The following is a 72,089-nucleotide window of genomic DNA, read 5'->3' on the forward strand; positions in this document are numbered from 1 at the left end:
CAGTTTCCAGTTATGCCCGCTGGATGCTGCAAGCTTATATGGGTTTGTCAATTTAACAAAGAAATTGATATGTACCAGGCTTGCTATCCCAATGGGAGTCTCTGACATGCTTCAAACCAAACACACTACTTCAGGTAGAATAAGCAAACACATTTATTAACTACAAAAGATAGATTTTTAAGTGATTATAGGTCAAAGCACATGAAGTCAGATTTGGTCAAATGAAATAAAAGCAAGATGCATTCTAAGCTGATCTTAACAGTTTCAGTGCCCTTACAAACTTAGATGCTTCTCACCACAGGCTGGCTGGTTGCTCTTCAGCCAGGCTCTCCCCTTTGATCAGCGCTTCAGTCGCTTGGTGGTGTTGTCTGTAGATGGTGGTGAAAGAGAGAGGGAGCATGGCAAATGTCTTTCCCTTTTATCATGTCCTTTCTTCCCTCTTGGCTTTGCCCCCCCTCCCTTCAGAGTCAGGTGAGCATTACCTCATCGTAGTCCCAAACTAACCCAACGTGACAAACTTTGCATTGGATACCACACAATCATATTATAAGGATGAAAATGGGGGTGTAGGGTGTTCCCCTGAGGTACAGAGCATCACACTTACTCAGTGTTGTAAGTTATGCATGGAACAATAAATGGGTCAGAATACCAAACTCCCTTTGATTTCACTGAGATTTGTGCACATGTAAGGATTGCAGAATCAGGTTCACTGTTATAAATGAGAGGTCTCCAAAAACAAAGGCTGCAAGGATACAGGCTAATTTGTCTGCTGGTGGCATTCCATTAACTTCAATGGATTTACATTAGAACCAAAGTTTATTACTACTGAAACTAGAATGTATTAAGCGTGGTGATGGCTATATAACCAATAAAGTTAAGCTGTGCAAGTTCCTCAGAGCACATTATGATGTTACAAAGGCACTGTATGTTAACAAGAAGACTGATGGGCAAAAGTAATTTCTTTCTTGAACACCTCCTGCTTCAAAAAATTGGTCCCCTTATGTAATTCTGCCTTGGTGTCCCCTTTCTCAGATTATGTATAACTTTGGAGGCTCCTAAAGTTCTGGTACTTCATTAGGGTCTCACAGGTTACCTGAGCTGTACACCCCTGCTCTTTGAACCATTTAAAATAAACATCCGACTGAGAGCTCTTGGCTACCTGCCAAGAATGTACCACGAAAAGTAATGAAACTAAAATGGCACACTTCAAAGATAAAGAAATATTTTGTAACAGTTCCATGATATGAAAATGGACATTAGTGTTAGATGAGACAGCAGGTCTTTTCAGCAAATTTATCCAGAAAGCATGTCCTTGGGGGAGGGGTGTTGCATTTACTGACCAATTTATTGATATTTCTTTTTGTTTTCAATGGGAAAAGAATTCTGCCTTTCTATGCATGTATTACAGAGTTTAATAGGATTATTCAGGTGCAGGTTTGTGGGACTGAGGAAAATTCTACTCAGTGCTCGTCAGAAATCTTACGCACTTTCATTCTCAACATGTTTTTTTTTTTAAATTTTAGATGATGTGTATATGAGCCAAAAATATCAAACTGGATGATCAAAACTGATTTGTCAAAAGTAAGCTGGAGTGTCTGTATTTGTTATAATTAAATGCTAAAACCTACTTTAACATATCTTAATTATCACCGAAAATCTGAGCAGCAAAAGAGGATGAAAACCCTTCATGTTTTCCTGCAGGGCCTTTTCCTTTACTCCCTTATCCCTACTTATATACACTTTCTGTACAGGCCTGCTCTGCTGATGCTCCTCTACTTCATGAAAGGGAGAAACTAACCAATGCTTCTCACCTGGCCCTTCCATTGTATTAGCTCAAGACTTGTAAGATCTCTTTTTCCTCATACAACCTGCAGAAAAGATACTGCTACTGCATCTCTGGGGTTTGCAGGCCCTTTTGCAGATCCAAGGTGTTGCCGGCACCCAGTGCCGAGAGGCTAAACAACAGCTGGAGTTGGTTTGCTACCTGGTGTGCTACACCCAATAATTACAATGGGGTGGAGAAGCAGAAAAGTTTATTTGCAGCTGCAAAAAGGTACATGGAAAATAAAATTTTAAATTTTGCACACAGAGCAGGAAGTTACACAGGCTTTTATTTATATATATATATATATATATATATAATATTTATTTAATAGCAAGCTGCTTTAAATATTTATATAGCCAGCCAATTTAGTTCCCAGCTAGTGCCCTTATGCTCTGTATTATTTTTTAAACCATACATAAAAGCTGCTTTATTCAGCATTGTTTTTTTATATTTGCCCTGTTTGGCCTTTCTTAGTTTCAGGCAGTCTGACTCTGCAGCATATTGCTGCAGATCCTCAGCATAACTGCTGTGAGCGCCTCCAGGCGGGAGGGCCAAGGACACTTGGGCCTAGTACACAGAGCTGCTGCGAGCGCCTCCAGGCGGGAGGGGGGGCCAAGGACACTTGGGCCTAGTGCGAGGGGGCTTCATCAACACTCGTGGTCTTCCATCCCCTCAAGTTACCTAGTGGCCGTGCCCCAGTTTCCCCAACAACTCCCTCCTTTGAGAACACTCAACAACCTTGGCTTTGAGTTTTCTCACTTGGGCTTCTTATTTTTTTATAATAGGACTTTGCATAAGCACTTTGTGATAGCCCTGAAGAGAATGACTTATTAACTTTTGCAAAAGGGCCCTAACACATGATAATACCAGTAATACAAGCAATACAGGAAAGAAAAGTTTCAAAAGCACGCTAAATAAACCACTAAGCCAAAACGACAAACCCCAGCCTGAAAACGAGGTTTGCAACCAATCGCTCTCTGGGGCAGTATAGGCAACCTGTGCTCCGGCTCGGGCCTGGGCCTTAGCCTGTACCACCTTTTTATAGGTTTTATAACTGCTATTATTTATATATATATAACATTGGGGCCCGACGAGGGCACAAACCCTTTCTTGGGATGCCAAGAGATAGTCCAAAGCCAGCCTGTTTTGGAGGGAAAACGTCCTGAGCTGCTGTACCTTTTTATTTAATGTTTTTATTGCTGATTTTAAATTACTAACCGAGTTTTTTAATTTTAAGGCAATTTTTTAAAGTACCATTTGCAGCCTTACAGTATAGTGGCCTATGCATGCCATGGCTGGCCCGGTAAACAGTGGCACTATTTCCAGTACAGAGCATCCTACAAGCTTTTTGGCTGTGAGGGAATTTTTTATATTGCTTTTTAATGCTGTAGTTAGTTGCCGCAGGGTCTTTTTTTGTGACTTAACAGAGGTGTTTTGGGCATTTCTAATTTTTTTTTTGGGCAGTGTGGTAGTTATTGACAGATAAGGAACTCCATGAGCTATATAACAGCTACCTGTCCAGTTGGCTGGCAGCACCTTGTAAGCCTTTTGGCTACATATAAAATAGTGACCCTGTAGGGCCCAGTAAGGACTTTTTTTAAGGGGATTCCTGGGATATTTAAGGCTGCTTTGGCTGCTTTTCCAAACAGTTCATATGCCCCTAAGGGGGCATCCTATCCTCCTGATTGGATACAAGTGGGGGCGTTTCTAATTTTGCCGTTTAAATTACACTTGCCATAGGGACCATTACAAACCCACCATTGGATTGCTACATTGGAGATATTAACTGGATGGCAAGTTATATTTCCAAACCCTTCTTTTGTGGTAAGAGTATTTGTAAGAGTTTTTTTAAAAGGGGAAGAACCATTACACCCACATTGTTGGCCTTTCCTGTTGGTCTTTATTTAATACCCATTAGCCCACTGTGTAATAACACAGGAGCTTTTTTTTACAGGACGTGCATAGTGATCAGATTGGTTTCGGGTAAAACATAACACTTTCTTAGCGAGTATTGCAACTGAATACTCCTGGTTTTGGTAGGTGGCTTGCTGTAAAGAGGTCTTATTTTAGAACGGCGAGTCCGTTCTTTTTTGCTTTTTGGTGGCGGCTAATTCTGCTAGGATCAAGGGCAGCATGTCTAGGGGCATTCCCGTTTTGGGGGACAGTGGAGTTGGAGCACATACCCAGCAGTCAGTCTGGTTTGTTAAATTAGCAACATGGTGCGCAAGCGAAACAAAGGAGTTATGCTCCCGATATGCACAGTTTGGAAATACCAATACAGAGAATAACAATGTTACTTAATTAATTATTATTAGAGTTTTTTTAACTCAGGGTCTCCAGTACCTGGGTGGGCCCATTTTAGTGTTAAGGTGCCCATTATTTGTGTTGTTTAAACAGTAGCTTTAGCCCGAGATTGTCACTAGATGAGGAGTCAGCAGGTTGGACAGTCCACTGTTCTGCTGACGAGGGGGCGGGTACTGCCTTCAAACGAGAGTGATGGATCCAGTTCTTGTGTCCCTCGATTTTTGCCGATGTATGGGAGATCAGCAGGACGGTATAGGGTCCTTTCCACTTTTTTTGGAGAGGCTTGTCTTTCCAGGTATGAACAAGCACGGAGTCACCGGGCTGTAAGGAGTGGATGGGAGAGTCCAAGGGGAGAGGCTGGGAATCCTTGGTATACCTGTGAAGAGACAAAAGAACAGCAGATAGGGAACACATATACTGTGACAAAAAAACATTACCTAGCTTCTATTCCCCTGACAGAACCGGGGTGCCATTCATAGGCCATGCCCTTCCAAACATGATTTCAAAGGGACTAAGCCCTGATCTACCCTTAGGGAGAAAGCAGATACGGAGCAGGACGAGGGGCAAAGCATCAGGCCATCACAGTGAGGCTTCTTGGCACACTTTTGAGAGATGCCGTTTAAGAGTTTGATTGGTACGCTTCACTACCTCACTGGCTTGCGTTCTTCAGGGCGTATGGAGTTTCCAGGGGATTTGTAAGGCATGTGAAATGCTTTGAATGATTTTTGACGTTTGTCAGATTCCATTCACGGGGGAGTCCAAAGCGAGGAATGATCTCCTTAACAAACTTGAGGGCCACTGTTCTGGCAGTGCAATTACGGCATGGGAAGGCTTCTGGCCATCCGCTGAACCGATCCACTATGACAAGGAGATATTTGAACCTTTGGGTCTGGGGAAACTCATTAAAGTTTATTTGCCACATTTGTCCGGGGCCCGGAGTGGGTTCTAGGGCAGCTGGTGGCACAGGATGTCCCGGTCGGGGGTTATTCTTTTGGCAGACTAAGCAGTCCGCTTGTACCTGGGCAGCCAGGGGTCGGAGTCCGGAAGTGATAAAGTATTTTTCCCTTAGCTGGATAAGTGCTTCCCTGCCAGCATGAGTGGTTTGATGTAGTTTCTGCAGCACTGGCCAGATTAGGCCCTTTGGTAGGAGGACCTTCCCTTCTGGGGAATGGAGCTATCCCTCCTTTTCCCGGAGACCGAGTTTGTCAGTTAGCTGTCTCTTCTTCCCAGAGTACTGAGGGGTTGGAAGCTCCCCTACTGATGGGATAAGGGCATGCATATGGGCGTTCTCAGTCTGAGGGGATGGCAGGGTGGCAGCATGCTTAGCCTCTCTATTTGCCCGGGCGTTACCTTTGGCCACATTTTGATTCTCCCTCTGATGGGCTTTACAGTGTACCACCGCCACTTCCGAGGGAAGTTGTACGGCTTCGAGGCCCGTACTTGACTGGGGAGCCTTGGGCTGTCAGCATTCCCCTTTGCTTTTATAGGCCAGCATGAGCATGTAGCACACCAAAAGCATACTTTGAATTAGTAAAAATGTTGACCCGCTTTTCTTTTTACAGTTCAAGTGCACGGGTCAGGGCTATTAGTTCGGCAAGCTGGGCAGAGGTCCCAGCAGGCAAACCTTCAGCTTCCACAGTGTCATGGAGGGTCACAACAGCATAACCCGCCCTCCTTTGCCCACTTATTACAGTACTGCTACCATTAGCGTACCACTTATAACTTGCATTTGGGAGGGATACACTCTTTAAATCCGGACAGCTGGAGTACTGGGCATCTATGATTTTTAAACAGTCATGTTTTTGTTTTTTTGTTTTTGGCAAAAGAGTGGCTGGGTTAAGGGAGGGGCAAGGCTGTAAGGTGACGTCAGAGTTCTTTAACAGCTTAGCCTGGTACTGAGCAATCCGAGCCTGGGTGAGCCAAAGCCCTTCCTTTGCATTCAAAAAGGCTTGGACCATATGGGGAGTATAGATTTGCATAACCCCTCCCAATGTTAGCTTCTCGGCTTTTTTAAGCACTAGGGCAGTAGCTGCGACCACCCGTAAACATACCGGCCAAACCTTTGCAACCTGATTTAATTGCTTAGAAAAATAAGCCACGGGACGTCTCCACGCTCCTAACAGCTGTGTAAGCACTCCTAGGGCCACCCCCCTTCGTTCATGTACATACAATGAAACGGTTTAGAGAGATCTGGCAGGCCCAGAGCCGGGGCTTCCATTAATTTTTTTTTTAGGATTTTAAATGCCCTGTCAGCCTTTGGGGTCCAATAGAAGGGGTCATGATCTGCTTTTTTTACACAGTTGTACAGGGGTTCAGCCCACAGTCCAAACTTTGGGATCCATATTCTGCAAAAGCCTGCCATACCCAGAAATGCCCTGAGCCGCTTACGATTACTTGGGGTAGGAACTTGGCAGATAGCTTCCTTTCTTTTGCTTGAAAGCTGACGCTCCCCTTGCCGTGTGTGAAACCCGAGGTACCATACCTCTGGGAGGGCGATTTGAGCCTTACTCCGTGCTACCCGATATTCCCGGAGTCCAATAAAATTCAGGAGCCCCACGGTGGCTTTAAGGCAGGGAGTTTGGCCCACAGTGGCAATTAACAAATCATTTACATACTGCAGAAGGAGGGCCTTCTCATTATTCCACTCCTCTAGGTCCCTGGCCAGAGCCTGGCCAAAGAGGGTGGGGGAGTTTTTAAATCCCTGGGCCAACACTGTCCAGCAAAGTTGCTTTTTAACCCTCTTTTGGTCCTCCCACTTGAAGGAGAAGATCTTCTGTGACGGGGTGGCAACTGGGATGGTAAAGAAAGCATTTTTTAGATCGAGGACTGAAAAATGGGTATACTGTCCCCCAATAGAAGCCAATAAGGTATACGGGTTAAGGACAAGAGGGTGCAGAGTCTTAACCCGTTCATTGACTGCCCTTAGGTCCTGTACCAGCCAATACGTGCCATCAGGCTTCTGTACGGGTAGAATGAGAGTATTCCAGGCTGACTGACATTCCCAGAGAATACCATATATTAGCAATCGATTTATAGTTTTTTGTAAACCTTTTTTGGCTTTTTTTTTGATTGGATACTGTTTTACTTGCACTGGGTCTTTCCCTGGTATGAGCTGAATAGTAATGGAGGTCTGGAGGGTGGCCTTTCCTGGAATTCCTGATGCCCACACGAGGGGGTACACCTGGTCTTCCCACGGGCTTCATTCTGGGGCTTGCATGGCTGAGGGCTCAACTGCAAGGGTCATGATTCATGCATTCTTAGGGGGTAAGGTAAGGGTTATTTTATTTTCAGTAAAATGCAGGGTGGCACCGAGGCGACAAAGCAGATCCCGTCCCAGCAGAGGTGTTGGACACTCAGGGAGGTATACTAGCTTGTGGGATATAGTCCTGTTTTTTAAAGCGCATTCCGCTGGGGCATACACTGGGCACTTGGTGTTCCTGCCTGTGGCTCCCACCATAGTAAGGGAATCTGCTACTGGCAATTAAAGGGGTTGATTTACAGCAGTTCGTGCTGCTCCAGAGTCCACTAAAAAATTTATTTCTGAGTTTCCCACCCGCATCTTTACTCGGGGTTCCGGGGGTAGGGTGGTCCGTCTTTCCTGACACCCCTATTCCTGCTCCGCCATCACCATCACAGAGGCACCCCCCTTTTCTTTCCTCTTTGGGCACTTATTTTTCCAGTGTCCCTTTTGTTGACATAAGGCACACTGGTTGCGACCCAGTCGTCTCTCCTGCAGGCCCGGACGTTCGTGTCCACGGCCCCTTTTTCCCTGGCCACTTCTCTTAGTGCTGGCCTGTACCGCTGTTACCATCAGTCTTACTTGCTTTTTTTGTTTGTTTGTTTTTTTTAGACTATAAGCTTGGTTTGCAGTCTTTAAGATTTGTGCCATGGTCATGCCCATTAAATTTTTTTTTGTAACTTTTTTTTAATATTAGGGGCTGCTCTGCTCGTAAAAATTCTCTTAATAATTGACTCAGTTGCCTGATCATTGGGGTCTGCATTAGTGTTCTGTCGAATTGTGTTCTGAATACGCTGTAGAAAGGCCCCTGGGCTTTCTTTTAAATCCTGCATTACTTCATATGGCTTTGCCCAATTATTATGTCGGACAGCCGAGTGATGGAGTCCATGCAAAAGCAACTCCTTATAGGAGGTAAGGCGGGTCATATCCCCATGATTATTTGGATCCCACCTGGGGTCTGCTCGGGGGCCTTGTGCATTCGGGTCAGGGACATTAATACGATCCCGGTCGTACTGTCTCTGCGCCTCCTCCCTTGCCTTGGACACAACCTGTTGTCTTTTAACCTCAGACAATAGGGTTCGCAGGAGGATGTTACAATTATCCCAGTCCGACTTGTGACTGCTGAGGCACCCCTCAAAGACTGAAATAAACCGGCTTGGGTTCATGGAGAATTCCCCAGCCTGTGTTTTAAAAGCTGCTAAGTCTATTGGATTGAATGGCACATGGGTGTAAACTTGCATAGTGGTAGCCTGACGTCCGTCTGCCCCTGGGCAAGCCACAACAGTCTCGGTAAGCAAAGGATAGAGTTCCACCGAGGGGGCAAACTTTGTGACCCGAGGCCTTCTACCCTTATAAGGTGGGGGTGTGGGGGCCGAAGGGAATACCGGCTCTGCCATTACAGTGGGGGTGGGGGTCTGGGGACTAACATTAGCTGCTACCGAACCAGTCGGAGTCAAATTACAACTCTGCAGAACTACAGCTTTATTCTAGGTTTCAGAGTAACAGCCGTGTTAGTCTGTATTCGCACATTGTAGGGAGAGTGGTCGCTTTGGATGAGCTATTACCAGCAGGAGAGTGAGTTTGTGTGTGTGGTTTTTGGAGGGGGGTGGGGGGGTGAGAAAACCTGGATTTGTGCTGGAAATGGCCCACCTTGATTATCATACACATTTTAAAGAGAGTGGTCACTTTGGATGGGCTATTACCAGCAGGAGAGTGAGTTTGTGTGTGGGGGCGGAGGGTGAGAAATCTTGGATTTGTGCTGGAAATGGCCCAACTTGATGATCACTTTAGATAAGCTATTACCAGCAGGAGAGTGGGGGGGGAGGAGGTATTGTTTCATGGTCTCTGTGTATATAATGTCTTCTGTAGTTTCCACAGTATGCATCCGATGAAGTGAGCTGTAGCTCACGAAAGCTCATGCTCAAATAAATTGGTTAGTCTCTAAGCTTTATTCTATTTTTTAAAGCCATAAACGCTTGTGCATACAAATAGTTATTTCATTTACTTATTTACTGACAAAACAAAACTAATTGGAGGATTGTGTTGTAATTAATTGACCCTTTTGGTGGCCACCACTCCTGGTCCTCTAGTTGATATTGAGGCCAGTCAACTGTACAGAATTGTTTTAATTGGCTCTTAGTCATTGGATTCGCACCAAATACCTTCCAGTTTGCTAGAATGCATTTTAGGGGCGTACACTGTGCCCTAACCCCCGAGCTTTGTCCCTGGCCCATACCTACAGGGTAACTCTGGGCGTTCCCAGGTTCCAACAGAGCATACAATCCGGATTTCAAAAGGTTCCTACCTTATCCAAGGGACCAGTTCTTCACCGTCATCCACAACTGCTCCTCCCATATGTCCAAGGACCAGTTCTTCACCGTTGTCCACAACAACTTCTCCACTATATGAGTGCGTTGCACCGTTGTGCCCTCCGGGGTCGATCAAATCGTGTCTCCTCCAAGGCCCCGGTGAACTCACCGGTGTGCACTGGGCATCGGTTCTCGCCGCAATCCTCGACCTCCAGGAGGGGTCCGGGCAAGGCTAAATTGCAGCCTCGTCGACCACCCAGGGACCCCAAAAGCTGTTGCCGGCACCCAGGGCCGAGAGGCTAAACAACAACTGGAGTTGGTTCGCTACCCGGTTTGCTACACCCAATAATTACAATGGGGTGGAGAAGCAGAAAAGTTTATTTGCAGCTGCAAAAAGGTACAGGGAGAATAAAATCTCAAATCCTGCACACAGAGCTGGAAGTTACACAAGCTTTTATACAGCTTTTTTTCAGCATACTTATTTAATAGGAAGCTGCCCTAAGTATCCATATAGCCAGCCAATTCAGTTCCCAGCTAGTGCCCTTGTGCTCTGTATTATTTCTTAAACCATACATAAAGCTGCTTTATTCAGCATTATTTTTTTATATTTGCCCTGTTTGGCCTTGCTTAGTTTCAGGCAGTCTGACTCTGCAGCATATTGTTGCAGATCCTCAGCATAACTGCTGCGAGTGCCTCCAGGCGGGGCGGGGGGCCAAGGACACTTGGGCCTAGTGTGAAGGGGCTTCATCGACACTCATGGTCTTCCATCCCCTCGAGTTACCTAGTGGCCATGCCCCAGTGTCCCCAACAAAGGGGTTGTGAAGAAGTCTGGGTTACTTGACAGCTCCACTTCTACAATAAGTAGTGAACCACAGCCTTCTTGAACTACTGGACTCTAATTTCAAGGCTGTTTTGTTCAGCTGGACCAATAGGGTAAGTTTTTAACAAAAGGGCCGATTGGGGTTACTTTAACTCCCGTCTGGCACCCTAGCTTCAGTGCCATAGCATAAGGCCGCAGTTTCTCATGAAGTCTGATGTCGCTTCAAGTAGTAATAAACGTGTCCCTCCAGCGACCACCCTTCATACCAAACTGCTGGGCAGCTAACCCCCCTCACCAGAGGCAGCCACCTCTGGGGGAGAAGGTGGCAGTGCTCAGGGGGTACAGAGGGATGTGATTGGGTGGTTTTTTAGGACAGGAAGTGAAGAAGAATCCTGTAGGCAGGGGCCACTGTGGGGAATCGTGTGGCAGAGCATAGGGATGCAGGTTGGCATTGGGCTAGGCCTTGCTAGTACAGAGCATGGTGCGGTCCTTAGGGATGGGGCATGACTGTGCCCTGGGTTTGCCTTGCCCCAGGGGGTAAGTGCCAGTGATGGGGGTGCCCTATGGGCTGGCTCATGAAGAGTCCTGGGCCTCAGGCTGCCATGGCTGTCTGAGGGCGACCTCCCCACGAGCCTCTGCGGGTTAATGAGCGATGGGGGGCGGGGCAATGGGCCAGCTCCCCCCTCCGGTCCCGCCCCCTCCGCTTGCGGTGTGCTTCCCGGCACAGCCCACTCCACGCAGGACCAACGGCCAGCACGGCCCCGCCCCCGGCGCTGCTGATAGGGTGGAAACCGTCGCTGCGCCCTGCCTCTCACAGGAACCTGTAGGAGCCCCAGCACCGCCCCTCTCGCCAGGTCCCGCCCCTTCCGCTCGGGCCGGGGGCGGGGCTGCCTGGTCTTCGCTGGCGGCCCTTCCGCCCGTGTGATGGGGCAACCAGCCGCCCGGGAGCGGACTCCCCTCCAAGGCCGGGTAGCGCGCTCGGTCCCGCGGGGAGGTAAGGCCCGGGGCCGCAGGGGGCGCTCCGCTGGGGGCGGGGGGGAGGAACGGGCTGGGGAGGGGGCTTTGCTCTGGGGCGGGGAGTATCAGACCCCTTTCCAGACTCGGTTACCCCATCCCTGGGGGGCTGGTCTCTCGCCTCCATCTCCTGCCCGCTGCATGGTAGATGCCCGCTGCTCAGAAGCGCTCTGTGCTGGGGGCGGGGGAGGCGTCTCTGTGTTTACTAATGTCATGTACAAGCCACGTTCCCCCCCAGCCGCTCAGCGCTTGGCCCCTTAGTCTCCGTGTGAGCCCCGCCTCTGGGAGCGATGTGGTCACTGTTCGCTGGCTGGGTGCTGCTCTGGCTGAGATTGTCGCGTATCAGTTTAACATCTGGTACTTCCCCGCTCTGCAGCGGAGCGGTGATATAGACTTGGTGATGTAATATTATAGTTCTCATTGCTCAATACGATGACCCTGGGAACAAGACGCTTGGAAAATAATTACAAAATTAAAAAAAAAACCAAAAAGTTATTTCTCTGTTTACCATGTATGGCTATATATTGTATATTTATTAAAAATGGCACAATACTTTTATATAAAACCTGTGTTTTGGAATGTGCCAATTTTAGGATACGCTCTAAAATTGTGTTGAGGTTTGTCAGTCTGTTGCACTTTTTGTTGCTGCCTTTGCATGCAGATCAGCCTGGATAATTGCTCTATTGTGAATAAGGTCCAGGAGATGCTATAGACACACAAGATTTGGTTTCAAGGTCAGAACTTCATTGCATACTAATTGCAGCCAGTTTGTTCATTGGTGTAACATTGAAGTCTTGACACAAACTTGTTAAAGTTTTTTGTTTTTTTTTTTTAATTTTCTCTCTAGGAAATTGCACATTAGTTGTACAAGTTATTTGCAACTTATGTTGCTTTGTGTACAAGGGGAAGGTTGCCATGGCAGTCTTAGCTTTACATGTTGCTAGGTTTTGGTGACTTGTCACGTTCATTTTATTTTAAATTATTTTGTGCAAGTTTTTTTATATTAACCAAGGTAAGGAGGAAAAATCTTTCCTGTGGTACGTATCAAAATTTTCCAGCAGTGGCAAAATCTTTAATAAACTGGTCTACGTTCTACATACATGCAGTCAAACGTATGCTAATGTTTGACAGTTAAGATGCTCTGATTAGTAGGACTCTTATAGTCTACAAGGAGAACTGACCTAACTTGATTTTATTCTGTCACCAGTCTTCTTTATATCAAATTATTTCTAAAGAAAATAAAGTATAAGTTTGGTAACATAAGGATGTCACTGTTTGCATGAGCATGAATAATTATTGTGACAATGTGGTGTTCCAGTTTTTGCTCAAAACTCTATGGTAGTTGATAGCAATTTGGGTTCCATTTCACATACTTAGGAGAAAGTTCAAAAATTGTAACAAGTTGGTACTTCCACGTGAAGGTCATGTTTGAATAGCAAGGCACTGTGGAGAAGCTTGCACTAATGCTGCCTGTGCTGTTGTGGTTTGGTAATTAAATGGAGGATTTGGATTTCCTCTGAAGTAATGTACAAGCATCTTAATCTACTGACTCTTGAAATCATATTTTAAATGTGGCTTTTTCTCCCCCCTCCCCAGCTTTGTAAACAAATGGAAGAAAAGGCAATGGGGAGAGGGAGCATTAATGTGTTTCATTTCCCTGTTTTATGGTTTTACAAATAGTTATGTTAAGTCACTTTCTTAGGGTTTTCTGCATGACACTTGCCGATAAACTTCAGAAAAATAGCACTTCACTCAGACTCAGATTTATTTAAAGCTGTCAGCTAAATTCTTGGACGATTCCATCTGCACTGAGTGTACTCCATCCCCACAGAGCTCCTTCGTGCTGCTGGATGGCACATGCGCTACCCAACAGTGTGTCAGCCATGCTCCACCCCAGGGTGGCAAGGGCAGAGCTTTTCCTAACCTTGCTCTTCACAGTAGCCAGGGCCTGCTGTACTGCCAAGCACAAGAACTGAGAATAAGGAGCCTCCTGTGCTCTCATTAATACAACTCTCTCCATCCCCCTCACCCCTCAGTTCCCAGAAATGTAGAGGAGGAAGCAGACGGACTCAAGGAGAAGAACATGGAAAGGAGGTAGGAAGGGGAGTACTGGGGGCAGGAGCAAAGCAGGGAGAAGCGCATACAGAGCTGGAGAGGGGAACAAAAGATGAGAGGGGACAGAGGCAGGACCCAGGAGGAAGAAGGGAGGAATAGGAGCAGAGGAGAAATGGAGGCAGGAAGTGGAGGGAAGGGGACAGGAACTGGGGATATGATCTGGAGGTAGGTGCCAGGGTGAAAAGAGAGAATAGAAACAGAAGGTGGGGTCGGGGAAGGAGGATTCATGGTTATGTAACTAGAGCACACTCCCTTCCAGAACCTGGAATTCAACCCAAGATTCCAGAGTCTCAAAATTTCTTCTGCGGTTTAGCAAATAGCTGTGAAGCACCCTGGCAAAGTCTCATTACCCTATAGAGGCTGGTCCACATGGAGGATAACGGCCTGTTCCTGGTACCCATTACTCCATGAGCTCAAGTACTAGAGTCTGTGCTCTGAATCTAAAGGTCCCAACCCTTTTGATAATCCCCACGTGGCTCACTGTGCCAACCCTGGTGCCAGCTGTGCCCGTATATCTATTCAAGGGGCACCATGATAGGACCTAACCACATGAGCCACACCATCAGGGGCTCATTCACCTGCACCTCTACCAATGTGATATAAGCCATCATGTGGCAGCAATGCCTCTCTGCCCTATACATTGGCCAAACCAGCCAGTCTCTACGCAAAAGAATAAATGGACACACATCTGACATCAGGAATTATAACATTCCAAAACCAGTCGGAGAACACTTCAAAACAAAACATTACAAAAACTAATTTTTGCTGCTCATATTCACACCTTCTTGTCAACTGTTTGAAATGGGCCACCTTGTTTACATTGGCCTCATCAGCACTACAAAAGTGATTTCCACCCCTTCTTGTCAACTGTTGAGAATAGCCCACTTCCACCTTAATTGAATTGGCTCCTTAGGAGTTGCCTTACTAAGTGGGGGGTCAGTGTTATCTTTTCATATGCTGTGTATTTATCCCTCCCTACTGTATGTTCCACTCCATGCATCTGATGAAGTGGGTTTTAGCCCACGAAAGCTTATGCCCAAATACATTTGTTAGTCTCTAAGGTGCCACAAGGACTCCTTGTTGTTATGGCTCACTGTAGTTCTACATGATGGAATTCTGTGTGTGTTATCTTTTAAAAAGCATAGGATATTAAACTGAAAAACGTAAACTTCTATTTTCTTATGTAGAGCCTGAATATATAGTGAATGGTCTTCTGATTTTCAGATAACTTCTTAAAACCTGTTCAAAAACCAGATGTAAACACTGCTGATCCTGTTTGTCCATAAGTTACAGGTAGATCTTTTATTTGTCCTCATAAGCATATATAATCCCTTAGACCTGTCCATTTAGGTTATGGCAGAATGAATGGATGAATATTACATTTGCCTGGGCTTCTAACCAAGTTCTTTCCTTTATATGCACTCTGTTCAATTTACCTTTTTTCCAGCCTTTTAAAGGATCCTTTGCATTTGGGTGTGACAAACTTTCTTATTTGATACAGGCCGGTGTCTTTTTGTTTACATGCCGACATTCATATCAGAGTTCCTTCATGTGCAGTTCTTTCTCAATTCATAATTATTATTGACAGTACTATGTGAAATTCATAAATCTTAATCTGATCCTGAAATTCTTTTACGTATGTAGGCCATGACCCTGCACTAAGGACTGCACGATTGAACCCCATGCACTTGCATGGAGCCCCACTGAAGTCAAGGGATGCTGTAAGCCAGTTCTTTGATTAGCTAGTGGAGCATCAGGGTCCTTGGACTTTCATCTACTATGCTAATGCTACACAATCTGGGGTAGCACACATTTTCCATGACACAACATTTTGGGGGTAGGAAGTGAAGAATACTTGAACTTCAGAGGAGAATTAAATAGACTAAAATGTGAATACTATAGCTAGAATTTTTTCCACATGTTGAGTCTAATCACATCTGTTCTTGCAAAAAGTGTCATGTGATCTTTGGCCATAAGTAAGGCTACAGTTTTGTCACGGAGGTCATGGAAGTCACGGCATCCACGATTTTCAAAGACCTCCGTGACTTCAGCCTGCAGCAGCTGGGAGTTGCAGGGTCCTGCTGCCTTCTGTGGTGGCTGGGAGCTGCGGGGATGGGGATACCCAACAGCTCCGTGCAGCCACCAGTGGTGGCAGGGGGACCCCAGCAACTCCCAGCCTGGGTGGAGAGGACCGGGGGTCCAAGTACCCATGGGTGGTGAGGGCCCTGTAGTTCCCAACTGGCCACGCAGGGCTTCCATGAATTTTTCTTTATTGCCTGTGACCTGTCCATGACTTTTACCAAAAATATCCATGACACCATCTTAGCCATAGCCATAAGTTGTTAGGATCTCTGTTCTACTTCTCTGAAAGATGGCACCTTCTGCACCAGATAACCATGATAATAACAAAATAATTAGCCCCAGCAAAGCACCAAAGTTACATTTACAGGAATAAGTACAGTTATAACTGAGTCCTAAAAATCTGCACTTTGGTTACTCAAGTAGTTATGGTAGTCAATATATATCTTCCTACTAACAGGGAACAACTCCAAAGGAATTGCTTCATTTTGCTCAGTATAGAATAGGCAGTTTTAAAAAATAAATAAACTGTTCTCCATGTTTAATTAGCTTGGAGTCTTCGTTTTCTCTCTGGGAACTAAATATAGTTATCAGTATCCATAAACGGTAACGTCAATCGTTTTTATTTTTCTGGGGATTTGACACAAACCAGTGGAAGTGAGGAGTCGATTAATGCTGATGATCCTTAATATAAATTGTTGGGTCATTTTGTGGGGTTTGACTTAAGAGCAGCAAGTCCTTCTGTGTCACAATCATGACACTTATTTAAATACAGCTTTTCCATATTTAATTGGAGCTCCTAATTTAGGTCCCAGTCCAACAAGGTGTGTGCATAGGCAGACCCTATTCCTATACAGTCCCCCTGGATCACTTTGCAAGATCAAGTTCTTAGGTTTTTTGTTTGTTTGTTTTAACAAGGAATGAAGCTTCCTATGACGTTCTCATATTGAGGGTTACTCTGCCTTTTCCCATTTTGTTTCATTGCAGTATGAGCAAAATTGTGAAATAAGTGATAAATTTATCAGGTGGTTGGGCCACCATGTTCTTTAGTTTAAAAATGTGACCTGTGAACGTTTTTATTAGAGGGCTTACTGTTGGTGGTGGTTAGTGCTGATGTTTTTGTTGATGGTAGACCTGCTCATCTCATGAGGGTATTAAGATTGATCATTAGGCCCCAGTACTGCAAAGATTTACACACATACTTGACTTTATGCTCTTGAGTAGTTCCATGGATGTCGGTGGGACTCGGATATGTAAACCTTTTCAAGATTGGGACCACAACTGATAAAGGGCTTTGAAGACCAGGCATATTATAAACGCAAATAGTCTTACTCTTGAGTACTGATTTAGGTTTTTTTTACATTAGTACCAAACAGTTGACATGATGATGATGCTCTGCTAGAAATGATTTTTTTAGTTTAGAAAAGCTGAAAACCTTCAAATTGATCTGTTTAGGTGGGCCCTTGCATCCCTTAGAGCCCAACTGATGTTAACATAGCTCTGCAAGCATACAGAAGTCTGTCCATACAGGTCAGCTGGCAAGATTGGGGCCAAAGTTATTTTATCTAGAATGGAAAGACACTCATGGGAAACCTGATAAACTAGTAGGATATGGAACTTAAAGGATACTTTATTTTGTACCTACATGTGGGGAAGATTCCGTAAACCTGTTGTTCTTGATAGCCTTTCAGTGTTTAATATAATAAAACAAATATGGAAGCCTAATTCTTCTAATCCTTCTAGTATAATTTTAAAGCGTCAGGTGTGTAGGTGTGTGTGCGTGCGCGTGTGTGTTTGTGGTGTACAGCACCCAGTGAAAGATTCCCAAGTCTCTGGGCACTTACGCAATGTAAGTGTTTAGTAATACTGTGGACATGGGATACACTTCTTGTAAGTCTGTCTTCTCCTTTTTATTTTAATAAGTATAATAAGCAGGATGGATTTGATTTAAATCACTAGTCAGGAAAACTCAATTTAATCATGATTTCTACATAAAAGTGCCTTCTTATTGGTTGTTACGACCTTAATACATATTCTTCACAACTCAGACACAGATGTAGGTTTCATTTTTAGAAGGTACACACCATACATTTTTAAAGTGATTTATTTTGAAAACTTTTCAGATTAGTTTTACAGCTATATCAGAAAATGAATGATTGTTTGATTATTTCATTTACCAAAGGTAACTGAAGCAGATATTTATGAAGTCATTGGGAGGTGAACTATCTCTAGTTCAACAGGTTAATCATTAATATTGGGAGGATTTTCTTGCCATGTTGTATTAAGAGGAGAACATCACCAGACAGACATCTTAAATTGTTTGTTTTATTTAACTAAAACAACAATGTTATGTATTCTGGATTTTTTCTCCAACAGCTAACAGATAATATTATAACAAAACAAGCATATTAACTTTTGAATGTAGTGAAACATTCAAGTTTTTTAAAATCAGGTTTGTTTTTGTTTGTTTTTTTAACTAAAATAGTTAAATGAAATTTAAAAAAACAAACAAAAAAATTAAATCGACTGTCAGCCAGGTCAACATGAGAAACTTAAAATATTGGGTTCTGCAACTAACTCAGTCGTCTTCACCTTCTTTTTCCTGTTTGTTCATAATCTGGAAAAGAAAAACAAGCTTTCCTGCTTTTTTCAGGTCCCAAAGGATTTATCAATTTGGAATTAATTCTTTCTATACCGACAGAAGAAGCTACTGCTGTTAAAAGTGAGATTATCACTGCAACAGTCTCTGAATCCAAGTGCTTAAGTGACTTCCACCAGTTCACTGGTGTGACTTTCTTTAAAACATCATCAGCAAACCTATTTCTTGAATGGCTCACCCTTAAGTTCTGAAGTTTATTATGGTTGGCATTAGGGAGGGATGATTGCTGGATGTCCATGTCATAGCCAACTCCTCTTCTTCAGCAGTTAAGGTTTGACTCTGGTACCAAGTATTGAGAATATGTGCAAGAAAATGAGCTGGAGATAGTTTGACCTGTTTGGTTTTTTTTAATGCTTGTAATTTAACTCTGTCATTGCATATTTCTCTTTTTAAGATCTCACTCAGTTCCTTCCAAATTTTAACGGCGTCAGCAATAAAACCGCTATTTCCCTGCCTTTTGTTCAAGGCTACATGTGTTCAACATTTCTCTTAAGCCCAATGTTGAGAACTTTGGCTGTGACAGTGCCATCTATTTTTTTTTCATGATTTTGTTCACAAACTGCCATTAAATTAGGCCAGTTCTTGATAAAGTGCTCAAAACAGTCCACTACTGAGGTTCCATCGCACGTCTTGTGGGAGAGTTAGCTTGATTCCTCCAACTTTTTTCAGAGCAGCTGCTGCAAAGTGGTTGGTGCAGAAGTCTCTTGTAATTTCAACATTAGCCTTTATTTCTGGAGCACTGAGGTCTTTGGCTGGGAGGAGCATCAAATGAGCACTGCAACCGTATGTTAGCTTGGGACTCTCTTCTAAATCATTTCTTCTCATCCTGAATACATTTGTAGCATTGTCTGACCAAGCTGCGACTAGACATTTGAATTTTTTTCACAGTTTGTTATAGCTTTTACTGCTGCTACTTGTAAGTATTCTGCTGTGTGTGCATTTCCTGATGTATCAATTGTTCCTGTAAGGAAGACATTCCCTTCTTCTGCTGTCACACAAGCACATACAACAGGATCCTCGACATTGCTCCACCCATCAAGACTCAGATTAACAGTTAGCACTTTTAGAGAGAGGTAAGGGATTGACTCTATGTACACAAATTTGCAGAGGGACAATAGGGTTGAGGTCTGTTGTTTCTCACCTCTAAATATTTTATTTATTTGCAAAAACATTTTTGCTGTTAACAATCATGTTATCTCTGGAGAGAGAAATCCATGGTTTGAGAACTGCAAAACTAAGCATCTCTGATGGTATCTTCTACTCTGAGCACTGGGTCCCATTGGTTAGATAGAAAGATTAACTTAAATAATCTATACAGAAGCCCCTGGAACCCCATAAGATTGGGTTCCTAATCCATTAACTATTGGAACTCTTTTACAAAACTTTTCTTTAACGTTACATGAATATATTGTCTCATACTATAGAATTAGAATTTATAATCCTATACCCTGATGTGATATCTTTGAGCTATAATGTATCTTAATTAAAACTATCTTTAGATGGGTGTTTTCCTCAAAGAGCTTTTTATCAAAAAAATCCAATTTAAATTTAATTTTTTTTAAATCATTTATTTTTATCCACCCTGATAATAAGTAAATACTTAAATTGCAGAAAGCTCGCAGCTGCTTACTGAACTGGAGAAATCAGATTTTAAATGACAAAAATTGGAAAAATAACCTCGGAAGCAACCTTTCATTTTTGGTACTCTCTTCTACAGGTAACAGATTTAACAGGGGAAGCTGATTCCTTCTTCCTGTTTCTCTTATTTTGATCACAGTAGAAGAGGGAAGATGTAAACAGAAACTGCCACTTTGATATAAGTGTATTTTGTTGAATATTGTAAAAATTGGCACATTTTTCAAAATTAAAGCAGCAAATCAGTTCTTCAAGTGATTGCACGTGTCCAGTCCTTTAAAAATTGGAAGTTAAATCCTGCTGAGGAAAATAGAAAGCATAAGCTCTGGCAAGTCAGGCAGGCCAAAAAAGAATATGAAGAGCAACTAGACGAAGACTCAAAAACTAACAGTCCTTTTTTTTTTTTTAAAAGTACATCAGAAGAAGGAAGCCTGTTATAAATAATCATTGGGGTCATTGGATGCTTGAGGTCTACAGGAGCACTCAAGGAAGATAAGACGATTGTGAAGAAGCTAAATGAGTTCTTTGCATCCGTCTTCACTGTAGAGGATGTGAGTGAGATTCCCACACCTGAACCATTCCTTTTAGGTGACAAATCTGAGGAACTGTCCCAGATTGAGGTGTCAATAGAGGAGGTTTTGGAACAAATTGATAAATTAAACAGTAGGTCACCAGGACTAGATGGTATTCACCCAAGAGTTCTGAAGGAACTCGCATATGAAATTCTGGAACTAACAAGTGGGTGGTTTAAACATCATTTAAATCTCCTTCTGTACCAGATGATTGGCGGATAGCTAAAATGACACCAATTTTTTAAAAAGGCTCCAGAGGTGATTCTGGCAATTACAGGCTGGTAAGCCTAACTTCAGTACCAGGCAAATTGGTTGAAACTATAATAAATAATAGAATTGTCAGACACATAGATGAACGCTATTTGTTGGGGAAGAGCCAGCGTGGCTTTTGTAAAGGGAAATTATACCTCCTCATTCTGTTAGATTGCCTGCCCTCCTTCCCCCTCCCAGTAGGAAGGAACTGAGGTGGTTTGGGGTAGTGTGACCCTTTATAGCTGTGTGCTGTGGCACGAGTCACCAGAGAGTGCCCATGCTGTCCCAACAGTACTGCTGAGGGGAAAATCTCCAACAATTGTGCATGAGGCACTCAGACACCTACAGTGGAATGGACATGTGCAACACATTTCAAAGAACAGCAGTTAGCTACCTTTCTGTAACTGCTTTTTTTCCTCTGTTTGCTATGTAATGTCATTTTTTGAAATAAGAAAATAAATACTTGGCACTTGCATAGTGCTTCAGATTTCTAAGTGTTGCACAAACATTAACAGAATGGTACAATAAAATTCAAACATGTTTGTTACACTCTCTGGCATGGGAAGTAGGGTACTCAGTCAGTTGGTTCCAAAGTTCTTTGTCACTGCTTGTGCCTCAAGTTATAACTGTGAATGAAAAGTGTTTTTGTGTTTGGTTAATAGGCTAGAAGTCGAGCATTTCAGTGTTCAAATGAGCACTGGTAGCCCAGGTGATTTAACAATGTGTAAAAATAAAGTAGCAGTTAGTGTGCTGTTCAGCTCACTGCAAAACATAATCACTTTCTGCTGGTTGCAAAGCCAACTTGCATAGCTTTGAGTAATTTTTTAATATTTTGTCCATTTTATGTGCAGACATTACAAACTAAAGAGGCTTTCTTTAAACATTATTGAACTTTAGAATTAGCAGTATAAATGTTATATAAAACACCATGTCGTTTAAAAAGTAAAATCTATTGAGAACACTACTTTATTTTCATTACTGCAACTATTCGAAGAGTAGTGCAAGAAAGGCAATTTCTCCTTTACAGTTGAAAATCTAGGTCACCGGGTGGGCTTCTATATTAGATACAAGATTGCCTAGCTTTTCTTCATAAAATAATGCTTGTTTAGCATAACCTAAGACTCAAAGTGTTGCTGACCATGCCACTGGCTGTCAGATCAGCATTTTTGTAGTAACTGTATAAAAGCAAGGTTTTGTGAAGAAAATAAGAGTGTAACTTACAATATTGTTATGTGTAAGAGTGTTTGCTTCAGGTAAACATTTTTCTTCCCCTTTCCAGTTTGTGTCCACCACCATATTCTTGATCATGCTCATACATACAATGACACACATTGCTTGAAAAACTTAAAATCAGCTATTGACTGTGCAACCACAGTAAGTTTGGATTTTGCAATATACTGTATGTGGTGACATTTTGAAGGCAAAGTCAGGGTCAGCTCAATGCATTAATGAACATTCTTCAAAGACAAAAATACTGCATTATAATGAGAGCTTTATTTGCTTTATGTAGTTTGAGAACTTCACAGTACTATTCTATTAAAGAAAAGCTTGTAATAGCAACCTCTGTTGCAAGTTAGATGCAGAGCACCTTGGAAAAAAGTCCTCAAATAAAGGCAGTACTGTGTAACCAGCTCTCCATGCTTCAAGCGTGGTACTACTAACTGGTGTATGAAGGTAGACTTCCTATTGCAATGATGGTTGGTTCACATTCCTATTGTTCCATATTGTGTATTCATGGCTTAGACACCATCACTTCTGTTGCTGTCTAAAGGTGTTTACCTATCAGCCTACTCAGACCTAAGTGTCAAAAGGGGGAAACCAAACATAGTTGTTTATCTTTTGAAGTGAGGGATGGAAAAAATGGATGCAAGCAGCATTTAAAACAGTAATGCCCATGCTGCTCCATTCAGCAACAGTCTTTGATCCTCTAATACCCATTCTGCTCATTAGCTGGCACCAGTGATTTTATTGTTCACCTTTCCACAGAACCCTTAGTTTGAGAGTTATGAAGTCCTACGAATGCTTACATTTGGGAAATTAGGAGCACAGGTCTGTTTTCATGGCTGACTGCTGGTAATTCCAAAAGCACAGAGCTTCTGTCGTGTTACTAACTTTGGATAATCAATGGTAAGATACTGTAATTTCGTAGATTTAAATATGCACTTATTTAGCAAAACAATTTATGCTTAATAAAGCTGGTTATGGTCTGTTTCATTCAAACTTTTTGCTTTTTAAGAGAGTCATGGATATTTGTGGTGTCAAAGTATTGGAGTGAAAGAGAACTGTGTATTTTCAGGTTTCAGAGCGGTAGCTGTGTTAGTCTGTATCAGCAAAAAGAACAAAGTACTTGTGGCACCTTAGAGACTAACAAATTTATTTGGGCATAAGCTTTCATGGGCTAAACCCACTTCATCAGATGCATGCAGTGGATAATACAGTAGGAAGATATACACAGAGAACATGAAAAAATGGGGTTGACATACCAACTCTAAAGAGAGTAATCAATTAAGGTGGGCTATTAGCAGGAGAAAAAAAAAACTTTTGTAATGATAATCAGGATGGCCCATTTCAAACTGTTGACAAGAAAGTGTGAGTAACAGGGGGAAAAATTAGCATGGGGAAATAGTTTTTAGTTTGTGTAATGACTCATCCACTCCCAGTCTTTATTCAAGCCTAATTTAATGGTGTCCAGTTTGCAAATTCCAATTCTGCAGTTTCTTGTTGGAAGAAACTTATTCTGCAGTTTCTTCTTCTTCTGTTTTAGAAGCTTTTTTGTTGGAGAATTGCGACTTTTAGGTCTGAAATTGAGTGTCCAGGGAGGTTGAAGTGTTCTCCGACTGGTTTTTGAATGTTATAATTCTTGACGTCTGATTTGTATCCATTTATTCTTTTGTGAAGAGTCTGTCTGGTTTGGCCAAGGTACATGGGAGAGAGGCATTGCTGGCACATGATGGCATATATCACATTGGTAGATGTGCAGGTGAATGAGCCCCTGATGGTGTGGCTGATGTGATTAGGTCCTATGATGGTGTCCCTTGAACAGATATGTGGACACTTAATTTCAGACCTAAAAGTCGCAGTTCTCCAACAAAAAAAACTTCAAAAACAGATTCCAACAAGAAACTGCAGAACTGGAATTTGCAAACTGGACACCATTAAATTAGGCTTGAGTAAAGACTGGGAGTGGATGAGTCATTACACAAACTAAAAACTATTTTCCCATGCTAATTTTCCCCCTACTGTTACTCACACCTTCTTATCAACTGTTTGAAATGGGCCATCCTGATTATCACTACAAAAGTTTTTTTTTTTCTCCTGCTGATAATAGCCCACCTTAATTGATTTCTCTCTTTAGAGTTGGTATGGCAACCCTCATTTTTTCATGTTCTCTCTCTCTCTCTCTGGGTGTGTGTGTGTGTGTGTATATTATGTACTGCATACATCTGATGAAGTGGGGTTAGCCCATGAAAGCTTATGTCCAAATAAATTTGTTAGTCTCTAAGATGCCATAAGTACTCCTTGTTCTTTTTGTGTATTTTCACAGAATGGTAACACTCAATAGATTCGGTTTTTGTTTTGTTTTTTGCACATAGACCTTAAGCGTTTGTCACAGTTCAATAGTTGTACGTGTCCTTAATTGAATAATTGGGAGGAAAGGGGGAAGTGGCATGCAAAAGGGCAGAGTGACTATTGACAATCAATGGAAGGCCTCTGTAGCCCATAAGCAACTAAAGCTAGTTGCAGACATATAAGAGTTTATCAAAACACGATTTGCATTCGTGTTATACAGGTGAAGTACTATGTACTATGTGTAGCTAATGAATTGAACAGATTTTTTCTGGTTGCCATTCCTTCAAGACTTTAGAACTAGTAGAGCTCATTCTCTTGCACCTAATTTTTATTCATAGACTGTAAGAGGTTGTTTTCCTGCTTTTTTAACTTGCAATCAGCTTATTAACTTTCAGTGAATTAATGAATTGAACTAGTTGAATTTATTAACATTTGTTTAATACACAGTAGGTTATATTACATTAGCAGAATTCTTTTTATTGTGTACGTTAAAATGGCTTTATATGAATAATAAATAAAAAGGGGGGAAGGAGCCTTTTTAGTTCAAACAAACTGGGCAAGATAACTGAACCAAAATTAACTTGCAACTGTTGAAACTGGCTAAAAGCTGGGGGGGATTATTCCACATCATCACAAGGGTTTGTTACTCTTATAGTTTTTTAAATCTACCTATTCCCTACCTCAGTTTTCTCTCCTCCTCCTATGCATTTGAAATTAGTAAATAGCCCCTATCAGTTGCATCGTACTTTAGATGTAGACCTTTCCCAAGTACAACCCTGCCAGTACTGATTGGTATGTGCTTGCTCAGCATTATTAAATCACTCTTATTACATGGAGTTTGAGGGGTGATATTTGCCCTGCAATGTCAGAGGGAGAGGTGTTATAATTCTTGATAAAAATTAACTGAGTTCTCTGGGATTCTACAAAATTTTCTGAGTTCATCCTGAGGAATTGCTTTTGTGATAAGGAAAATCAGTGGATTTTCAAGTGAATTCTTGGTGAGTCTAAGCCTTTGGCGCAGTGTACAGTATCCATTACAAGAGAGATTGGAAGCAGCTACTTCAGTCTTTTTTTTTCCCTTGTATTGCCTCTCTATTTCTGAATAGGAAAAATCAGAAGCACAGGTTACTGACTGACAGAAAACCAATTTGTAGGTGTTAATGCAAGATGCTTTGGTACAAAACAAAAAATCCTGTAACAGTTCATTTGGAATTAGTGATCCGCATAATACAGCCTGCTGCTAGTATTTGTGTATTGAATAGAAAAAGTGAGGTTATTTGGAATGGAAAATATTACGACTTCTTTATACTGAACAAAGGCAGTGAGGGAGCTGTCAGCAACTGGAATGACTCCTTTTTACAATGACCTTTGTAAATATCTTTACTCAAATAAGTTTAAATTTGAAAAAGTTAAAGTGGAAGTATTGGGACCATGTACCTCTTCCTTGGAGTAATATTCCACAGTCCAAAAAGCTGTCTGGGAATACTGGAAATTTTCCCAACAGCGTAAATCTTATTTTCTTTTATGTAATATCATTAATGCTAGTACTGCATTCTTTTTTTTAAAAGACTATTTGGATTCTTTTGGAGCTAGATGTAACGCTTGTTTCATAGCAAAATACAGGTTAAATGATTGTTACTTCAAATTGTTTTACATTGCTGAATCTGTCACTTTGATGTTACTATAGTTGAAATGGATAAATTAAAATATGCTTACACTCTGAACATGCAAAATGTTAGCATGAGGCATTTAGCCTTCTCGTTGCTCTTATGCCCTATATAGTATATAATTACAGTACATATCTTGTCATGAAACAGTGAAATATGTTGATACAGAAGCTTTCCTTATGTTGCAACAGGAGGCTCCAATGGTTGTGAGTTTCTTCTTGGAAATAACAATTCATAGCTGGACAGAAAATAGAGTTTTCTGAACAGGATGTTGTGTTGCTGACACAGAAAAATACCCATTCCTGTTCCATAAAATGTTCAAATGAGACTGCTATTTCAATCAGGTTTAAGGGAGAGGAGTAAATATCAAGAACAATCTTGTGGAAATAGGAGTGATCTGGAATCTCTGTGGGGAAACTGAGCTGGAGTGGGTCTCAATCAGTGCTGTCAGGCATTGGGGGAACTCTGAGTTTTAGGGAGTAGGTAGCAGACAATGAAAAAGATAAGTAGCTTAGATAGTGCAGTGGGTTAACAGTAGTATATATTTTAGGATATCTATGTTCAACTCTGAAAAGGGCATAAATTAAAACTCATCCTATTTTCTATTTCTATACACCACAAGCAGAACATGACTGGATATAGCACTGTCTTAAGGAGAGAGATCAGGACTGAAATAGCAGTGTATTATAGGTCAGGACTGAAGAGTCCATGGTAAAGTTCCATATGGAAGTTTGCATGCCGTCTGCCTATATTTTTACCTGGCTTGCAAATTGCACACTGCGGAAGAATGCGGAGATGAAATCTGTATCTAAACAGAAAAGTTTTTGTCATTGGAAAACAAACTAAATATACTGATACCCTTATGTAAGAACTAAATTATGCTTTAGAAAACAGAATGGATAAAGGAATGTGGTTAAAGAATAATTATGTTCTGGTTAGCAGTAGCTCAGTACAATCTATTCTGTTTGTGATTTTAGTTAACTTTTTTTGAATAGCTTGAATTCTACAAAATACCTCAAGGATTCAGGAAATGAATCTAAAACATCCTTAAGAATCCATAATAGTAAGTCGGATCAGTAAATATTATAAAGTAATTCTAAATAAGTATTAGTTTTACTGTTCATTTAGTAGTGGATCTACATCCTAATACTGAGGGGAAATAATTTTAATAAAATCTTTTCTTATTCAAGTAATTATGAGTACACAGTGTGGTTAATGTGTGTAATTAATGTAAATTAATTCTTCAGGAATATTTTTTGGACATTTTGAGCCTTATCTCTCTGCATTATATAATAAATGTATTTTATTGGCAGGTAGAGAGTAAAACAATGGCAAGCAACAACCAGCTTTGCATCCGACGTTGGACTACTAAGAATGTAGCCAAATGGCTAAAGGAAGAAGGCTTCTGCGAGTATGTGGACGTTTTGTGCAATAGACACAGACTGGATGGTATTACATTATTGACACTGACTGAATATGATTTGCGATCCCCTCCTTTGGAAATTAGAGTCCTGGGGGATATCAAAAGACTAATGTTGTCGATACGCAAATTGCAGAAACAGCATATTGAGGTTTTAGAAGAATTGGGTTACAACAGCGATAGTCCCATTGGCACAATGTCTCCTTCTGTTGGCTCCCTTCAAGGTACGGATTGGTTTTGTAATGGTGAAATACCACGGGACTGTGGACCAGTTACTGACCTGAATGCTGATCAGTATCAATACACAAATGGGAAAAACAAACATCCTATGCGAAGACTGGACCCTGAATACTGGAAAACAGTCTTAAGTTGTATATATGTTTTCATAGTGTTTGGCTTTACGTCTTTTGTCATGGTTATAGTACATGAGCGCGTACCTGACATGCAGACATATCCACCGCTACCAGACATATTTCTAGACAGGTAAGTACTTGTTCAGAAACAGAATGATGGTGTTAAATCACAAAATTCTTATACCTTTATAGATATTTTGAATTTCAATATTTTTCATAATAATCTTTCAATATCTAACACTTCTGTATGTATTCGCCCACAGTCTAGATTGTAATGTACTCCAATTCTCGAGATTAAAAAAATATAATTTTAAAAGGCTTTTGTGAAGAAAGAAATTGAGCAGTTGACTTAAAGGGCTGCTGTTACTACTGTACAATTGGATTTTAAAGGAAAACTGTTGTGATTAGTTCTACTTCCTTAGCTAAATGGTTACTTAAAAGATGTGTACACTACCTGACTTGACTGTCCCTTCCTCCCACACTCCAAGTAAATTGATTTTAAAGAATCATAACTCCCTTCTCACATGTTCATTGAAATCTCATCAGTGATACTAGTTGTAATTTATCATATAGCAGATAGCACTTCCATTAACCTGAGGTATAAGATCTCCTTCCACCTGAGTACTGCTTTGGTCATGTTTTAAAAGTCTGTTCCCTTTGGGATGCTTCACTTTCAGGTGACTTATTGTGGTGTATTTTCCTGCTGTGATGCCCTTTCTTCCATTCCGTGTACTCGCTGTAAAGTTTAATTTAGTTTGTGCTGGTGCTTCACCAAACAGGACTACAAATAAATTGCATTTGATGACAAATTGGTGTTGCAGTGTTGGGAGCAGAGCAAGAGTACATAGAAGAAGCAAGGCACTGAACTGGGGTTGTAGAAGAGATTGTATTTTAGACTGTAAGTGCTTTGAGGTAGGAATTGTATATTCCTTTGTGTTCGAACAGTATCAGCATATTGTGGGTGTTACTGGAACACAGTGATATGGATTGTGGGATGGACTGACAAGCCTTTCTGATGGTTTTTTTTTTTTTGTTTTTGTTTTTTTTAAAATCTCTTTAAATAAGCTGGGCCAAACATTACCAGTGTTCTAGGTACACAGATAACAAGCTGATATTATTCAGTATATGTGCAACTCCTTTTTCAGAATTGCAGAATTTGCTCTTTGAATCTTTCTTTGAGGCATGCAGCACTTGAATAAGATTACAGCCACTTTGGTGCACTAAAGTAAATGACAAATGTTGCCTTTTAAAACATTTTCTCCTATGCAATCTTCTGTCACTTTGTGATAATCTTTGAAGTAGCTATGCAATGTGTATAGCATGCTGAAAAACGATGTGACAGTCCTTGACAACTGATGAACTGGCATGCTGGAGAAATAAAGCGATCTAAGTGCTAATACCAGGTTCAGTTTATTTGTATTTGGTACTAAGAGCTCACTTTTCTTTCTGGGTATGAAGAAACTGAACTGCTTCTTGCCAAACCACGCAACTGTATTGGGAAAAGCTTTATTGTAACCAAATAATAAGCTCTTACTTTCAGTCACCCTTTGAACTGGATAAAGTTTGTAGTTCGAACTGGAGACTGAAGACTTACAAGTTGCAAATGTGGAGAACGCTAACTGTCTCTTCATCTGCTATCACTAAGGACCAAATACAGAGTTGTGATAGCTAAAGTGCTTAAACTGTGTTGCTAATGTACAATTTATTTCTCCAACTTCCTTTGTCCTATACCAGCTTAAACAAAATGGTTTTTACTCCCTTTTGTCACTAGGTAGAAACTGGGGTACTCCATAAATAATGAAGTATAATAATACAATTAGGCTGGGAATTTGAAAGGAGCTGAGGGAGGTTTCAAAGAGGTTGTTTACACTGGAAATTATTTTGTTTGTGGCTGACTGCTCAGCCAGATGTAATGAGGAATGTCAGGTTTGCTGATGTAGAAATCACTAACTGGAGTTCCATTAACATACTGTAGCAATCAGCTGTCATACATTTTCCACCTTTAGTCAAGAGAGAGAATTGCTTTCTGCCTGGATGTATCTGTGTATTCTGATAAATGCATCTGGTAAATGGCTGTGGTAAAAGGTTGTTGATAAACAGCCCACACATTTCCTAAACATGAGTACTACCATAAAGTCCCACTTGTTTTGAATAGTATAGGAAGCTTTTAGAGAAGCCTTATTTATTAGTTTTATTTCTCGAGTATTAGTTTTATACTCCGACTAGCCCCAACATCCCAGGCTGAATGTCTGGAGTAGGTGCATAGAGGGGTTTGTTATACTTACTTACCTGTACTACTTGGTGGACTGAGTGCTAGTGAGAGAGCCATTAATTATAAGTAAGGCTATGTTTTAGTCACAGGTATTTTTAGTAAAAGTCAGACAGGTCAGGGACAGTACACACACATTCACAGCCTGTGACCCGTCCATGATTTTTCTGAAAAATACTAGTGAATAAAACTGGAGGGTAGGAAGGGGGGTTGCCTGGGGGCCCGCAGGTGCTGCGGGAGGGCGGCCCGGATGCTTGGGGCGGGGAGGGGGGCGGCGCAGCCCAGGACCCTTGCTGGTGCTGGGGGCACGTGGCCCAGGACCTTCGCTGGTGCTGGACAGTAGAAACTGCAAAAGTCAATGAAAGTCACAGGATCCATGACTTCCGTGACAAACTCACAGCCTTAAATATAGGGGAATGACATCCATGCTGTAAATGTTTCCTTTAAATCCGGAGAGAGCAACTGCTAGAGCTCCTTAGTTTCTGCTCAGCCATGTGAGTTTAATGTGGAATAAATGCTCCATTCCAAGTAATTCACACATGCGCTATACTACAGACTTCTTATAAAGTGCACAGAAATAAGACCTGATCTCTATCAGGAGGGGCTCAGTCCTGCAGCCTTTATTCATGAAAGTAGTCTCTACTTCACAGGTAGTCTCCTCCAAGGCAATCGGACTAATCCATGTGAATGAAGGCCGCACAGCCTAACATTAGTTTAAACGTTACTCAGCAAGTGAGGACCAAAGGGAGAGAGAGAAGAAGGGAGAATGATAGTCCGGACAAGACTGGGTGGGAGAGTCTGTTCCCAGGACAGAAGCGCTGTAATCACAGTGTTGGGAGGGGCTACGGTGGAGAATGTTAGCCGAAACAACCAAAGCATTGTCATAGGATTACAACAGAGTCAGTGTCTGAGTAATTGCTTTTCTACCTTTTGTGTAGCAAAGGGGACATGTGACGGAAAAACAGCTTCAGCTGAAATCTATAGCAATTTCTGTTCTGTACTGTTACTGGCAGTACCCGCTTTCTGGGAAAGGAACTTTGACAAACAAGGCTAAAGAGGTTCATACACAATCATTCTGTAGTTGAAATCTAATTTAAAAAAATGCTTTGTAGCTTCTCAGCAGTTCATTGACATATACACAGCAGAAGAGGCACCAAGAGGACAGGAACTGAATAGGTTTGAGTGGCTTCTCTTGGAGAGGTTTTACTCTGCAGCCAGCAATAGCTTACCATTAGCTTTCAAAAAAAAAAATTCTTTTTTAACTGATTCTCTAATCAGCACTCTTGGGGTATGTCTACATGACCGCCCTCCCTCCCCCAAAATACCCCCAAACAAAACCCTATCAACATGGCAGTGCATCTTAGAGTCTGGGTTCGCATTACAGTACTAAGAATAGCTGAGTAGATGTTTTGGGCTTGAGCTCAGAAACCCACCCCTTTCCCTGGCCTTCAGAGCCTGAACCTGAACATCTACATGGCTCTGTTTAGCACCCAGGGTATTTTGCTGTGAAGATATATATGGGACTGTGGTAGGTGTTTACCAACTATGCAAACTGTTCTACCCTCCCCATTTTCCAGTACAATACTACAGCAAAGGACTGTGATCCTTGTATATTATATGGCATTGAGTACTCCCATTACCATCAATGAAGATCTTTTGTTACTCAAGTCAGAGCTTGAAAACCTAGTCACACATACCCAGGATGTCAGGTTTCAGAGTAGCAGCCGTGTTAGTCTGTGTTCGCAAAAAGAAAAGGAGTACTTGTGGCACCTTAGAGACTAACCAATTTATTTGAGCATGAGCTTTCGTGAGCTACAGCTCACTTCATCAGATGCATACCCAGGATGTATTTATATTGGCAGTCCAAATGAATGACTCCTCTCTGTAAAGCTGCTGCATCCTTTCTTAGGAGAGGAGGAAGCTGGGGAATTATTGCCTCAGGCGCTGCTGATCCTCTCTTTAGAAAACAAAGGGGTTGCAAGGAGTGAGGAACACAAAGGGTGCTGATGGGTTGAGTATATGGAGGTTGTAGGAGAGATCAAGCAGATAAATAACAGGAGGAATAGGAGATTGGGTGGGTGTTATGGGGAAGGGAAGGATGAGGCAGAAAACAGTGTGGGGAAATACCAAAAGATCTGTCAGGAAAATACCAAAAGGTCTGTCAGGACGAAAGCGGAAATACCCTGATGATGCTGCAGGTAAGAATGCATGACAGTATTAGCATTGTTCTTTTTTAAAAAAGAAAATGAGTGGTATGAAGTGAGGAAGGAAAAGGAGTTATAAAGAAAGCAGTGGAGTCCTTGTAGCACGTATTGAATAAAAAGCTGACAGTGTGCTTAAATATAGTAGAGTGCACAATAAGCAGTACAAGGTCCTCTTTTATAAATTACAGCGGACGTAGTTTTGAGAGAAAGGTAGCATGGGTATTTTTTCCTCATGGTTAGTGTACTTAGTCCTAAACTTACAGTTCTGGCATATGAACCCTAATTACAAATTTAATTTAGCCTTTATCACAGAATGAGTTTGATGGTCCTGTCCTCCTGCATTGAAGAGATTTATTATGCTTTAAACACTAAGTTGAAATGGAAGTGTTTTAAGAACTTTGTGCTGACTAGGTTTTTATTGCAGTTACAATATAAGTGATACATCGTGGAAGTTAATGTGTCAAGATGAGAGTGATATTGTTTTGGAAATTCATTATAAAGAAACTACTAAAACCTTAAGATTAGTAAAGAAATTCTGGTAGGAAATCCATGTAAAACATTGAGTTTTACAATAGGTTTTGGCCTTTGATCAATTTCATTTTAAATGTCCTCTAAAACATCTTTAAAAGGGTTGGGAGGGGAGTAAATAAATGAACTAGAGCCTAAGGCATTACTAAGTCTGTCAAAATAAAGTTCTTTGTGCTGTGGAAGTCTTCAGCGTTAGTTTTTCAGAGGAATGCCATACAAGATACTAGTACCAAAGACACTATGGCCAAAACTTTCAAACTTGGGTGCCTGTAGATTCATATATTTAAGAGCAGAAGGAACCAGTAGATTATTTAATCTGACCTCCTATATGCTATAGAACTTTACCCAATAATGCCTGCATTGAGCCCAATAACTTGTTTGACCTAAAGCATATTGTCCAGAAAGGTATCCAGTCTTGATTTGAAGATTTTAAAAAATGGAGAATTTACCACTTACATTGGTGTTTTCTTCCCGTGGTTAGTCAGCCTCACTATTCTACATTTGGCCTGAATTTCTCATTTGAATTTCTGCCTTGAATTTCCAGTGATCCGTTCTTGTTACACCTTTCTCTGTTAGGTTAAAGAGCTCTTTAGTTCCTGATATTTTGTCCCTGTGAAGGTACTTGTACACTAGTAGGCATCTAAATCTTTATTTTGTCACCTAAATAAATGGCTTCGTTTTCAAAAAGTGTTGAGCACCTGCAACTTTCGTGTACCTCAGTGGGAGCTTCACATGCTCAATGCCTTTTGAAAATTAGGTCATTCATTTACGTGCCTAATTTAACACACACACACACTCTCTCCCCCTCTCTCTCTCTCTCGTAAAAGTTACCTTCTGTTATGTAGGTTAACTTTTTCCTTCTGCTTTAGTGTTCCTAGGATACCTTGGGCCTTTGCCATGACTGAAGTGTGTGGTGTGATTCTCTGCTATATTTGGCTCCTGGTTCTCCTCCTTCACAGACACAGGTATAGTACTTTCAATTAAAAGAACTCTTAATTCAGAAACATCTGTTGGCAACCTAATAAAGATTGAATGTGACTGGAATCCATCATAATAACTATAGCCAAGACTTACCTGTAAACATGATTGTTATTTACGTCATTAAGATGGCACGATGAAGCCAAGGTACAATTCTTCCTTCCACCTACCATAAAGAATTCCTTTGTTTCCTTTATTTGTTCCTTGAGGATACCACTATTTTGTGCTACTTTACTTCCATTGGAGCCGGTTGTTGCCACTTTGTTTTGCAATGTTGGTTGAACTGGGATCCCATGAAAACCAATCTTTTATATCTCTTCCCCACCCCACCCTCTGAATGTCCACCATTTCTAAATGACCAGCCTGTTTATAGGAACTGGGTGTATATGTCCCCAGACTGGGAGATGAGCGACATGTGTCGCACATGGCTGGCTAGCTCCACCCTTGGGGGAAGTGTGAACATTTCTTCCAATCGTTGTAGTCTCTTTAGTCCAGGGATTCCAGTGTGTCCTCTTGCAGGGCTTCCTTTAGAAGCTTCTAAACTACTTCTCTGAATGACTAGCTAATAGCAACTTAGTTCTAATGAGAGAACCAAGAAAAATATTTTTACACACCTTACACTTAGAATAAACAATATCTTTGTAGTTGGGTCAGACTTGACAATTTGAGTTGACTTTTATTCTCTTCTAGAGAAGCATAACATTAACCACTGCCCAAGGCAGACAAAAACCACCTTTGCTCCTTTTTGGATCATGAGCAGGACAAAGGAATCATTGACTTGCCTGTCTTAAATAGATCAATATTAAATGATCGTAAATTTGGGAGGGTCAAACTAATTTTAGTATTGCTGCATTTTGTGTTAGTGCTTTGAAACATTTCATCTCGACACTAAAGAGTTAACTGGACAGCTTGTGGCTGAAGGACCTGTGTAGGACCTCATTTAAGTTTGTAGCTCCAAAGGAGATACATTTGTTGTTCTAAGCGCGCTTGTATACAACATACGCATTGTCCCTTCGCTGAATAGGAGATAGAGTATGTCCCCTCAGTCTGAGGGGAAAACCCCAAGAGCATAGCAGACATGGATGAAGAATCATGGGGTTTTTTTATATGCTTGTGAAATGAGGGCTGGCATTCCTGAGACTTGACTTTTGTCACTTTATTATGGACAAATTGTGAATGTGAATACTCAATTCAGAGACATGTTGGCTTCTGAACCCCTGTATGCAGTGATCTGAATATCTTTCAGTCAGACTTTCACTATGACACACAATTTCATTCAAAAATGTCAGTATTTCATTAAGTTGCCAGTACATAAAACAGCATTGCTATTTGAAAGAAAGATAAAAATAGAAATAAAACTTAATACGGTGTTAAACTAAATTGTTGTAGTTCAAGAAATCCCTGTCCCATTAAAAATCATGCCATGGGGATAAGTTAGAGAAGAATGCTGTAAATCTCTCATAATTCTCTTTAATTTTCATAACCAAATGCACAAGAATTCAAATACTTTTGCACAACTCTTTCATCCCTTTTTGTTTTCCCAGGTCTATACTCTTACGCAGACTGTGTAGCTTAATGGGGACAGTGTTCTTGTTGCGTTGCTTTACAATGTTCGTTACCTCACTCTCTGTGCCAGGCCAGCATCTGCAGTGTTCCGGAAAGGTAAAGGAATATTCTTAAATGTTTGTTTTCTGCTGATTTTGGTTTAACCGTCTCATTCAGATGAAAATTATTGTGATAGGGATAGTCATATTGTACGCATATATGTAGTTAGCTGCAAACTTCTGCTTGTTAAATACCGACTCTCTCATGTGCAAAGGCATCACATCAAGGATCATGAAGTTGATAGTTACTTATATAACGTTTTTGTTAGAAAGCAGCTAAAATATTGCATTCGTTTTGGGGCTTTCAGGGTAGTACTCTATGTAAACAAGAGAGGATTAATCAGAGGAACACATATGAGTGACTGAACGGGATGATTTATGAGGAATGACTGAAAATTAAATATTTATACCTAATCTAGCCTGCTAAAATGAGACACAGCTGCCAAGTATTTGAAGGATGGAAACACTACAGAGAGAGAAGGCTTGTGTAGGGCATAAGACTATAGCTAGAAATAAAGGGATGAACTTATGAAAAATGTTTAGGCTGAATAGCAGGAAAATCTTTTTGACTGACTCACTAGGCTGTGGATTAAATCCTCAAGAGAATGTGTGGAAGCTCCATTATGTGAATCACTTATAGCTATGGATTAAATAAACCACAGAATTTAGAGAAAGTACTTATCAGAGGTACTTTGTATACCTCTATAATTATAGTTACAGATTCCAGTTATGCCAAAATAGAATCCATGGGCTGTTCTGATGATCTGTATTTGCAGTAAAAGTTAAAAATGGAAACTGGGAATGTGAGTGTGAATTAAATATACATAGTGCTAGGCAGCAACTGAGTTTCTCTTAGATATGTTTGGACTATAGTAAAAACTATTCTTAGCAATGGCTTTTAAATATTAATGTTGCTGTTTTAATTTTAGTTGTATGGCAATGTGTGGGCAAAACTTCAGCGAGCATTTGCCATATGGAGTGGTTTTGGAATGACGCTCACTGGAGTACATACATGTGGAGACTACATGTTCAGTGGCCATACTGTTGTCCTGACTATGCTGAACTTCTTTGTCACTGAATGTAAGTACACAATACCAGCGTCCAGACACGTGCGAGTATTATGAAGATGTGACAGTTACTGTAATTAAGGGTGCACGCGGCATACTCCCTCCCTATTTTTATTTCTTCTGTTCTCAAAAACTCCTCCTTTTTATGACTGAAAGCTTTCATTATTAGTGTTGAGCTGGAGATGGAAGTTACTTGAAAAGAACTAAGTCCCTGAGTATTTTGACCAATCACTGTAGAATCTAGGTGTCCTAAAAGATTAGCATGGAATGTGCTTGATAAGATTTGCGTACAGTCACTCAAGCATCTAAAGTACCTAGCACATTTTGGGTGCTATAAATGAAAAAAAATCTGCAGTGAGATAATTAATGAAGGATCTGACCTGTAATAACTGGAAAGTGAAGGGTAAGCGCTTTTCAGAATGCACCTAGCTGCTTTTCAAGGTCCCCAAACAGTCTTCTTACCAGGCTTCCTGCCCTCCTTTTAAAAGTGCTTATGGGTGGAGCCTGAGCAGTTCTAGGACATACATTCCATATGGGAGCTGATGAAATGGATTTTCTGAGCACCTTCGGGCTCAGAAGCAATTCAGTGGGGTTTTGGTAACCTCAGCCCAAAAGGCAACTTTCTAAAAAGATTTTAACAAATGAAGATTGGGGATGGAAAATGGAAGTGCCATATCAGTTTCAACTACATTGTCACTGCCATGTTTTTAAAATCGTCTTAATTTAAGACGGTCTTAAATGAACTAAACAGAGATGTGAGTTTGCTGTTCAAGTTACTTTCTTGTACAGCAGTGATCTTCCATTCTTCAACTGTCCGTACCTATGCTCATATTTTCCCTTTCTCTAGTACTTTCCTCACTTCTCAATTTTATTTTAGAAGTCGTCTTCACATTGCGTTATCCTTATCTGATCCCCACTCCCTTTTTTTGTTTCACCCTCTTTCCTGCACTGTCTTTTCTTGCATCTCTGCTCTGTGTGCACCAGCAGTAGATTGGAATTGACTAGAATCCTGATCTCTAAAGCAGTGGCATTCTCTCAGTGATTGGGATTCTAGTTAAATTTATTGTGCTGCTAAGACGCACAGATTGAGCGGAAGGGCAGTGGAGAGCAACTTCAGAGTCAGAGGTGAATAAGGGCATATTGAGAAACAGCCTGGCAGGTACATGGCCATGATTCTGTTCTATTACAAAGGGTGTATGAATAGCAACCCTCCAACTGTGGACCAGTATCTCTTGGCATTTTCTTAATGCACTGTTTTGAAAGAGTATACTGTACATCTAGCTATATGACTCTGCCTTATGCTGTGGAACACCTTTCAGTGATATTTCTCACTCTCTTCAGTTTAGTTGCATCTGTATTAAACCTTTAAATTAGAATAAAGTTTAGAATAGGCTAATCAAACTCTCTGCACATGACTATTAAAATAATGTAATATACAGGTAAAAGGCACATTATTCGTGTTTCAGAGAACAGCCGTGTTAGTCTGTATTTGCAAAAAGAAAAGGAGTACTTGTGGCACCTTAGAGACTAACCAATCTATTTGAGCATAAGCTTTCGTGAGCTACAACTCACTTCATCGGATGCATACCGTGGAAAGTTTAGAAAATCTTATATACACACAAAGCTTGAAAAAATACCTCCTCCCACCCCACTCTCCTGCTGGTAATAGCTTATCTAAAGTGATCACTCTCCTTACAATGTGTATGATGATCAAGGTGGGCCATTTCCAGCACAAATCCAGGGTTTAAAAGAACGTCTGGGGGTGGGGGTAGAAAAAAACAAGGGGAAATAGGCTACCTTGCATAATGACTAAGCCACTCCCAGTCTCTATTCAAGCCTAAGTTAATTGTGTCCAATTTGCAAATGAATTCCAATTCAGCAGTTTCTCGCTGGAGTCTGGATTTGAAGTTTTTTTTGTTGTAAAATAGCGACTTTCATGTCTGTAATCGCGTGACCAGAAAGATTGAAGACTGGTTTATGAATGTTATAATTCTTGACATCTGATTTGTGCCCATTTACTCTTTTACGTAGAGACTGTTCAGTTTGACCAATGTACATGGCAGAGGGGCATTGCTGGCACATGATGGCATATATCACATTGGTGGATGTGCAGGTGAATGAGCCTCTGATAGTGTGGCTGATGTGATTAGGCCCTGTGATGGTGTCCCCTGAATAGATATGTGGGCACAGTTGGCCCAACTTGATTATCATACACATTGTAAGGAGAGTGATCACTTTAGATAAGCTATTACCAGCAGGAGAGTGGGGTGGGAGGAGGTATTTTTTCATGCTTTGTGTGTATATAAAATCTTCTAAACTTTCCACGGTATGCGTCCGATGAAGTGAGCTGTAGCTCACGAAAGCTTATGCTCAAATAAATTGGTTAGTCTCTAAGGTGCCACAAGTACTCCTTTTCATTATTCGTGTTAAAGACCTATAAAGAGGATTGATAAAAGATACCCAAGTGAGTTGTAAAGAAAATTTTAAAGTAGTTAAAAATACTTCGGTATCTCAGTACCTCCAGGGTGAGTAAAAAGTATTAACCCTTGTCTACAACTAAAATGCTACTTGTTCAAGGGAGAACGAGACTATAGCTCTCTAGACCCGCAGTCGGCAACCTTTTAGAAGTGGTGTGCCGAGTCTTCATTTATTCACTTTAATTTAAGGTTTCACATGCCAATAATACATTTTAATATTTTTTAGAAGGCTATAAGTCTATATATTATATAACTAAACTATTGTATGTAAACAAAGTTTTCAAAATGTTTAAGAAGCTTCATTTAAAATTAAATTAAAATACTGATCTTACACCGCCGGCACACTCAGCCCGCTGCTGGTCTGGGGGTCTGTTCGCTGGCTCCTGCCAGCCAGGGTCCTGGCTGCCGGCCATGTTCAACCCTGCTGCCAGTCTGGGGTCCCGACCCTGTCCACATAGAGTGGGTACCTACCTTCTCCCTGGTTCTAGCCATTCTCTTCCTCTCTCTGCACTGAGATGAGGGTGGGAGTGTGCTGAGTACAGGGCTGGGGGTGAAGGAGCAGGTTGGGGTGTAGGGTCTGGCCAGGAGCTAGAATGAGGGAGGGGGCTCAGGGTTGGGGCAGGAGGTTTGGGTGTGGAGTGCTTACCTGGGCAGCTCCCATTTGGTGTGAGGGGGTGCAGGTGGGAATGTGGGTGTGGGTGTGTGCAGGAGCTCCTGTTTGGTGCTCAGGGTGGGGGGTGCAAAAATCAGGGCATGAGGTGTGGGGGGCTGGGGTGTGTGTGAGGGGTTGCAGGAGTCAGGGCTGGGGTGTGTGTGAGGGGGGTGCAGGGGTCAGGGCAGAGGGCTGGGGGTGTGGGCTGGGGTCGTGGGGGTGCACCCAGCCCCCTGCCCTGAGCAGCTCACGGCAGGGGGATGGAGGGGATATGCTGATTCCACTCCCTTCCCCAAGGTCCCCGGAGCAGAGAGCGCGAGCAAGCTGCGCTCTGCTTTTCCCTCTCCCCCTCTGTAGCAAGGGCCGTCAGCTGATCGGCTGCAGGGAGGGAGAGAAGGAGGGGCAGGAACCCAGCGTCAGGAAAAGAGGAGCGGGGAAAGGGGAAGCTTGCCTGCCCTGCAAGGAGTGGGCGGGGGGTGGAGAAGAGTGGGCTGGGCGGGATTTTTAGTGGCACGCTGCTTTCTGACGGGGTCCCCGGTAGACAGCAGCGTGCCATTAAAAATTGGCTCGCGTGCCGTCGGTTGCCGACCCCTGCTCTAGACTATACTATGGTGCTTAGCTATCACTTTGGTAGGCACTTTACAAATACCTCAGGAGGGTAGAAGATCTTTGTAATGGGTACAACAGAATACAAACACTCAGGTGGACTTGAATAAATGATACTGTAAAAATTCATACAGGATTTGTATTGTATGCATGTCCCACAACTGCCTCTCTAAATGAAACAGCTGTAATCTCTTATCTTGTGGTTCTAAAAGGGTTCACTGTGGCATAATTGGACATGGATGCTTTATTTTTACTGAATAGCAGAGCGATAAGCTTCTTATGGTGTTAACCTGAGTCTATTACTTAGAAAATAAAACTTTGCAAAGATACAAGCTTTTTGATAGATCTTCACAATACTTGATGCTGATATTAATTATCAGTCACTTTATAAGGTAATGTTAATAATTCAAAATGTGATTTATTATTTTTAATGCATTAAACAGTAAATGAAGAGAGCTAGCCTGACTAGGAATTGTAGTTGAATTACTTCAAAATCAGTCACACGTGCACCTGGAAACGTCTTTCTCTTAAAGAAAAGTGTGCCAGACCTACCTATATTCTGTATAGTTGCCACTGGAGAAGGTGTTCTGTTTGTAGTCATGCCATACGTTACTGTGTAATAGAGCTCTGCAGCAGGACTGGGATCCTGCGGGACCCGCTGCCATAATGACAGGGGCGGGAGTAAAGAATAGCCCTGCACAGGGCTCTGCTGTGTAATATTTCTATGTACTGTTAAACAGATGCTACCTTTCTCCCCTGGGGTCGTTGAACTTCAATGATGGGTGAAGTGATTTATATTCATAATTCTTAATGAAGTATTCTGATTGAATTAATTGGGCTGTGTATATGAGCACCAGATCAGGCCCCTAATTTGTTCAGTCCTTTGGATTGCTGTGTAAATGTAAGATCGTGTTAGGTGTCTCATGGGAGTGGGTGTAGTAAACTTGCTAAGAACCTTGGTTTGTGAAACAGTCTAGGTGAATCTTTTAACGTGCTACTTTGTCCTTTGCTAGATACACCAAGAAGCTGGAACTTCTTGCATACTTTATCTTGGGTCCTGAATCTCTTTGGAATCTTCTTCATTTTGGCTGCACATGAACATTACTCTATAGATGTCTTCATTGCCTTCTACATCACCACAAGACTCTTTTTGTACTACCACACATTGGCTAATACCAGAGCATATCAGCAGAGTAGGAGAGCGAGAATCTGGTTTCCAATGTTTTCTTTTTTCGAATGCAATGTTAATGGTACAGTTCCGAATGAGTATTGCTGGCCCTTTTCAAAACCCACAATAATGAGAAGGTTAATTGGATGAAGAGTACCTAGTTTAATCTAAGTTAGTCTGAAGTATCCGTAACAAATCTTTACAGAACTAGCTGGAAAAATAAGAAAATAACTGTTTCCATCCCTGTGGTCTCCTCATGCCCTGCTTCTTAGAGTCTCCGTCACAAAGTTGGGATTTCCATACTTCACAAGGTAGTAGAAGAAAGTAACGCTAGGAGGCTAGCTAAAGGCTGCCCATAGATCATTATGAATCTGAAATAGAGAAGTCATTATTTCCATTGGCATGATTCTACAAAAATGCTTTAGGGTAGAGAATAACTTACACTTTTTTAATGTGTGCTTTACCTGACTTGCTGTTTTGAGGTCCAGATGATCTCTGGATCTTGAATGTTTGCCTGTACAAATAATACTAAGTACTAATTTGTTAGCCACTGACTTTCTTTTAAAAATAATATTAAATATAACTTTTTCCGTTGAGGCGTGTACACTTACAAAATGAGATTCTGAAGAGTAGCTTGTCAGAATAAGGAAGGCAGTTTCGCTCTTTGCTAAACGGTTTCCCAGAAAACTTAAATAAGAATTCTGAAAAAGGTATAATAGAAATGTGTTCTGTATATATACAGAATGCCAAAAATGAAACCGCCTGCTTTTTTGATTTGGGGGTTGTCAGGTATTAAGATGGTGTTTTGAACAGGACTTATTTGGTCAGAGTAAACAGTTTATGCCATTGTCCAACTACTTGGACAGTTCCTTGTTGCATTTCAACAAATGGGTTAGAAATAAAAGCTACATCTGTTGAAAATGAGGTTGAGGTAGCTTTAGTGTTTTAGAGTCACATAGTTACTCTCTCTTCTGTAGGGTTTGTCAAACACTTTGCCTAAACCTGTGCATGCTTTTTATGAGCAACTCTTTAACCACTAGAAGAATAGAACCGTTAAATTTATGTAGTGCCTCATAAATAGATGGGGAAATGCATGTAGTGACTTTTTTTTCCTTCAGGAAAAGTTTTAAAGCAAGTTTCAGAAATAGTGCTATGCTGATCATCTTTTTTTTAATTAATTTTTTTTGTCCCAATCCATCTGGAATCAGCAAACATTGAACATATTTGAATGCCTAAGAGTTTTTTTGACAAACTCTATATACAGTAAATGCTTTTATACTTAGTCTTAGCAATTATGAAAATAGACTGGTGGTTAGAAATAAGCTGCTTGTTTATGACCCTAGGAGTTAGTGTCTTAAGCGGTTTAACTTCTGTGATAAGGATCACTTTTTTGAGAGATCCTGATTTTGCTTGGAAAGACCTAATGATTAGAACTGGAGCCTGAAGTAGTGTGTGCAAGCAAGGCACAAACCTGTTAGTGATCTTACAAACCGTTATCCATATATTTTTGTGTGCAAGAAGGTAGCTTTAACTGTAGTTACTCAGATTTAGTGGGGAATGGTAGTTAACTTGAGAGTTGTGAATTGCAACAAATATATAAATGTTAGTGATTCATGCTAATTCACTATCACATAATTTCAGAATGGCTAGCGTGTGAGAAGAGGTAGTGCAATGTCAGCCTCGAAAAATTTCCATGACATTTTGCCATCCTGATACAAACAGTTCAGTCCCACTTTACAGTGACTATAGGAAAACTGCAATACATAGTGTACTTGCCTGTCAACAACAGCAAATTTACCCAGTCAAGTAGAATTTTGCAAGACTGAGTTAGGTATTTGAAGCTCCACGATCTAGTATGGTCTCCCATCTCTACATTTATGGGCCTTAACAAAGCTACTTTAAACTTGGAATTAGAAGCAGTAATTAATGAGAGAATATATTACCCACTCTTCATAATGTTTCTTATAAAAGTTTGCAAGTTTATTTAGTTCCTGTTCCTGGGAGGAATTCCATATCCCAGAGTATCTGTACAAATGCAGGCGCACACCTAGTGTAACTTACATTGTTCTGCAGACTTTGATATCTGTAACATTCCTGTTCTTTAACAAACCTGCTGCTAATGGTAAATCATCCAAACCTGCTGAGTGCTCCCAGCACCTAAAGTAAGGAAATGCACTGACACTTTGCAAAACAGAATCTTTAGTCTCCAAGGACTTATGTTTTTATGATAAACGATCCTTGTTTGCTGCCCTTGCCTTGCTGATAGGAAGAGGCAATCTGAACATTCCTCTCCGGCACTCTGGAATAAAACATCCCCACTTATGGACACACACTTGCTTCTGCAGCAGCCAATAATTCATTGGGCCATTGTTTAACAGTGTTATTTCTTTAACACTTTAATGTGTGTCCAAAATGTGTAGAGATGTATATTCTTTGAGGTTTTTGGAGCCTGAAGTAGTGATACTTCAGGGGGAAAAAGGAATTAAAAATGCAACTACATTTGCAAAGCCGTTGACTCTGAAAGTAACTCCAGACTGCAGACTTCTGTGTCTGAATTGTAGAATTCTTTTTCAGTCTTTTATTTACTCATGTCTAGTAAAGCAAAAAGTTCTATAACTTATCACAAAAGTGTTTACATAAACTAAAATGACATCTCAAGATTTTTATGTGTAATACTTCAAGTTCAAATCTTTGTTTTTGAAGCCTAAACATTCTTGGGTTTTCATTTTGCCTCCAGCTTTATTTATTTCTCAAGTGCTGTTTACATCTAAAGTATTGACAAGTCAGTATTGCTGTTTGTTTTTTTTAATTTGTTTTGAAAATAGGATATTTGCTATCTACACCATTGCTTTATGTATTCACACACTGATCCTCTTGCTGCTAAGAATCTGTTTCCGATATTTGTAACATGCAGGATTCATTTCCTGGGAACTGGGCAGGGTGTTAAGACTGTCAGTCCTTCTGTTTCTTGGAGGTTAGGCCTATCTGCCAATAGACACAAAGGCAGTAGCTCATAACGATTTTCTGACTATAAAGAGAACAAAACATTTCAGGTGCTTTTATTCAGCATTTCAAAACAAGAGTTGGCCCTTAAAGTAAAACTGGCAACTTGATTGAAATGAATTGGTCGGGGCGGGGGGAGTCTAAAGTCAAGTGAGGTACAGAATTTTTAAAATGTTTTATACAGGTTTTTCTGCTCCCCTGCTGTTAACAAGTCTTGGTGTTTGTTCTTGCAGCAGAAAGGGTGGGCCTGAATAATACTAAACATGATCAAGCTTGCTGTGCCTCCCCTTTTTATGACCACACACACCTGCCTGCTGCCTCTTCTATTTCATCTTATCTGCAGCTCTTTCTGGCAGATGTCCTGTTGCAGAGACTGGAGTAGAACGGTACATGAGTTCCCCCTCAAAACAGGACATGTGTGATATCATCAGGTTAGTGCTTTATACAGGAAGTGCAAATGATGAACAAACCCATGAAACGGACTTTCAAACACACAAAGTAAATAAACTGCATCAAATAGAGAAACATTAATCTTTCAGTTACAAGGAATACCTGAGATTATTGGAACAATAGGGTCAGATTTACAAATGGAAGTCATTTTTCCCCCAAAACTGATTGTCCCTTTTTAACTTGGCTGAAATAGTGGAGGTATTGAGGGACTCTGTGGCTTAATACTTGAGACAAAAGTGTAAATTCAGGCTTAGATTTTTGGCGTATGTAGTGAAGGTGATACGCAAAGGGGAAAGTGCCCTTTCTCGGTCTCGTGACATAAGAAGGCTGAAAGCTATGTGCAATTTTTGTGTGTTCAAAATATCAGGTCTTGATTCTTTTTGCTGGAGGACTGGAAAAGTACTGGAATTGTGACACTACCAGAGAATGAACCCGAATAAAAGAAAACAAGTACTTTTTAAAACCGTTTAATGCAAATTCCTGATAAAGACTTTGGAGAGCATCTTTTTTTCAAAGATTCAACACCTCTGCTTTTCAGCTGAGGACTCAAAGCTTCCACTCCACTTCTCTATTCCTTTTTCGGAGTCCTCCAGCAAAAACAGGACAACTCAATAGTTCTGATATTTCTAAGATAATCAAATCAGCAGAAACATTTTAATAAGCCCCCAAGTCCTCAGACTTTCAGGACTGACTTAGAGACAGATCTTGCAAGATGTTAAGCACACAGCTTGATCTAGCAAAGCACATGCTTCACTTTTTAAGCACACGAGTAGACCCGTTAGCTTCAGTGAGATTACTCATGCTTCAAGTGCTTCCCTGGGTCTGGGCCGGTGTGCTCAGCACCATCTAGAACCGATCCCTTATATTATAAATAAGTGGGCACATGATTTTGTTTTCTATTTTAGGTCCCATTAAATCTCCATGCACCATATGGAAAAGATATTGTACTGGAACATGTAAGATAAATGAATGTTAGAAGTAAAGTCACTTCTGTAGAGATGACATCAAATCTAGGAACATTGGTATTAGTGGTTTGATGTTATAAGAAGCAGGGCTCAGTGAAAATGAGCTGGCAAGCCCAACTGCCAGTGCTAATATGGTAAACAAAACCTTTTTACAAGTTTCCAAAAGCCCCAAAACTTGGCTATTTTATAAATGTGTAGATCAAGAATTGCTACACTGAACAGTTTTCCCATTTGGCTAACTGTATTTTTTTTTCATGTGGTGCAAAAAAGAATAACACATGGGGGAATGGTATTAGTGGAATTTACTGTGATGTTGAACAAAAATCAATGTTTAAAACAGCATTCCTAAAGTCTGCATAACTTTTTATTAGAACAGCAGTATTAAGTACTTATGCACTACAGTGCTACACTGTTTCATTACTCGGTGCACAGTTTCTTATTAATACAATAAAATCAAGTTACTTGGAATTGTCTGAGTTTTATGGAAGTCCTTTTGTAGACTTCAAGTACCACATAATAAAAGTAATGAATAATTTAGTCATTTGTCCTTCCTGTATTGTTTTTTCTATTTGAGAAGATTAAAAGATATTTTTATCAAGAAGGATTTTGCCATAATTTATGTTGCTTTACTAAAAACAATTTAGGATTCTTTAAAAGAAAGTTCACCCATGGTAATTATAAAGCCAGCATGGCTTTGTAGGGTTTGCAGTCTGTAATTAGTAGATAGCCCAACAATGAACTAACGTGAACTGTGAATTACCTCGCCTGCCTAGAGGCCTTTTTGTGTCAAGGATTAATGGTAGACCACCTAATAATCCATATATATGTATTTTTCTGATGTTCCTTTGAGAGATTCTGATTTTTATGATTTGATTGAAACAGTATTATGTTGTGGGCAAAGTTGACGTGGAATTAACCTACAAAATAGTTCTCCTTCATTGTAAACGTCTGAACACTAAAAGGCACAGTACTATATTAAACCTGTTTTCAGTCATCCGTTTTGTAGTTTTTGGTAATGCTCATAGCTTGAGCCACAAGTGTGTTACAATGAACGGAATGTACATAGTTTTACGCGATATACATTTTCAGAACAGAGTTGTGGTAGTTGTGTAAGAATTTAAAATAACTTAAAAAGTGGAGCGTATTGAATTCCTGTATTAACCCCATGATTTAAGTAGTGACTTTACTTTAAACTTAATGTAATGTCCTCTTTCATTCAATTATAAGTGACTTATTATACAGAGGAATTACAAACTACACTAATGTATAGTGCTTAGCATAACAAGGTGTATAAAAACTAGTACTTAAAGGTTTTTGGGGAAAATGTTTCTTTGCACTAAACACAGATCTTTTAGTTAAGTACACACGTGTACATGTGTACGTACACACACACACACACACACACACACACACACACACACACACACTAGTGTTACTTGAAAGTTCCCGTGGCAGTGAAGTTTGAAGCACAGTAATGTAAATATTGTTTTGACTCTAAAATTAAACCCAGATTTAATTAATATATTATTTTTATCTTGTATTAAAACAAATATTTAAAAGCATTACAAATAAAATCTTTGGAAGATGGCTGAAGACTGCTTTTCTTATTTTAAATTTAAGTGAGTGGTCAAGTATCTAGTGAGGTATTGGTGATGGGGCCTGAAAGCTGTATATTACATTTGTAAACATGTAAAATAGTGGCTAGAACAGGGGCCTGGGTATCAGGACTTGACACCTCGCCCCAGTATGGTCAGATTTCCTTTGACTTTTGGTGAGTCACTTGACCTCTTTGTTTGCTTACTCATATCAACACCAACCCCGCCCCGCCCCTCCCACACACTTTGTTCCCATCCCCACACACTCGTTTACTAGCACCTAACCCTTCCTCCTCTGCTTACTTCTATCTCTGGCTCCTGCAACCTCCTCTTCCTCTGTCTTTTCCCCTATCCCCACCCCCAATTTCTAACTCCTTTAAAATTTCAGTGTAGCTGCTTCCACGTAATACTTGCTGCCTGGATATAAGTGTGGATGGGGTGGACAGAGCACAGGAGAGACAGTCTCTCTGCCCTCCCTTCCTGTGCCTGCTGCCACAGTGCCCCCCCAACCTAGTAGCAGGGAGGAGTAATGGCCGGGTAATTCCTGCTCTGTTACTGAAGCCCTAGGATGCAGCATGCTTGGTGCAGGGAGAATCTCTGGAGAATTTACCTGCACAAGTTTCTACTGAGCATGAGCAAACTCAGATTTTACAGAGTTTATGGTGAATTTTCACAGGCACCTCCATGGCAGGTGACCTCTTTCCCCCTCCCTTCCTCCCCCCCCCCATCTCTAGCCTGTGTGCCAATGCTCTTAGCTCCCCCTGTAACAACTCCATGTTTCGCGCACTGCATGAGGGGAAGAGAAGCCAATCAAAACTGCTGTAGGAAATAGCGGTGGGGGAGGGAACAGCTAAAGCTGGATGAGAAGAGGGAGCAGAAAGAGAGCTTGGGGTGGCTCCGCTCCCCTCTCCCTGCCTTACAGATAATGGGCCCATCTGCTTCTCCCCTCTGTCCGTACACCACCACCCAGGGAACAGGCAGGGACGATCTGCTGAAGCTGGCTTTCTCTCCCCGAGCCTGGGCAGGGATGAAGACCTTGCACAGCTGCAGAAGGAGCAGAGATGTGCTGGGCAGCAAGGGTAGGTGTTGGAGGGGAGGGGTGAAAGATTGTTATGGGACCGGTGGGCAAGAAGCAGATGTGGAAGGGGGAGCTCAACATTAATTGTGTTTGGGGCACCTGGTGCAAAGTCAGTGTCTGGGTTGAGGCCCCAACTGAATTTCTCTGGTGGCCAAAGATGGTATTTCTCACTATAAATTGCCAATACTCATTGTCACACGCCCATATTGGCGGGGGATAGAGGCACAGAGAGTTTTTAAAAAATCAAACAACTTAAAACACACATTTAAAAAAAAAATCATGATTTGTTGGGGTCTTACTTGTGATTTTTTTTTTTTTTTTGTGCTGGGGCGGATGCCAGTACTGCTACCGGAATGCGGCAGAGATACTCCAGCAGGGTCAGTCAGAGACTGGCTGAAAGAGAGGCTCAGTGCCTCCAGCTGGGAGAACAGCCCCCCGTTCCCCCATCCTGCCTGGGAGCTTGTGTGTGTCCCCCACCCCCACCCCAGGAAGAAAGCCAATACAGCCAGAGTAGCCCACCCAAGCTAATGAGACTGCTTGCAATTACAGGAGCCAACAGACCAGATATGTGGACAGTTAAAACGCAGCTGGTGGGCAGTTCTCGGTGAATGGCTTTATTCACGATAACATGGCGGGTAGGATACTGAGAAGAGAAACCTAAAGAAGGCTGGTTAAGCAATCTGTTGCAGGGAGACTAATATAAAACCCCGACTCCAGACTTCCTGTCATGGGAGAGAGTCACTTTCCCTTTACACTGAACAAGGAAGCTTATAATAAGAAAATGGTGATATCCCAACAGCTCCTCCCCATCTCTCCTCTTCACAGTGGAACCTTGCCAAGAACTTTCCCCAGTTCCTTTCTGCCTGGCTTCCTTCTATAGAGTGAAAGAAACAGTATGTGTTCCTTCCTAGAGACCTTAGCAAAGGCACAGAAACTCTCCTGCAAGCTTGCTGCTTTATGAAGAAACATTTCTCTAATCCTTTGCACCTTTGTATTATTATTTTGCTTCCAGAAGCATTGAGAGGCCCCAGCCCTGATCAAGGACTCTTTGTAGTAGACTCTGGGGCAGGAACTCTCTCTTATCATGTGCCTGTGCAAAGTACTTCCAATATTAATAGATTAAGCATGGGAGACAGGAGGTGGCAGTGTTCCCATTTTACTGATGGGGTGTGTGGCAGGGCAGGGGGTAAAACCCCTGTCAAAATGCTGGCTGCAGACAGCTCTCTGGTCAAAAGGGCAGGTAGAGAGACATGCGTATACAGCAGGGAGCCCAGCTGTAAGCCCTAACGAGGGCTAGCTCAGAGCAACAAGCTGGGCTGAGTGGGAACAGCTGGGCTAAAGACTGGGAGGGCTACAAAAGCCTTGGGAAAACCTCAGTGATGGGGTGGCTGGGGAGGAGACAGGAGGGCTGTTTCTGCTGTCTCCTTACCTACTGGAAGGAACGTCAAGGGCTAGAAGACCCTAGGAGGGGTCTGTGGTGTGGTGTGGTGTGGTGTGGTGGTTGTTGGGGGAAGTGGGACTGCACAAGGACACTGTAAACAAAGACACAAAGGTGAAACCACTGAAGAAGGTGGCGGGACTCTTTATTATACCAGCCTAAACACAGGGTGCATGCACCAAAGTGGGAGTGCCGGCACAGACCCTGTGCCAGGGTGCAAAGAAGGAATTAAACAACAAGCCTTAAGTCACACAGGAAGACTATGGCAGAGCTGGGTATCGAACCCAAACTAATTCCAGTCCAGAGAACCATCCTTCGTCTCTAAATGGCGTGCAGGAGCCATGATATGCTTGACTAGACATTTCACCATGCAGCTAAATCAGCCAAGCACATGAATAAAGTGCCATCCTTATTGGCGCTGTGGAAGTGTAACGTTGTATAAGTGTAACGTTGGCAACATGCTGGATACATCGTACATGAGAGGGCATGCCAAAACATGTTACAAAGTATCTGAGGGAGCACACATAGGGACAGTTAGCTTTTGAATGGAGAAGCAATTAAGATAGAGCCAGCACGTCTAAGAAGCAGGCATCAGAATGGAAGGTGTGAAGGGCAATTAGTTAAGTTAACTGGAAGCTGCTAAAGGAGATTGTTAAGGGTGGCAGGTAATTGAAGATACGTGACTGGTCTCAGGGATTGAAGGCTGGTGACTAAAATCTTTTTCTTCTTTTGTCTGTAACTTCTCTGTAACTTGTTCTCCAAAAAACTGTATAAATTAAAAGACACAAGCCCCACTCGGGGGGCTCACTTCTAAATGTATTAGCAGAGCAGCTTTGCTAATAAAACAGAGTGGTCTAATAAATTGTGAGTCTGAGTCAAACTTTGACAATTTGGAGGTTCCACCGAGATGGCAAGTGGCTTCACTGAGGCTGTGTGATCCCTGACTGCCTTGCAGGACGATCGTGGCAGCCGGCGCCTGGATGCTTAGTCCAAGCGATCCTCCACAAGACAGAAAGGTACACAGCAGCAGCGCAGTCTATGCCATTGAACTTGTTGGTTCCCACTCTGTTCGGGTAGGGGTCTTTGGATCCAGCTTCTGGAATCAGACGTCTCAGGTAATTATTATTTTTGTGCTTTAACCGGTTTGAGGACTGTCTTGTCTTGTGTCTATCCGTCTTCCCCGTGGTGTGTGTGTGAATCTGGGAACCATCTCTGTCCGGAGACTGGCTGACCAAGGGGTCCCCGTCCCCACGGTCTGAATAAGTGGAATCTGCACAGCTGCAGCCGCACCACGCCTTGGGTATAACCCCTGGTGTGAAAGCAAGGGCAGTTGAGGCAGTAGCCTGTGGGCTCCTTTCTGTGTGTTGCACCGGGTACCGCTCTGCTGAGCCCGAATTTCCTTCTTGTGTGAGTGCTGTGTGAAGTCCTCCTGGATGGGTAATCAGAAGTCTAAGGTAGAACAGTTCCCTAAGGGAACTCCAGCTTATTTTATGTATTTTAGGAGGGGTCCGGACTCTTGTAGGTTTCTTGAAAAATGGTCCAAATTAGCTCTAGAGAACCCCAAATTACAGTGGCCACTGTTAGGTTCTTGGGACAAGGATCGAGTGGACGCTTTAAAAAGCAAACTCGTCCTCCCAAAAACCAAATTGGAGAGAGGAGAAGTAGACTGCTTCATGCAGTGGTGGAAAGAGGCAAATCGTAGATGGACTGAGTCAAAACTCACCTCTCTTAAAAATTCTATCAAAAAACTAACAGTTCAATTGGATGCAGTCTCTCCCACCACTAGTCCGAGCGCTCCCCTTTGCCCAGTCCTGTGCAATGACCTGGATCAAACCCGACCCCCACCATACTCCTGCGCAAATAAGAAATCAGAAAAGGAAAAATCTTCAGTGACTACAGATAATGAAAGTGAAGAAGATACCCTCATTGGCCTCACAGCTCTGCAAAATATTATGAAGAAGAAATCCAAAGCAGACTGCAAAGATTCTCTTGACATCTCTTCTTGGAAAAGAGAACCTGATGGGAGGTTAATGAGAGACTCTGATCAAACTGTTGTGGCACCCTTACGAGTCCTTAGGATGGGAGAAAGTGAGTCCATATGGGATTATAAGCCCTAGACTCGTACGGAACTTTTATCTATAGTTAAAAGTTTTCCCAAACCACAGGAAAACTCTGTCAAATTTGCTGAGGAGTTTCTGTTAATCTGTGAAACCTATGAACCCTCTGAGACAGATCTCCTCCAACTGTGTAAATTGTTAGCTCCTGCCAGTTATTATGAAAAATGGTTGGCTGCCGCAGACTGGCCAGCTGAGGCACGCCACTCAACCATAAAAAGTACTGGCCCAGATTCGGCATACAGAGACCGGTGTATGGCTCTTTGGAAGCACCTGCATCAAGCCATTCCCAAAGTGTGGTCTCCTAAAACAAACTGGACAGCAATACATTGCTGAAAGCAAGGGCAAGGAGAAAGCCCAGGCGACTATAGGTCCCGGCTAACTGATATTTTCCTATAACATTCAGGAATACAAGAGCCCGACGTAAATGGGCAGGGGGCCTTGGCACATGCATTAGTTGATGGTCTTCTCCCTGCCACAGGCACCATGTTAAAACGAATAAGTGTGGGATGGGAGACTGAAACCATGGACAAATTGCTGGCAGTAGCAGAGCATTGCCACCGCACTTTAAAAGGAAAGGAGGAAGAGTCCTCCCAAAAGTTAATGGCTCTGCAGATACAGCATTATTCAGGACTAAGCAGACCACACCGGGGCTGGATTAACTGGGGTTTGTAACTACTGTAAACAGCCTGGACACTGGAAAAAAGAGTGTCCAAGACGACCTAATAATTGTATGGGGAATCAAGTGAACCCCCCGCTGGTTCCTCCAGCTGATCCCCAACCCTATTTTTCACCCCAACAATGACGGGATGCTGGGGAACCTCACAAAGTTTTAGCTCCCTTATTATCTGTGTCCTGACTGTAAATGTAAACTTTCCTGACTGTAAACTTTCCTTGTTGATACTGGAGCTTCTCTTTCTACAATCAGCACCACTGACTTGCCTGAGGTTCCCCGATCTGGAAAATCTGTGTCTGCTGTTGGCATTACAGGGATCCCTACCTCTTTTCCCCTCTCAAAACCTTTGTCTGTTCAGGTCGGTCCCCTCTCTGAGGAGCATGCATTCCTCCTCTCTGATTCCATCCCTGCAAACCTTCTGGGACGGGACTTGCTATGCAAACTTGGCTGTTCTATTTACTGCTCCCCAGATGGTGTCTATCTGCAAATCCCTCAGTCTTCCTTATGTGATTCTGTAGCCTCCCTGCTGTCTGAAACTTCCCTCTCCACTCCGGTCCCTTGCTGTCCCTTAACTCCGTCCCTAGAGCACCTAATCTCTCAGGTTCCTTCCTCCCTATGGCCATCGCACCCATCTGAAGTGGGCTGATTAAATACTGACCCAGTTCGGATTACTGTAGACAATTCCAAACCTCTGCCTCGCCTGTCTCAGTATCCTTTGAATCCTGAGGCAGAGGCTGGGATTGCTCCAGTTATATCTGCATTAAAAGAACAAGGAATTATTGTCCCTTGTTCCAGCCCCTGTAACACCCCTATCCTCCCAGTTCAAAAGGCTGATGGCAAATCGTGGCGATTTGTTCAAGACCTTTGAGCTATTAACCGTATTGTCATACCTTCTTTTCCAGTGGTTCCTAACCCTGCTACAATACTAGCGTCTATTCCTCCAAATGCAACCCGCTTTACTGTTGTAGATTTGTGCTCCGCTTTCTTCTCTGTCCCAGTTCACTCTGAATCCCAGTATCTCTTTGCCTTCTCCTACAAGGGTCAGCAATATACATGGACTACCCTTCCCCAGGGGTATACAGAGAGTCCATCCTATTTTTCTCAAGCCCTAGCCAGGGATCTCGCTGATCTGGTTTTCCCATCAGGATCCACACTGATCCAATATGTGGACGACTTACTCCTGTGCTCCCCCTCTCTGTCTGCCTCAGAAACTGATTCACTAACACTTCTCACAGCTTTAGCAAACAAGGGTCATAAGGCTTCTCGCACAAAATTGCAGCTCTGCCAAACCTCTGTCACATACCTAGGCTTCCTTCTCTCCCAGGGCTCCCGTACACTCTATCTAACCCCGGGTACAAGCCATCCTTAGCTTTCCCCAGCCTTGCTCTCCACGCCAGGTCAGAAAATTCTTAGGCATGACAGGGTTCTGTAGGCAATGGATTCCCCAATATGCTTCTCTGGCTAAACCACTCCAAGAACTCACTCTATCCTCTGTACCTAACCCCATGCCATGGCCACTTGAAGCAAATGCTGCTTTCATCTCCCTTAAGCAGAATTTAGCCTCTGCCCCTGCCTTAGGGTTACCTAACTCTGACAAGCCTTTTATCCTTTTCTGTCACGAACAATCTGCTTGTGCCCTCGGGGTTCTTACTCAGGAGCATGGTGACAGAAATCGCCCGGTGGCTTATTTTTCTGCAACCTTGGACCCTGTAGCCCAGGGTTTACCCCCTTGCCTATGCGCTGTAGCTGCTGCAGCGCGCCTGGTCGAGATGTCTGAGTCCCTTGTCCTCTGCTCTCCTCTCACTCTCATGGTTCCCCATTCTGTGGAAACTCTCCTTCTGCAACGCAACACTGCTCACCTCTCCTCTGCTCGCCTCACTAGGTATGAACTTTTGCTGCTTTCAGCCTCACATATCACTATTAAGCGCTGCTCCTGGTTAAACCCTGCTACCCTCCTTCCTTTACCTAGTGATGGTGAACCCCATGACTACCTTGCAACTGTCTCCGCTATCACTGTCCCGCGCCCCAACCTTTCAGATGTACCTCTGCCTAACTCTGACCTGGTATTATTCACTGATGGGTCCTGTTATAGAAATGACCAAGGCCACCTTCTTGCAGGGTACGCTGTGGTCTCTCTCTCTGAGACCATAGAAGCTGCGCCCTTACCCTCTGTGACCTCTGCCCAGGTGGCTGAACTGATTGCTCTAACCCGTGCCTGCTTTCTAGCCGAGGGGCTCTCTGCCACTATTTTTACTGATTCTCAGTATGCCTTTGGGGTTGTGCATGACTTTGGCACCCTCTGGCAGGCTCGAGGTTTTCTTACCTCTACTGGTACCCCTATCAAGAATGGCCCCTACATTGCCGCCCTCCTGTATGCAGTTTTACTACCGTCTGCCTTGGCAATTGTTAAGTGTACTGGCCACTCAGCGGCAGACACTGAGGTGGCAAAAGGTAATGCACTTGCTGATGCTGCTGCAAAACATGCCGCCACTATAAAACCTTCACCAGAAGCGTTTCTTGGTCCCCTCTCTGTCTCTGTAACGCCACCGTCCCTGTCTCATCTTGCTCAGCTCCAGGATTCTGCCCCAGAAACAGAGAAAGACTCCTGGAGTGCTTTGGGTTGCTCTTTGCATTCTGATTCCCTTTGGCGATCGCCCACCGGTACCTTTGTAGCCCCCCCTCTCACTCTATCCATCTCTAGCCGCCCTGCTACATGGTGTTTCGCATGTCTGCAAGGAGGGGATGGTCTCTGCTATGAGTAAGGCAGGGTGGTGGGCTCCCCATTTCAACTCCTTTGCAACCCACCACTGTGCCGCGTGTGTTACTTGTCAAAGCCACAACGTAGGCAAATCTGTAAAAGTAACACACGGGTTCCAGGGTTTGCCTCAAGCACCTTTCCTACACTGGCAACTTGATTTTGTACAAATACCAAAGTGTCAGAAATATGAATTCATTTCAGTTATAATATGTCTGTTTTCGGGTTGGATTGAAGCCTTTCCCTGTCGCAAAGCTGATTCATTGTCCATTGCAAAATGTCTGTTAAACCACATTATCCCTACCAAGGGAATTCCTGCCACTTTGTCTGGTGACCGGGGAACACATTTTACTGGAAAAATTGTTCAACATCTAAACCAGGTATTACATGTCACCCACCTGTTGCACTGCCCTTACCATCCAGAGTGCAGGGGCAGTTGAAAGGCGAAATGGTGTGCTTAAAAATAAGCTGGCAAAAATCTGTAGTTCCACAGGGTTAAACTGGCCAGCTGCTTTACCACTGGCCCTTATGGAAATTCAGTCATCCCCATCCCAGAGACACAAATTGAGTCCATTTGAAATCATCCTGGGATGCCCTATGCGAACAATGGCTACTATTACCCCAGCCCCAGACCTAAACCTAACTCACAGCACGCTCCTCCAGTACTGCAAAGGATTAATGCAAGCTGTGAGCTCCTTCCATTCGCAGGTGCGAGCAGCTTGGCCGACGGAACCCACCTCTGCTGCCTGTCACACTCTTGAGCCTGGTGATTGGGTCTACCTGCGGCACCACCTTCGGAAACATGCCTTGGAACCCCGGTGGAAGGGTCCATACCAGGTACTGCTCACCACCCAGACAGCAGTGAAATTATCCGGCATCGCTGCATGGATCCACGCCTCACGGTGTAAGCCAGCGCCACCTCAAGGGGACCAAGCACCTCTGCAAGACCACGCAGAACCAGCTTCAACCCCAGAAGACAAAGAGGAACAGCCTGCAATACCTTACAATCTGCGCTCTCGTAAGGGTTGCCAGAAGTAGAGGGTAAGCAGACAGCAGGACCCAACAAACAAGAAGCAGTAGTGAGCCTAGCGCCTGCTACCTGGTGGACGTAAAACCGTGACTGCGGTTCCCTCGAAAGGGGTTGTCAGAACCAGAAAGGGTCCTGCTTCCAACATGTGTCCTTTGAGAAGCTTAATCCTCAGCTACTGTGTCCTGAGGGTCTGGGGAATCCAGAGTGACAGTGACAATTCTTTCATCCAACAACAGGTGCAGATAGCTCAGATCCTGAATATTTCTAATTGCTGGGTCTGCAGCCACATCCCAGCTCACTCACAAGCTAGTATCCCCACCATGGCAATCCCTTTGAATTCCTCAGAGCTTGCTGGAGAACCCTATCCACTTAAGAGGACATGGAAGGAAAATGAGGAAATTGGGGGCTGGGAAAAACATATGTTCCTAAACTTATAAGTGTGGTGAAAGGAAAGGGCCACTGGTGCTGGGTGTGTAATGGGACAGGGCTGAATCTAGGGAGGAGCAGCTGTCTCCAGTACATCGTGTCCCATGGTGTATGGGACTATTCAAACAAGGTTGGAGAATGGCGAACCAGGTATGGAAAGATAAACTTCCTCTCAACCTGGGATCAAACCAAAGATTCAATCTCTTGCTCCCCCTACAGCCTCCCTGAGAAAAACAGCACCATCTACAAATGTCATGTGAATGCTACCTCTTCTCCCAGTGAAAATCATCCTGTGCCCTTTGGGGGATACTATTCCTCCTTCGTAAATTTTTACATGTCAAAGGGTTGCAGTCAACCCTTCCCAGCTTTAATGGGACATCATGGGGTTTGTGGGGAAAATGCTTACACTGTGTTACCAGCAAATTGGTCAGGTATCTGTTATCCTGCTCAGCTTTTCCCACAATTCCGGGTGCTTCAATCCCTCCCACGAAATCGCCTCCGTAATTTCAGGTGAAAAAGGAGGGACTTGCCAGATGCTAAATGGTATGTGGATAACATAAGCCCCCTAACTTGGGAAGAAGCTGTTGGCATTTCTTTAGTCCCAGTAGGGGGGGTAATCCACCATGCAAAAAGGCTTTTAAGGTTACAAGCGGTGGTTGAGATCATGGCCAATGAAACAGGAGAGAGCTTAAAAGCTCTAGCCAAAGAAGCAGGAGCGGTCCGACAAGTGGCCCTCCAAAACCGCCGGGCATTAGATATAATACTGGCAGCCAAAGGAGGGACCTGTGCTCTAATTGGAACAGAATGCTGTGTATACATACCTGATAATACTAATGAGGTAATAAATCGTGCTAGCCATCTGGAGCAAATTGCATACCTTCCCTACGAAGAACCAAGTTCCTTGTGGAAATGGATAAGTAACTTATTCAATTTCTCTAGTCTGGGAAACTGGTTGTTTCAAGGAATCCTGACTATCCTATTTGGAATTCTAATAATCTTTGTGTGTTTTCAATTGATTTCTTGTTGTATCCAAAACTGCACAAGACACACCATCCATCAGGTTACCCCTAACCAGAGTGCTAATCTAATGTTGTTAAATGTCACCAGTGAAAGTAATGAAAAAGAATGACTGATGTATGGAATCCAGTAAGTCATTGGTCATGGGCGTAGCCTTCACCAAAAGGGGGGATTGTGGAAGTATAACATTGTATAAGTATAACGTTGTATAAGGGGACATGCTGGATACATTGTACATGAGAGGGCATGCCAAAACATGTTACAAAGTATCTGAGGTAGCACACATAGGGACAGTTAGCTTTTGAATGGAGAAGCAATTAAGATAGAGCCAGCACGTCTAAGAAGCAGGCATCAGAATGGAAGGTGTGAAGGGCAATTAGTTAAGTTAACTGGAAGCTGCTAAAGGAGATTGTTAAGGGTGGCAGGTAATTGAAGATACGTGACTGGTCTCAGGGATCTCGAAGGCTGGTGACTAAAATCTTTTTCTTCTTTTGTCTGTAACTTCTCTGTAACTTGTTCTCCAAAAAACTGTATAAATTAAAAGACACAAGCCCCACTCGGGGGGCTCACTTCTAAATGTATTAGCAGAGCAGCTTTGCTAATAAAACAGAGTGGTCTGATAAATTGTGAGTCTGAGTCAAACTTTGACAGCGCACTTTATGAGCTTACCAAAAGAAATTTGTGATTCAATTTTCCCATGCTCAAAACAAGTCCAGATCTCACCACAGCATTTTAAGGCCTTTTCTCTCAGTGAAGGGTATTTCCATGGCAGGGTCCTGCTTGCAAACCCTACCTGTTTCAGCAACAGAGCTGTTCAAAAAAGACTGGTAAAGATTTTTAATAATAGTGGGGGAAAGTTCTGAACCATTTTGGCTCAGCTCTTATGAAAAGAAAATCACCTTTGGGCAGAGATCAAGTCTGAAAAATTTCAGACCAGAATGCGAAAAATACAGGAAGTTACGAGCAACTGAAAAATTTGATCTTAGACTGGAAATACTTATGCCCCCTTAACTATACTGGTCACTGTGGTTCTTCCTTTTATAAACTCAGAGCTAAAGTTTTTCACGTGAACCAGGAAAAACTACATGTACTTAAGGTTTCACGTGCAGCTTTAACGTCATTTCCTCACTGTTCAGTGCCAAACCAGGCAACTTTTGGGTTAGTTCTGTGTATGGACTTTTACAATAATCCATTGGGAGAAAATGTATCCACTTATTTGAAATATTGTATGTATATATGGCTTTAAATCTGCTTGTGGCTATCACTTTGAATAGTGTGTATCGATTGTGCATCTAATTTAATATAATTTCCACTTTCTAAATTGCTTAAAATCAGCAATATATTCGACTTGTCTAGCACTCAGATCACTTAGCTGTCACTTTTATGGACTATTTAAACTCAATTGGCTATAAATGTAAAAAAAAAAATACTGGTGAGATTATCCTGTCCAAACCTAACTACAGTATTAGTTTACAGAAAGTGCAATCCAATCCCCCTAATTAGATTTAAGCCTCTAGGTCCACACCTGCAACTTTGATGGAGCAATATTTTTGTGTGTGGGTATATATATATATGTGTGTGTTTATGAATAGCAATGGCACTAGTGCATGGAAATCAGGTAATTGGAGGTGCAAATCTGGAGGTTTGTGTCGACAAGTCATGCGCCAACTGCAGGTACAAATGCACAGACTACTTCTGAAAACGTAACCCTAAAAATTACACATGGATATGAAACAAAATCTCTGATCCAAGCACCTCTGAACTTAAATTCGGCTCTGAATCCAAACTTCAAAGCTGATTCCTATCACTGTAAGGGAGGAGAAGTTTGGCTCGCTGATTAAAGAAATCTTGCAAGCTGTAGCAATTATGACAGAAGTGTTTCCACATTAGATGGGTAGTGGTATGAGTCAGAGTGACCAGAACGGCAAGAAGTATTCAAAGTGTGGGCATACCATGATTTTATAAAGTGGCATTATGATATTTTATCTTATCTCTTTCCTAATGGTTCCTAATATTGTTACCTGTTTTGACTCCTGCTACACATCGAGCAGATGTTTTCAGAGAACTCTCTGTGATAACTTCAAGATCTCTTTCTTGAGTTGTAACCACTAATTTAGACCCCATCATTTTGTATATATTGTTGGCATTATGTTTCCCAATGTGCATTACTTTGCATTTATCAACATTGAATTTCATCTGCCATTTCATTGCTCAGTCATCCAGTTTTGTGAGATCCCTTTGGAATTCTTCACAGTCTGCCTTCGATTTAACTGATTGAGTAATTTTGTATCATCTTCAGATTTTGCCACCTCACTCTTCACTCCCTTGTCCAGATCATTTATTAATATGTTGAATAGCACAGATCCCAGTACAGATCCTTTAAGAACTGTGACAGAATGTACCTCTGTGTCTATACCCCAGACACAATTGTAATAATCTTTGTACAAAGTATGTTGTGTGAGGTATCATTTGAAAACTCATAATTTGCTGCTCATTATTGTCTTGATAAAATGTGTGTGGCAACATTGCATGTGAAGTTAAAAGATTCCACTGTATGATGTTAACACATGTTCCAAACTGAGGTTTGCAAACAGGTCTGTCTCAAACAAAGGAATGGGTGCTCCACTTAATTTGCATTTAAGCTGTAAACATCAAGCAGGAGGGGAAACAAAGGACATGCAAACAGGTGAGGAACAACCAGTAGATTCTTTATCTCCTCAATCTCCGTGGAAAATATTTTTCAACAGAGGGACTGACACTATAAAAAGGAGGAACAAACACCCCAAGGCACACTTCCCCTCTCTCTCTTCCCACAGCATTCATGGCACCAGAAGCGACAAAGGGAACCATTTGTTGCACTCTGGAAGAAGGGGGCTTGACATAAGGGTTTGGTCAGTAAGACTGCTAAAAAAAGTCTTAAAGCATATGGTAAGAAACTTTGTTTGAATCTGATGTAGTTTAAGTTAGGCACCAGTAGCACTTTAACTTCATTTTCTTCTAACTATTTCTGACTTCTATGTCTCATATGGCAAGTTGTATGCATATTATTTCTGTTAAAGAAATAACAGGCTTTATATAAACTTGTATTGTCCAGGAGAGGGCTGGGCAGTGCAGGACACACATTTCTAGAGGAAATCTAAGACTGGGAGAGTGTTGTGGTCACCCTGCAGTATAACCCAGGCTGGTAAGAGCCAAAGGTGTGGCTGCCTGGCTGCAGCATACACACAGATATAGCTGGAAGTACTGGAAACTATTTGTAAGTAGTCCAGGCTGAAGCTACAGCAGCAAAGCAGGTTACAGGGCAGGTGTGGCGCAGCTTCTCATTGGTCTGGATTGTACCCTGGTATGTCTCAGGGACCCTGTTATTTACTTCTCTCCATTGTAAGACTGATCCTTTATTCCTACCCTTTGTTTCTTTTAACCAGTCACTGATCATTGAGAGGACCTTCCCTCTTATCCCATGACAGCTTATTTTGCTTAAGAGCTTTGGTGAGGGACCTTGTCAAAGCTTTTCTGAAAGTCTAAGTACACTATATCCACTGGACCACCCTTGTCCACATGCTTGTTGACTCCCTCCCTCACCCCTCCACTTTTCATACCCATTCATTCCTTGCACAAGAATCCTGGACTCTGTTCCTGGTTCTGGAGGGGAGTAATATTAGGAAAATGATACCCTGAGCCAGTGTGCATTATATAATTTTAATATTTACTCTGAATTCAATCTAAGGCCGCCAATCTGGCGGATGAGCTTCAACTGGTATCTGGAACAATAATTGCTTTTGGTGACAAGTTGTTAAATCTCTGTCATTGCTCTCTCTCAACATTTAAATTGAGCCTGCAAGCTATGACTGTGGTGTTTTTTTATGTTGACCCCAAGCCACCATGAATGGGGTGAAACTACCAATTCCACATCTATTGCCAAATAACTATCAACAGCTAAACACCTCTGGTCGCTACCAAGGCTGGAGTGGAAACATCAGTTCCTCTGGGATACTCAGTGGACAGTTTGTATTAACCTTGGCTTGTATAAAATCTTCACCAATCAATCAGCTACCTCTAATTAGAGTGCCTATCTTATAAATACAGAGGTGCTTAAAAAAATATTGAATGGCATGATTTCTACCAGCTTTTACAGTCTCTTGTATATACATATCACATATAAAATCCTTATGAAATCTTTTGAAATGCAGTTACTGTGCATATCGAATAGACTCCTTTCAGAGAAGAATGCACTGGACATTCATCTTGAATAAAAAAGCAATACAATATTACTTTGTGTTGCTAGATTTTTTACTCATTTGAATGTGAGCTGGCCCTTTTTGATCTCAGTTGCTAACTATAAAATAAATCTTTCTCTGTGTTTAGCTCCAATGTTAGATGCTGGAGCAGCTTGCTGCTTGCATTGCTGTGGCTACGCTGCTATTTTTGTGCACTAACTGGATAAGAACTACCGCAAGTATGTCTATTCAAGCTGGAAATTACACCTTCCCACTCCAGGGTAGGCATACTCCGCTTCTCTTTGGGTATGTCTTCGCTGCAGAGTTAGCTTGTCTACAAAGGGAAATGATTGGCATCGTTACAGTGGATTAACTTTCCCCTACTGCTATACCAGTATAACTCCTACATGTAGACAGTCTATTCTGGAATAAAGCAGAAGCAGAGTAATTATTCCACAGTAAAGTTACTTTTATTCCAGAATAGAGTGTCCGGGGGGAGTTATGTTGGTCATTTCCCCTGTGTAGACACGCCCTTGCTCCTAACTCCCTTCCTAGCCACACAAAAAAAGTCTCTCCCAAATTTAGCAGTGCTTTAAACAAGTGGCTCTCAACCTTTCCAGACTACTGTACCCTTTCAGAAGCCTGATTTGTCTTGTACACCCCAAGTTTCTTCTCTCTTAAAAACTACTTGCTTACAAAATAAGACATAAAAATATAAAAGTGTCACAGCACACTATTACTGAAAAATTGCTTATTTTCTCATTTTTACCATATAGTTATAAAACAAATCAATATTGTACTTACAGTTCAGCATAGTATATACAGCAGTATAATCAAGTCATTGTCTGTATGAAATTTTAGTTTGTACTGACATTGGTAATGTTTTTTATGTAGCCTGCTGTAAAACTAGGCAAATATCTAGATGAGTTAATGTACCCTCTGGAAGACCTCTGCTTACTGCCAGGGGCACACATACCCCTGGTTGAGAGCCACTGTTTAAACCTGGGCTAACTGGCTCAACTGCGGGTATGAGTTAATGCTCATGTGCCACTTTGCAGTGGGATGCAGGCTAGGTCACTTGAGTGTTGACAGTCCTCCACAGATGTCCTACAATCCCTCCTGTGTGCCCAGGACAGACAGATGACATAGGATCTGTTATGCAGAAGGTCAGACTAGATGTTCATAATCATCCCTTCTGGCCTTTAAAATCTATGAGCATCTTAAGATCTGGAGGTGGTGTAGAATATGCATTACCCTTTGGTATTTTGCCTTTGACCCTGAATGAACCCTGGTCAAAATGTTGGATGTATGAAATGGTAGCTATGTGCAAAAACATATGCCTGATGTTTTGCCATGATCCATTTGTATGCTTGAAAATATTGGTAAATGTAAGGACTAAAGTTTGAAAGACAGTTATTTTACTCTGCTATTAGAAGCTGATTAATGGATTCCAGCCAGACAACAGGTGGGCATTTTCTATGCATGATGACTAGAACTTCCAGAATCCTGCCAACAGAAATATTCTTGATAAATTAAAATTACTAGAGCATTAAGTTTGTCATAGCAGCACAACACTGCACTGCATGTTTGCAACACAGATTTGAAATCCATCCTACTGGAAAATGAATTAAGGATGCACTTACCCATAATTATTTCAAACAAAACTCTAAAACTCAGTCGGAGTTTTAGGGTTACAGTCTGTGCAATTGTCAAAAAGGATGTAGCCCACTCCAACTATACTAGAGTTGTTCACTTGTGCCTACAACAAAGTGAAAAGCTGAGTAAAGCTGCAGTTGAAAGAAAACTAGCAAGCTATGTTATTTGCTATAATCCTGTAATGACTAGAATAGCAGCCACCGAGAACAGCCATCACAAACTTAAGCCAGAGTTTATACATGCTAGTTTCAATATCTTTGTACTTCTTTCATTTCTTTCCCAACCATTACAACAACACACTTCTTATACGAGAGGGAAAAGAATATGATTTGAGTGGGTGGATAGAAATTCTCTTTCCAAACCGCATTCCAACCTAATCCCCATTACCTGAGACGTTTGTTCTGGCCTTTTCTAGGAAGGCAGCCAATTCAACCTTTTTGCTACTTCTGAGATGAACTGTCAGAACAAGCCACAACATGTAACTGCATTTGTTAAAGAAACAGTATTTTATCAATTCATTCAATCAAGGAGTAACCATTTTCAATTACTGGGATGCTACATTTCTATATTGACCACTATCATAACAGTCTAGGGCTTGTCTCTACACCAGTGTTTTAAAACTTTTTTTCTGGGGATGCAGTTGAAGAAAATTGTTGATGCCTGTGACCCAATGGAGCTGGGGATGAGGGGTTTGGGGTGTGGGAGGGGCTCAGGGTTGGGGTGAGGGCTACGGCCAGGAATGAGGGGTTCAGAGTGTGGTAGGGGCTCTGGACTGGGGCAGGGGGTTGGGGTGCAGGAGGGGGTCAGGGCTCTGAGCTGGGGGGTGCAGGCTCTGGGCTGGGGCCGGGGATGATGGGTTTGGGATGCAGGAAGGTGTTCCGGGTTTGGGGGCAGCTCAGGGCTGGGGCAGGGGATTGGGACATGGGGTTGGGGCGCAGACTTACCTCCAGCGGCTCCCGGTCAGCAGCGCAGCCGGGGTGCAGAGGCAGGCTTCCTGCCTGTCCTGGCACCGTGGACCGTGCTGCACCCCAGAAGCAGCCAGCAGCAGGTCCAGCTCCTAGACAGAGGCGTGCAAGTAGCTTTGCGCGACTCTTGCGTGCAGGCACCGCCCCACCTGGAGCTGGTGCTCAGGGTGGGGGCAGCGCGTGGAGCCCCGTGGCCTCCCTACCTAGAAGTCGGACCCGCTGCTGGCTGCTTCCGGGGTGCAGCGTGGTGTCGGAGCAGGTAGGCACTAGCCTGCCTTAAGTGGGCAGCACCGCCAATGGGACTTTTAACATCCCAGTCGGCAGTGCTGACTAGAGCGACCCAATGCCTGACCTGCCGCGACCCAGTACTGGGTCGCGACCCGAAGTTTGAAAAACGCTCGTCTACACTACACAGCCTTTGCTGGTATAGCTATTCTGGCAGAGTCCCCCAGTGGAGAGACAGAGTAAGTCAACAGGAGTTCTGCTGGAATAGTTATGCTGCCTTCCTGAATGACATTAGCTAAGCTAAGAGAGTGCTCCTTTTGTCAGCTTAGTTGCATCTACACTAGGTGTTTTGCCAGCATACCTATGTTGGCTAGGGCGTGTGGGGTTTTTTTTACACTCCTGGTCAACATAGCTATGACAGCAAAACTTTGTAGTTTAAACTAAGCCTCAGTCAATAGTATGTGCATTAGAAAGTTTGCAAGACTCTTATTCCAGACTGCATGACATCTGTTACACTGACACAGCCTACATCAAAACTGGAATTAAATTGGAGAAAGCCATGCTGTATTGTGGAAATGTGCAGCTGCATGCTATCTGTAGGTACTGACTGTTACAGCATAGTTCTTAGCATCAGAACCTGGTGCAGATACCTAAAATTTTGTTTGGGAGAAAGGGGACAGGTAGGTCTCAGTCCCATGCGGAAATAAGCTTGACCCCTGGGGTATGGAGATGGACTTTGCAGGAAGTTCTCCTGTTTGTATGTAGAAAGGCCCAGAGCTGACACGGCAACAGTGTGGGAGGGTTTCCCCTTCCAGAGGCCATGGCCCTGGTTGGCCGAACTGAAGGGTTTTTGAGTTGTTCGCTCCAAGACTCTGCAGGGTGGGGGAAAGGAGCTGGTGGTGGGTAACGGTGGTAACCAAGAGGGAAAGGCTCTCAGGGAGGTTGGCCGCAGGTTTTGGGGGAGTCAGACGGCAGTTGTAACTGTGGGTGAGCAACCTCTTTTCTGTTGTTATGAAGCTGGTCCCAGGACCCCCCCCCCCAGAGGCATCAGACATCTGTAAACAACAATAAATAGTTTGTTCTTCATCCTGGACATGATCTCCTCATGTCTGATTTTTCTAACACTGCTTCCAGTCATTGAACCTGGAACTCCCCTTGCTCAGCTTCCACCCTAACATCCGCGGTCCCTAACCTTACCCCGGGGAAAAAGCATACAGCTATGGGTAGCATAAAATCCCTCCTTTACCTGTAAGGGGTTAAGAAGCTCAAATAACCTTGTTGGTACCTGACCAAAAGGACCAATAAGAGAAGAAGATCCTTTCAAATCTGTGCGGGGAAGTTTTGTTTTGTGCTCTCTTTGTTGTTCTCTCCAGGACGGAGAGAGACTAGGGCAGGAAAAACACATCTCCTAAAACCCTACCTGAAATAAGCATCTAAGATTACAAATTTTAAGTAATAGCAAGGAAATGCATTAGATTATCTTTTGTTTTAGCTTGTGAATTTTCCCTATGGTAAGAGGGAGGTTTATTCCTGTTTTTTGTAACTTTAAAAAGTTTTACCTAGAGGGGAATCCTCTGTGTTTTAAATCTTATTACCCTGTAAAATTACCTTCCATCCTGATTTTACAGAGGTGCTTCTTTTACTTTTTTCTTTAAAATAAAATTCTATTTTTAAGAACCTGATTGGTTTTTAGTGTCCTAAAAACCCAACGGTCTGGTCTGTGCTCACCTTGTTTACCTATTTGGTTGGTATATTATTCTCAAGCCTCCCCAGGAAAGGGGGTGAAGGGGCTTGGGGGGATATTTTGGGGAAACATGAACTCCAAGTGGTCCTTTTCCTGAATCTTTGTCTAACTCACTTGGTGGTGGCAGCAATACTGTCCAAGGACAATTTGTGCCTTGGGGAAGTTTTTAACCTAAGCTGGTAGAAATAAGTTTAGGGGTCTTTCATGCGGGTCCCCATATCTGTACCCTAGAGTTCAGAGTGGGGAGGGAACCCTGACAGACCTCCACTCTTCAGCTATGGCCCGTGGGACACTCTAGGGACCATTCTTGTCATTCCTGAGTTGTGGGATTTTGAGTAATGAAGGGAGGAAGTGTTTAATTATTGCTGGGTTATTGGATAGTTACTCATTTAATTTTTTCCCTGATTCCCATGCTTTTTTTCCTTTTGTCCCTGTTTTCTGCCATTTTCTCTCTCTCTCTCACTCTGTCTTTCAGCCCTGCCTTTCTGGAAATAAAACATTATTTATTCTTATCTGTTGGTCCTTGATTTCCTGTACTTATAAATTGTATTGGCCTAGTGGTCACTTTCTTGGAGTGCTCAGGACTGTGAGTCACTGTGTTACCTCTTGTCTCAGCAAGATAGAGACTTGCTGGTGCTAAACTGGGAGTCAGCCCCCTGAAACTCCCAGTCTCTTAGCCACCCAAACAATCGCCTCAGCTTTCTACCTGCCTTTACTATGCCTTGCAGGTTAACATTTGGTGTCCTGCAGTTCCTGAGCAACTCTGAACAGTCGTCCTGTAGTGTCCAGCCTCTGTCACTGCACACTCACAGTAACTACCAGGTTCGCTAACCCCAAGGGAATAGTATACACACAGCTTGACTGGGACAACTCAGAATCAGGTCCTTTATACCACCCCACCATGGAGTTATAGGGAAACAATCATAAGTTCACTGAAAAAGATTAAGACTTAAGAGATACCGAGTAAGGATAACAATGGAAACAAATTATTACATGTAAATAAAAGTATAACATGCTTCTTAGTGTCTAAACTTAATTTTAACAGGCTAAAATCCTTGTCTAAAACAGTTTATCACATAAAGCTTTCTTGCAGCATTTCCAGCCATGACAAGCCCTGCTGTAGGATCCGGGAACCTTATCTTAGTTTCGCAAGGTGCAGAGCACCCCCAACATCTCCTGATTTCAATGGGAATGTTTATCACAAGAACATTCAACATCTTGCAGGATTATGCATCTGGCTGGATCAAGCTCCAAAACAAAGGACCAGAAATCCATTTGGCAGAGGCAATTGTATTTGTATGCTACTATGATGCAGATCACCTCAGTAAGTAAAACACGTGGAGGCTTATTCAGCTATGGTGGAATTTCATTGGAGTTCTATTACAGATTCATTTAGCCCATGGAGTTTGTCTGAGGCAGGTGTCCTCTTACAACTTTCTGGAAAAAGGTCTGAAACCTTCTGAAAGTTTCTGAAAAAACTTCTTGAAAAGTCTGAAACTTCTGAGACCAATTTTATGGCTTCTGCTTGACGTAGTAAATTCTATAATCATCTCCCTGGGTGGGGTGCAAGAGTGCTGTGATGCAACATCCTTTGTTCCGATACAATATGTGGTAGCCTGATTTAAGGGTGATGTATTTAAGGCACCCCCAGAAGCTTACAATCAACAGCACTCATCTGGCAACACACAATTCAGTGGGACCTCTCTCATGTGTAACACTGCATATGTAAGTGTTTGCAAGATCAGGATGTAAATCTTCAAAGGTCACAGGTATCCCTTCAATTTTTGTTATACACCCATTATTTTTCACACAATGCCAGGGACTTAAACCTATCGATTAAAAGGAAATGTTTTGAACTAGAATCATAACCGCCACCCTCTCTGAGCTGCGTGCAGGTTTCATTAGAGTCTCTAGTCTAGGGGTTGTATATAGACTTCCTCCTGATGTAAAAACATCCACAGTAACACAACTGAATCAAATAAACGTGCAAGAGAGAACCTGAAAAACTTCATTTTTCTCCTCCGAATACTATGGGATTTGGGGAGAGCCCTCCCTAACTCCCTTAGATTCCAGTGCCTCAACCCTGCAAACACTGACACACATGTGTAACTCTACTCCTGGGAATAGTCTCATCAAAACCAATAGAACTCACATGAGTAAAATTACATGCCTCTGTATTTGTAAGGCTGGGGCCAACGTGCCCTAGTAGTCTTTCAGGTGGAAACCACTAGCTAGTAGGAGAGTAAGTGTAGTACCTAGGTGGGCAGCTGGGATGAATATAGTCAAGTGAAAGCCATTCATTCAAATACTATTCCATGTAGGGGAGCTGCCTCAAAATTAACCCTTTACAGGGCTTTAGCATAGTATAAAGTAGGGGCAAGGCTTGTTGAAGTTTCAACCCCTTTAAAGCAGCACTCTGCATAGGCATGTAGTAGGGAAAAGGAAGTGTTAACCTTCACATCATAATCAGTGATTCTACCAGTAAAATAGAAAATTCTGCCTTTCCTCACATGCTTGGAAGTTTATGAAGGACTTACCTCAGTAGGCCAGAAGATTATTCCTCCTTCTGTGGCCCTTCTCTATCTAGCCTTTCAGTGGTCTCAGGTCCCAAAAGCGTACTCATACCACATTTTCCCTCACTTGTTAATTGGGGGACATATTCCAGAACCTTGCTCTTAAATGTTAGTTGCGCCTCAATTAGAAGCCATTAGCACGTCTACTTGATATAAATCCAACTGCTATCCCCTGTGCACTTGGATCCATTGGCACTGAAAATAAATACCTTATAAATAGTATCCAAAAATATAATAGAAAAAATAGTAACAGATGATGAGATGTGGTCCAAACACAGGACTGGAAGTCTGGAAATCCCAAGTTCCAGCCCTGCTTGTCATAACAATCCTCTCTGTGCCCTTGGAGAAAGTACTTAAGTTCTCTTCTTCAGTTTTCCCTGTCTGTAAAATGGGGATGCTATTATCTCCAGAGGGTGATGTGTGGATTAATTAGTGACTGTTTGTAAAGCCTGAGTATGATTAGTGCTGCATAGAATTCAAATAGAAATGAGAGAGAGAAAAACACACCTACAATATTGCAGGAATTAATACTTTTACTCACTGACTGCCATTTCAGGTGTAAACTGCTTTACACATTTTTTGCATCACTCAGATTTCGTTACTCCATTTCAGTGAATTAGGGAAACTGGGCTCTTTATTTGAACCAACTTTCCTATGAGCCTTAGATTTGCAAGGGCAGTTATATTTTTATTAACAGTCAGTCATTTGAATGTTCGTAGATTGTGCTTTTAACAGAATCTCTTACTCCCTTTTAAAGCAGAAAAGTCAAAATATCCCTCCCCCTAAAAGGCTATACAATAGCTCCTCCTACAAGGGATAAAGTCCCACCAATTTAGCCACCCTAAAGCCTTAGTAAAACAGACTGGTGCAGGAGTTAAAGCATAGCAGTGTTTACCTATTTTAGAACGGGACTTATTACCTGAGGCACAGGGAAAAACCTCAAGGGAGATGGAAACCGCACCAAGAAGAAAAAAGAAAGAGAAGAGAAAGGATTCATCAAGCAAAGAAAAACACAAAAGTAAAAGTAAGTACAAGCTCACTCATGTGTCCTCGGTTGGCTACTGTTCCCATCCCTTAGGTTCCTAAGCGCTCTCTCTCTCTCACAACAGAATTCTTTCCCTGCCCCTTTTATTTTCTTATTGTTTGTGAAAGACTAAGGAGTTTTGGGATTGACTGTATACGTGTGAATAAATGGGTGATGGTGCCCTTTATAAAGCCTAGTATAAGCAGAGGGAGTCCAGCTTCCTTCGGCTGCAATGATTCTATAATGTGAAGGGCACCTATGCTTCCTCCAGTATACCTATACAATTTCAAAGTGCTTTGGGTCTCCCCTAGCGTTGGTGACTCCTGTAGCCATTCTAGTTCCCCAGCTGGAATCCCTGAACCATCTTCCTCCTGGTCCCACGATTACCAACCACTGGCGCTATTCTGAGCATAGCCTTTCCCTACATGTGCACTGGTGCAGGTTTATTTAAACTGGTGCAATGTCCTGTGTGGACGTTCTGCTTTAGTTTTACGAGTGACTTTTTTGGGTTTTATTTATTCCTGTTCCTAACTGATTTAAATGAAACGGAAAGAAGCCTGGATTAAACTGAAATAGGAATGGATACTTTTTGCATTAGTTTCATGAAATTGGTTTAAAATCACACAGTTAGTTAAACTGGGACAATCAGGGTGTCCTTATCAGAGTTCTGGCAGTTTGAGTACCCTAGCCGCATTGTTATGCTTGGCTTTTCTTTTTAGTTTGTCCTCAAATATGCATTTCCTGGGTTTCTAACACTCAGTAAGTGGTATCTGCAAAGTTCTGACTTTTTTAGCTTTAAATTATTGATATGTGTGTTCAGCCCTATCGCCAGCTTACCCAAGCTGTTTGATGGAAATACATATGAATTCTACCCACTTGCTTTCTTTTTCTTTAATGGACAAGTACATCACTTTTTAATATTTTTCAAGCTCATCATGGTAATGGGTCAATAGAGTTTTTCCATGAGCTGGTAAATTTGCATGACAACTTTACAATCACTCTCAACCAACCCCATGCAGTGTTCACTGACATCAGACACATGCATTCTGACAGACTGGTACCTGAATCCATACAAAGTGGTGTTGGTTAAGAAATATGGGCTGGAGGAGCTGGCTGAATGATGCAGACAGTGGAGGAAAGCCAATTTAGAGAGAAGGATATAGGGGAGCGGTTGTGACAACGGCTAAGATCTTGGTCAGACAATGTTATGAAGGGATAGGAAGTTACCTACCATAGTAACCTTTGTTTTCCAAATACATCATCTCTGCAGATCCATGGTGATCCTCCTTCCACAATATTTTGAAGGCTTAAGGCAGGAGTTCTCAAACTGGGGGTTGGGACCCCTCAGGGGGGTCGCAAGGTTGTTACATGGGGGGGTCACGAGCTGTCAGCCTTCATCTCAAACCCCACTTTGCCTCCAGCATTCATAATGGTGTGAAATATATAAAAAAGTGTTTTTAATTTATAAGAGGGGTTGCACTTGCTATGCGAAAGGGGTCACCAGTACAAAAGTTTGAGAACCACTGGCTTAAGGGATGTGTCTGTAGCTAGAGAGGAACTGAGGGATGAATGCATGTTTTTTATACCCTTAATAGAATGCTGACACAAAGGGGAAGCAGGTGCAGTCTTGCTTCAGCTTTGGTCTTTATGTTGCTCCTGAAAGAGCAGTAATTCACCACCATTTCCTATGGGTGGGGCAGTTATTTCTTACAGTCTCTAATTTCTAAAAATAAAACCAAATCATAACTAAAAC

At 42.3% G+C, this 72,089-nt stretch overlaps 1 protein-coding gene across 6 annotated transcripts; it reads left to right on the forward strand.

Annotated features, from left to right (window-relative positions):
- Nucleotides 1-11,379: 11,379 nt before the first annotated feature.
- SAMD8 (sterile alpha motif domain containing 8) lies at nt 11,380-47,390 on the forward strand. Of its 6 annotated transcripts, none has more exons than XM_077821497.1 (7): nt 11,419-11,490; nt 13,547-13,604; nt 27,373-27,962; nt 33,703-33,798; nt 35,356-35,473; nt 36,345-36,495; nt 41,231-44,869. In XM_077821497.1, the coding sequence occupies exons 3-7, from the start codon at nt 27,388-27,390 to the stop codon at nt 41,533-41,535; spliced, it is 1,245 nt and encodes a 414-aa protein (XP_077677623.1). In that variant the 5' UTR covers nt 11,419-11,490; nt 13,547-13,604; nt 27,373-27,387; the 3' UTR covers nt 41,536-44,869. The 6 variants fall into 6 exon arrangements, with proteins under 6 accessions (XP_077677622.1, XP_077677625.1, XP_077677620.1 ...); XM_077821495.1 differs by lacking the exon at nt 13,547-13,604 and adding an exon at nt 22,809-22,949 and having other exon boundaries at nt 11,424-11,490; XM_077821496.1 differs by lacking the exon at nt 13,547-13,604 and having other exon boundaries at nt 11,380-11,490.
- The last annotated feature ends 24,699 nt before the right edge of the window (nt 47,391-72,089 follow it).

This window comes from Eretmochelys imbricata, chromosome 7 (genome assembly GCF_965152235.1).
Source record: "Eretmochelys imbricata isolate rEreImb1 chromosome 7, rEreImb1.hap1, whole genome shotgun sequence".
NCBI lineage: Eukaryota > Metazoa > Chordata > Testudines > Cheloniidae > Eretmochelys > Eretmochelys imbricata.

Excerpts from the sequence above, each read along its gene's own strand:
- SAMD8 (XM_077821494.1), top strand. The coding sequence starts at position 11,421 with ATGGGGCAACCAGCCGCCCGGGAGCGGACTCCCCTCCAAGGCCGGGTA. Across the intron at positions 27,963-33,702 it reads CCAGACATATTTCTAGACAG|TGTTCCTAGGATACCTTGGG; the intron begins GTAAGTACTTGT and ends CTTCTGCTTTAG. Across the intron at positions 33,799-35,355 it reads CTCCTCCTTCACAGACACAG|GTCTATACTCTTACGCAGAC; the intron begins GTATAGTACTTT and ends TTGTTTTCCCAG.